Here is a 69,131-nt window from a genome sequence, read left to right on the forward strand (position 1 = left end):
GGCTGCACGTTGGGCTCACCTGGGTCATTAACGAAGTCCTGTCCCCTGGGCAAGACCCCAGAGATTCTGAGGTAATTGGTCTGGGGTCTGGCTCTGCCTTACTAAGCAGCCCTCTTCCTTTCCTCTCTGAGATTCCAGGCATCTCTGGTCTGCTGATTAGTTGCCTCCCTGTCTCTCTTTGATGTGATCGATACACTTAAACAAAATACATTTACTATAGTTTTAATGTTCCAGGGAAGGAGAGGACATACATGCATTTACTTGGTTCATGAACAGCTTGAACAAGAAGTGCAAAACCTCATTTCAGTCTACGTGTCCAACTTCATCTCCAGCCTCTCCTTTGCACTCTGTAATTTAGCAAATACAAACAAACTCCAAAATCATTCCCTTTCACCCATCTGCACGCTGCTCTTTCCCACATCTGTGACGTCACTCATGCTGCTCCGCTGGTAACGTCTAAGCCCAGAGACGAGCTGTGGATCAGCCTCTGCATCTCCTGATCTTCCCTCTCCTCTGAAACGGCTCCAACAGTTTCAAGCTCCTCATTCTCACACAGCCACAAGCAGAGGCAAGAGCCAGTGGGCAGCGAGGGGCAGGAGTTTCTCCTCTCCCTCCTTCCTCTTGTCAGGTGGAAGTCATTCTCAGAAGCTCTCAGGAAACTTTTCTTACCTATCATTGGCCAGAACAGGGCCACATGCCCACCACCAGAGAGCAGGGGAATATCCCCACCTACATCCCTGATCCAGGTATCTCGTCTTGACAGCAGAAGCAGTCAGGGCTCTGTTAGTAAGAAGAGGGGAGGCTCTGGGGGAGGAAGTGGATGGTGTTGATCACAGTATTTTATTTCTCCATTCCTTCTGTGTCCTCTTTGGGGAACTAGTTATCTACATGTTTGATCCCCATTGTCAGTCCATTTTGCTCTAATTGCTTCCCTCTTGTCTTCTATGTTATTTTCTCATCGTGTTTCCGATGGAGTTTTCTGTAGTGTTGATTCTGTTCTTTGTATTTTAAGTTCTGCAAAAGAATTAATTTTCTCCTCAATTATTTTATTTGCTGCTCCATCCTCCAACCCCCTTCATATTCTGATATTTTAATTCATCTTTCACCTCTGAGTTCATCAATCTTTTGCACACTGTTGTTTCTTTCCTTTATTTTGGAGGACCAAATATTTGGGTAGGTCTCTGTTAGTTGTTTTTTTTTTTTTCTGCTTTTTCATCTTTGATTGGAGTCTTTCTATTTGTTCTGCTATTTGCCTCAGCAAACCTGTGTATTTGGATTCCTTTTGACTTTGCTTTCTGTCAGGACCCTGAAGTCTGAGCACATGAGTTAGAGAACTAGATGTGATGCCTTGTATTCTTTGCTTGGTCTCTCAGCTGCCTGGGGAGGGCAGGAAGAGAGCATGGGCTCTGGGCATTGGGAGCTGGAGAACCCTGTGTGCTCCACGTGCTCCAGTTCTGTGAAAACCACAGAGAAACAGTTTCCTCCGAGTGGGGTCTTCCTGTTCCACGAGGAGCGCCCTGTGGGATTCCATTCCCTTCCCCTCCACCCCTTCTGACTGGGCCGGCCATGTGGTGTGGCATCGTGTGGTTCATGAGCTTTCTGTCCCCTCACCCCTCCTGCCCCTTTGTCTGCTGCCTTTCCCATCTGGGTCCATTGCTCCTGGAATGGTGTTTCTCAAACTGGGGTGCTTTGTAGTCTCGGGGTCCTGCAGGTGCTCTGTTAGAATGTTTACATTTCATGCTTTGATTTCAATAATAATCTGACAGTTAATAATCTGGTAATTCATTCTGTGCATATTTGGATCCTGCAGGTGCCCACCTTACAGCAAAGGCATTTTCAGGGCTGCGTTTGCTTTTGTGTTACAGCATCTTCACAGGGGGACCAGAGAACGGCACAGAGCATTGTTCTGATGGGGACCACCTGGTGCATGGTTTATGTGGAGGAGACAGGTGGGAGGACCGGCCATCAGGCAGGACAGGGCAGAGTGACAATAACAACCTGTGCTTTTGATGCCGGCACCGCTCTGAGTGCTGTGAGTGTGTTAAGTCAGTGACTCTGCCGACAGCTCTGTGAGGGAAGACCCTGACTACTGCCCTCTTACAGCTGAGGAGACGGAGGCACTGGGAGGTCAAGGCCCTGCTCAAGAGTCTGCAGCCGGTAAGTGGACTGAGGGTTTGACACAGGCAGCTGGGCCCCAAAGCCTAATTTCTTAGCCATTAAGCTGTAAGGCTCACATACATTTGCCCAAAGGCTAATTCAGCTAAAACCACTTTGCTGAAAGACAGTTTACACAGAAGTCCATTTTCTAAATGGGTAAACCACTGAACAACCAATTTGCTGAATTTGATAAATTTATAAAATATTTATTTCTGTCAATTATTGATAAAATTTGGACTTCCCAGGTGGTGCAGTGGTTAAGAATCCACCTGCCAATGCAGGGGACACAGGTTCGAGCCCTGGTCCAGGAAGATCCCACATGCCACAGAGCAACTAAGCACCACAACTACTGAGCCTGTGCTCTAGAGCCCGTGAGCCACAACTACTGAGCTCGCATGCCACAACTACTGAAGCCCGTGCTCCTAGAGCCCGTGCTCCTCAAAAAGAGAAGCCACCACAATGAGAAGCCCGTGCCCCGCAACGAAGAGTAGCCCCCGCTCGCTGCAACTAGAGAAAGCCTGTGCGCAGCAAGACAACTAAAGATAAATAAACAAATAAATAAATAAATTTATTTAAAAATTAAAATAAAGTAAAATTCTTGATAAAATTTACAATGCTTTGAGTCAGATGAATTACCAGAGCCTGTGAGGACTTTGGGGAGCAAAGGCCCCCGGGATCTGGCTTCAGACTGCCTCCCTGGCCTCAGGCCCCCTCCCTCTGCCTGTCAGTCTCCTCATCTCTCTGCCCCCCAGTCTCCCCTCTCAGGCCATCTTGTGAACTGACTTCTCTTTCTGTCTCCAGCAGGGAGCTGGGTAGAGAGACATGAAACATTGCTTTAGGTGCTCTTAGGAAGAAATAATGAAACCTGTCAACCAAAATGACAGAAATCTTCGAAAGCTATTAAACCATTTTATCCAATATGAATTGCTTTAAGTTTTACACATAGTTTTAAAAAAAGAAGTTTTTGGTAAATGGATAGATTTGATAATTTTGATGACTTGAACATTCACTAAATTGGCATCTGACAAATTGGCCCCCTTCTGCCCCTCAGCACCTCTTCAACAGGCTTGTCACATTCAAAAATTCCTGCCCTATAGCTGTCAGGGGGGTATCTGACTTGTAAGCTGAGGTATGCGATTCTATCCTTGTGGCACCAACTTATAAAAGTTCATTAAAAAAAAAAAAAAAAGTTCATTAGCAGTAATGTTGTAAATACCCACTACGGGTGCAAATACCCAATGAAGAACGTTCTTTTTTTAAAATTAATTAATTAATTAATTAATTAATTTTTGGCTGTGTAGGGTCTTCGTTTCTGTGCGAGGGCTTTCTCTAGTTGCCGCGAGCGGGGGCCACTCTTCATCGCGGTGCGCGGGCCTCTCACTGTTGCGGCCTCTCTTGTTGCGGAGCACAGGCTCCAGACGCGCAGGCTCAGTAATTGTGGCTCACGGGCCCAGTTGCTCCGCGGCATGTGGGATCTTCCCAGACCAGGGCTCGAACCCGTGTCCCCTGCATTGGCAGGCAGATTCTCAACCACTGAGCCACCAGGGAAGCCCTGAAGAACGTTCTTGTTCTATGATTCCAGTGGCAAGTAGATAGATATGTGTTGAATGAAGACTTTAATAATGTTGTCATGTTAATTTTTTTTCAGGTGAATAAAGCAATTCTACAGATCTATCAATTGTCACCCTGGCAGAGTTTTGGTTAAGATGAGGTTCTGGTAAACAAAGACTTTAATCAAGTATTGGTACAATAAATGTATGTGAACTAGCATTCTTTGTATTGAAGTTAAAAAAAATAAATTAAATACAGAGCCTGTTGTGAGCCTGCAGTTTTTTCTCTTAATACCAACACCAATGGTTTAGTTTCAGCAAAACAAAAACATTTATCACATTACATTAAAGTTGCATGTTTGAATATGTTCAAATAATCATTGCTTCATTATTTTGTTGCTTTGTATTTATTTACTTTATATACATTTTTTGTTTATAATATAAAAGCTATAAGCACCAGACATTAATACATAGTTTCATGTTTATACATCTTTAAGTAACATAATAAAAATTAAATCAACATTCAGTAATGAGAATTATTTTCTTTTTTTTTTTGTTTTAATATTGGTCTTATCCAATGAGTTAGGAAGTGTTCCCTTCTATTCTGTTTTTTTAAATTTTATTTATTTATTTATTTATTTATTTATGGCTGTGTTGGGTCTTCGTTTCTGTGCGAGGGCTTTCTCTAGTTGTGGCAAGCGGGGCCACTCTTCATCGCGGTGCGCGGGCCTCTCACTATCGCGGCCTCTCTTGTTGCGGGGCACAGGCTCCAGACGCGCAGGCTCAGTAGTTGTGGCTCACGGGCCCAGCTGCTCCGCGGCATGTGGGATCTTCCCAGACCAGGGCTCAAACCCGTGTCCCCTGCATTGGCAGGCAGATTCTCAACCCCTGCGCCACCAGGGAAGCCCGAGAATTATTTTCTCAAAAGGAATCTTTTTTTTTTTACTATAAAGTGAATTTTAATTGAATTATTACAAGAAATGAAAATAAAAGGGATCTCTGATAAGCATGACACAAATACCAAACTGACGAAGTAAAGCATAAAAAAAGTACAGAAGAATTTCATTTATAAATAATGATGCAAAAATCCCAAGTAAAAATACTATCAAACAGTAGTACATTTAAAGAATAATACACCAACTGAGATTTATTCTAATAATGGAAGAATAGTTCCATATTAAGACATCTATTAATGTATTATTAGTAGATAAAAAAGAAAACCATATGCTATGTTCACAGATGTTAAAAAGGAAACAATAAAACTGACCATTTTACTCTTGGTAAAACTCTCGATAAAATAGGAATAAATACATACTTTCTTAACATGATACAACAATATGCCTTAACCAAAAAAAGAACATCATGCTTAATGGAGAAACACTGGGAGCATTTACATTAAAGTTAGGAACAATACAAGGATATTCTTCATCATCATTATTTAACATGGTTTTGGAAGTATTAGCCCATTCAATTCGATAAGAGACAGGAATAAAGCATAAAATCTGGAAAGAAGGAAGCAAAAATTATAATCACTTATTAATATTTTTATTTACCCCCAAATTCAAAGGGATCAAATGAAAAACTGTTACAAACAGTAGAGAAATTTAGTAACATGGCTTAATATACATTTTGCATGTATTATTTTAATCAATGAGTTAGAATACTCACTGGGAACAAGATCCTATTTTAATAGCAGCAAAATTATGAAGCATTATCATTTCAACAGGACATGCCTTTTGACTTTTGTACTGCAGGCATGTATTATTGAATAAAAATAAAAAAGCCTGTGAATTAATTGAATTTTGAGAACCTAGATAGTACATTTCCTGTGCTTAGAATTAAGCCTAGTAGGTGACAGAGCTCAAAAAGTTGTTTCCTTCCCTTTCCACCCTTCTCCTCTACAACACAGTTGGCCCTGAATCTTGTATCTGCAGGTCTCTTTTTTCCACAGTCAAGGGCCATTCTTCTCTCTATTCACGTGTAGCGAGCCGGGCTGTGAAATCCTGAAGGTCCTACACCCAAGGCCCATCCTTCTCAGGGCCCCCAGGATGCACCCTGTTCCAAGGAATCATCTCTCTCCCCCAACCACCCCTGTGCAGGCCCTGCCTGACCATGAGTGTTCCCTGATGGGGTCAAGTGGCTCACAGGTCAGAAGTGTGGCCAAAGGCTGAAGGGTTTGCTTCTCATATTTGGTTATTTGAGTAGCAGAGTCACCACCCACCATCTGTGATGTGAGAAAATTTTGATGGAGAACCCAGGGGAGCAGCTCGTGCTGAAAATTGGTCAGGAAGACCTAGGCTTTAGCCCCAGCTTCACCTTAATGAGGGATCTGTGGGGACCCAGGGGAAAAGCGTGGGGTGGGGCAGATCTTGCCAAGGCCCCTCCATGCTCCAGTGTCATCGTGGTCTAGGCGTCCCCCTGGGGCTCTGTACTTGTCCGGATCTTCTCGTAGACAGTGTGGATGGCCAAAGTACACTCCGGGTTATGTGAATGGCAGCTGCCCTTCTCCCTGTCTTTCTACAATTCAAGCAGAGTTTAGGAGTGGTCTTGGTCAATTTCTAAGCATTAGGCAGATGGGTCAGTCAAGCTACATCTCTTCATGAGCTTCTTGTCCTCAACTAGGTAATTCTGGTTCTCAAAACTGATAACGCCCCAAAGTATAGCTTCAGCACAGACCTCTCTCTTGAACACTGCAGAATCTTTGCACTGCTCTGTCTTCTACCCAGGGTGCTACCTCTCTCTCCCCACTCTAAGAATTCCACTTTGCTCACTCCCTCATCTCTTTCAGGGTCTCTCTTCTTCGTGAGGTTTCCCCTGACAGCCTTAATTAAAATCACACCCTAGCCATGCATCTCTCTTTTCTGCTTTATTTTCTCATAACACTTATCATCGTCTAGCACTTCATAGTTTGCTTATTGATTCGTCATTCTCCCCTCCCTCAATCTAGAATGTATATTCTGTGAGGCCAAGGACTTTTCTTGTTTTGTAGACTTCTGTAGCCCAGATCAGAACAATTCAGGGAACACAGTAGACACTCAACGAATATATGATGAACAAATTTATAAATCACCTTGACTGCTCTCGTTGCAAAAGTGCTTTGAAAAACTGAAAAGCATCAGATAAATGTAAGTTATTATTATTGTAATCCTCATTTTATGAAAGAAGAAACTGAGGCACAGGGAGGAAAGTGATTTTCTAGAGTTGATCAAGAAATCTGTGTCACAAACTTATTCTACGAAATAGAAACAGACTCACAGACATAGAAAACAAATTTATGGTTACCAAAGGGAAAAGGGGGTGGGGGAGGGATAAATTTGACATTTGGGATTAACAGATACAAACTACTATATATAGAATGGATAAACAACAAGGTCCTACTGTATAGCACAGGGGACTATATTCAATATCTTGTAATAAACCATAATGGAAAAGAATCCGAAAAAGAATCTATCTCTATCTCTGTCTCTATCTCTATCTCTATCACTGTCTCTGTCTATATCTATATCTGTATATCTATCTATATCTGAATCAATTGGCTGTACAACAGAAACTAACACAACATTGTAAATCAACTATACTTCGATTTAAAAAAAAATCTTTGTCAGAGTTGGGCTTCACATGCATTTCTGGACTTAACTCCCTGTCTCCTTGTAGGGAATTTATTTTCTCCATCAGACTGAGAGCTCCCCAAGGGCAGGGACTGATGTGGCAGGGGCTTCAGGACAAGGTTGTGTATTTGGGTCAGATGTTGCGTGTCTGGGTCAGATGTTGCCTGATCTGTTTCTCTACCCCAAAGCCACGTATTGCTCCTCTCCTGTGCTTCTCTGGTAGGGGTATTAGGGTTTGGGTAACAATGAACTATATCCTGAGTCCCCCTGAGGCCCAGGTTAGATAGGGACATAACTGAGAGGGACTGACATGGGAAGTCACAGTGTGGCAGGCACTGAGGCAGTTGGGGACACTGCACGGAACACTAGGCTGGGAATGAAGACACCCCTATCTTGTCTTGTGCTTGCCATGGTTCTCTGATAAGTCCAAGTGTTCCCTCTGTGTCTCACTTTCCCCCACTATGACCTGCTGGGACTGGACTGGGTCCTGATGTTTTGTGGAGCAATGATCTAGCATTGTCCCCTCTTTAGGGAAGTCAAGGATGAGAGAGGAGAAGACCTGGCCACTGGCTACTCCTGGGCATCCTGACAGCAGCTCTACTTGCTTCTCCTCTGCTCACCATTTTAGCCCAGTAGTTCTCAACGGGTGGGACCAGGAGTATCGGCATCACTTGGGAACTTGTTAGAAATGCAAGTTCTCAGGTCTGCCTTAGACCCATTGAATCAAAAACTCCGGGAGTGGGCCCAGCAAACTTTATCTTACCAAGCCCTTCAGGCGTTCCCGATGCGAGCTCCTTTTGAGGACCATTGCTTCTGGGAAGTCCCTGAGGTGTCCTCTCCTCCTCCTGCTAGTCCTGTCTCCTGCTCTTCCCCCCGGTGAAATCATTCCAGCTGTGACCATAGCACCAATTTCCAACTAAGGGCAAATAGCCGTATGAGATGCTCTCCCAGGGACATCTCATCAGCAGACGTATCAAAGCCTTTAAGCAAAGAGGTGGTATTAATGGCAGGATCTCAGGCAGGTAGGAGGGAGAGAGACTTCAGGAAGGAGGGAAGAGGAAACGAGCCTTTCCTGATGCTTCTCAGATTCTTGGGTTTGCCCTATATCCAGGCCCTGCTAGTGTGCCCTACTTTTATTTCCTTGGGGCTTATATAGATGACAGGGTCTACCAGACACCTGGTCATTTACACTTTTGCTTCTTCCGCTTTGCCATCCCTCCTCCTTGGGTGGTAGCAAGGATCTGATGAGGCTGTGGACGTATGAGTGGGGTATGTTCCCCATCAGTGGTTTCCTCCCTTTGCCCCTCAGCTCCCAGCATGTTGTGGGCACCCAGGCACAGCAACCATATTGTCCAAAGCAAGGACTGGACCCAGAACTTGATGGGAAGCAGAATACTCCGGACTTCCCAGGACTCACTGTCTCTGAGCACATATCAGTTGACCCTAATTTGACTCCCTTAGACCCACCTTAGGGTGTCTCAGGAAGCTGATCTCTTCATAGGCAGGGTCATGGCTGTTGGCCACAGCAGTCTGAAGGTTAGCAGATTCCACTGTGAGAAGGACCTGGGGAGTAGCTGCTGAGCCTGGCACCACTGGCAGGAGAGTGGACCCACCTGTATATAGCAGATGCTAATGAGAATGGATGGAACTCGAGGTGACCCCCCATCAGCCCTTGGGTGAGGTGAGAGCAGCCATTGCTCTCTGGTTCATAGCATCAGGTCCCAGACCCCTGTCCTGTCCCTGCCTTCCTCCACCCTTCTTTTCTGGGCATGCATACAGCTCCCACCCCCAGCATTGCTCTACCCCAGGCTTCTACCAGGAATGATTCACAAGAGAGGTCAGTGAGCCTCTATCTGACCACTGCCCTGCCACCTTCCCTGGGGTCTCCATCTACTCCTTTCCCCCAGATCCACCCCCATCCCAGGGCTCCCCTCAGGGTCTACCCAGCACCTGCCTCTCCCAGTGTGCATCTTCTTTCTCATCCAGATCCACACTCCAGCCACTAGGCTCACCGTCAGAACCACAAGAAGGATGCCTCTCCAAAGCCATTTGCTCTGAAGAGAACCTGGAGTCAAAGGCTAGTGTCAGATCTGCCTCAGTCAGGCCTGTTGGGTAGGCAATTGGGAGGAGGTGGGGCCACCCTGGCTCAGAGCCTGTATCCCACGTGTACATCCTTGATGCAACCCTGACAGGTTTCCTCCTTTCTAGTCTCTCTACACACTAGCCGTTGTTACTTTAATGTTTCTTCACCAGGCTTTCTGTCCCATTTCTGCACAGGAAACTCAGAGGCTCCCATTAGCTGCGTGTGCCATTGCTCATCCCCTCAGCCTGCCCCTTTTCTCTTCTCAGACTCCCAGAAGAAAAATACATTCTAAGAGGAAGAAGGGATAAAAAACTCTGGGGTCACCAGACCTCAGGGTATGTCCTTTTCTCTGTTTGGGATGTCTTTTCCACTATGCCACAAGAAAACTCCTATTCATCCTTCAAGGCCCATCTCAAGTGTTCCCTTATCTGTGATGCCTTTCTCAACTCGGGCAGCAGTTACTTAACTTTTTTCTTCCTTCCATCCTTTCTCCCCCCCTCCCTCCCTCCCTTCCTTCTTTCTTTCATACCCAAACCCTATATTTTGTATTTGCTCCAACTTTAGCTTTAACATCTGCTTTTGTGTTTAGAAATTTAATCCTCCCCTTCTTTGAGCTATTTTCTGATAATTACTGACATATTATGTGTCATGTACTGTGTTGATAGCTCTATGTAGATTATTTCTTTTCATGATCACAACAGCCCTATGAAGTAGATACAATTATTATCCATATTATGGAAAAGCTACAAAAATTAAGTAAGTTGTCCAGGGTCACACAGCCAGTGTGTGGTGAAGCCCCCACTGCAGTAAGTTCCTTGAGGGCAGGGGCTTATCTTATTTTTCACTGAGCCTTTCCCCCATCACCAGCACCTAGTAGGCACTCAGTGTGAGGGTTGAATGCTGAGTGAGTGAGGAAATGAGAAGAAAGGGACTGTTTAGACGAGAGCCCCACCTGAGCAAGCAGAGGTCAGGAAGGCATTGGTGGGACGGGGCAGCTGAACTGGTAATTACACCTCTTTTTTAACATCAGTTGTTCCTGCTCTGTAGCCCTCAGGATAGTAAGGGATTTGGTACTTTATGACGCCAGGGCCTGGAGTTCTTTCATAAGGGTTCCCACCCCTGTAACCTACCCAGTACAGTCCCTTTATGAAGCTGAGGTGATGCTCTAGGCTGATGGGGGAAGGGTGGTAACTGGGTGTAGTGACCGCAGGTTCTCACACTGCTCAGAGGAGGGCTGAACTGTGGTTTATGTACTCAGAGGTGCTAGCCATCCTTTGAATGGGCAAGTCTGGTATGCAGCAAAAAACGGGCATCTATCAGCCTGGACGTGCTATGCAAGTCCTGCCCATCCAGGGTTGGGGCCAGAGTCTGGGGCATGAGAGAATTCCAGGGCTGGAGGCAGGGTACCCTGAGTTCCTCAGTCTTTACTCCTCGAATCCTTCTCCTCCCCTGCTTGGATTCTTATGTGTAACTCAGCCTCCCAGGGTCCTAGATGCTGGGAAAGGGGGTGCACACAAGCCAGTCCCACATTTATGTTCTGGGTGATGCATTAGTCTCCATATATTGGTCCAACTTCTGGACTTGCAGGTTTGAAGACTACAATGAGACTATGGCCATTCACTGAGGTGGGGACTTTTTGGTTGCATCACATAAACGGCCTTAAAATGTCCCTCAGTTCCCCCATTTTCCCCAAATCCTCCCAGCCTTGCCCTCCCCTAGTCTCTGCTGGCCCATTTTCATCACCTTCCTTAGCAGATCGCACTCACCCCTCTGTGGGCAGATGTCCTCCAGGTGTAAGGTTGCGTTCTTCTCATCCGCGGGGTTGCTGACCACACAGGTGAGGCGGCTGTTGAAGTGGCTGAGGGACAGGCTCAGGCTCAGGTTCCGGGAGCTGCGGGCTGGCCCCAGCGTCCCTCTCTGCTCCAGCTCCCTGGGGAGGCCCTGGCTCAGCCAGGTCACTGTCAGGTTCCCTGTGTTTCCTGGGGTCCCACACTCTAGACTGACGTTGCACCAGCCTGATGTGTTAGATGATGAATGAATCTGGATCTGGGGGTGGGGGATGGGCTCTGGGGTGAGAGGGGACAAAAGAGAAACTGAGCTTCAGGGTTAGAAGCTCATCCAAGTATATCACCTCTCTCACCTATATGATGCATCTGTGTAGGTTTCTAACTATAGGCCTGGGGAAGGAACCTACTCTCCCTGGACTAAGAGGTTCTGACTCCCAGCCCACAGACAGATGGTTGAGTCCCTTCCATGCTCAGTTAAGTCTAGATAACTAAATTATCATGATGTATATGATAATTATATAATTATATGTATACATGATAATATATATGATCACCATATATTATTGTATATATAATAAATAAAACATGCAAGGCATTGAGAATACAGTGTAAAATCATGATAACATTCTTGTTTTGTTCAAGGAATAAAAACATACAGATTATCTTTAAATGCTGAAGTAAAAATGTAAGTTTAGTCATCAGTGGGATAAAAGTACAATGTTGTATAATTTCCTAACTACTAGAGAAGTTTGGATCAAAGAAAACTGTATTAATTAAACAAAAGGCAAAAAAAAAAAAAAGAAAAAAATGATAAAAAACATTAAATAGGATGTCTGGAGAAGGTCCATACATGTAAAAAATTAAAATGCATTTGAATGCGTTATATTCCCCTATTAAAAAGCCAAGACCCAGATTAGGTAAAACCAGCTGTATGCAATTTACTTTACCTAATGAAACAGAAAGATTAAAAAGAAAGAGATGAAAAACAGTAGATGTGGAAAATGTCAACAAAATGATTGCAGGGGTGGCAATAGTCACTACAGACCAAATAAAATTTGAGATAAAAAACATTAAGCAGGTCAAACAGAGATATTTTCGATTGCTATGTACCTAACAACATGGTTTGGAAATGTATAAATCAAATTCACTATTACTACAGTAGATGAGTTTACCACAGCAGATGGACCTAAAAGGACTAGAGGACAGGATGTAATATAGGTAAATGCAGATGTTAATGGCCAGGTGGCCAATCTGGTAGGTCGCTCACTATATGCTCAGTCCCACTTCCCTCACTGTCCTTGACTTCATCTCTTGAAGAACCTAGAAAGCTAAATTCTCAATTTCAGTCTTTCTTACAGTTGCATTGGTTCTGACCAGTGACTTAGGGGAAATTTGCTGTGTGAGACGAAAGGTCTTCACTCCTGAAAAGAGAAAGCCTCAACACAAGAGAGATTTTTTCCCCCTGTCTTTCTCCCTTTTGCTATTTATGCTAGAATGATGTCTGGAGCAACAGCTATCTTGGACCAAAAGGCAACAAGCATGAGGACAAAAGCCCATGTGCCAAGGATGGCAGAGCAGGAAGATAGAGTGAGCCTCCTTCCCAGGAGACAATGTGGAGCAGATAGATGGCTGCCAGCAAAAGCTATCTCTTGACTTCTGGTGATGGGAGAAAAATAAATCCCCATTTGCTCAAGCCTTTAAAAATCAAGTTTAGGGCTTCCCTGGTGGCGCAGTGGTTGAGAATCTGCCTGCCAATGCAGGGGACACGAGTTCGAGCCCTGGTCTGGGAAGATCCCACATGCCGCGGAGCGACTGGGCCCGTGAGTCACAACTACTGAGCCTGCGCGTCTGGAGCCTGTGCTCTGCAACAAGAGAGGCTGCAATAGTGAGTGGCCCGCGCACCGCGATGAAGAGTGGCCCCCGCTTGCCGCAACTAGAGGAAGCCCTCGCACAGAAGCGAAGACCCAACACAGCCAAAAAAATAAATAAATAAATAAATTAATTAAAAAAAAATCAAGTTTAATGCTAATTGCTGTCAAACATATCCCTGACTTATGTGCATAGATAACAATAAAAAAGACTTGATCAGCAAAATCAAAGTTGATTAAAAAAAAGGCCAATCAAAAGAAAAAATATTGATGTCTGACTAAAAAATTAAAGCTATAAGTAAATGTCACTAAGAATGAGAATTGGGCATAACTATAGATGAGAAGATATTAAAAATTATAAGAAAACACTATGTCCAACTGCATGACAATATATTTGAAAATATAAGTGAAATAATGTTTTTCTAGGAAAGTGTAAATGATCAAAATCCTATTAAGAAGTGGCAGCAAACCTGAATACACCCACAGTCTTAGAAGAAATTAGAAGTGTGGCCAAAGATCTGTCCTTATAAAGGTCATGAAGTGCATATGGTTTTAGGGGTGAGTGCTACCAAATGGTCAAAGAAAGAAAATTCCTGTGTTATATACACTGTTCCAGAGTTTAAAAAGGCAAAATATTTCTGAGGTCATTCTGAAAGCATAGTTTAACTTTAATACTCACGTCAGACAAGAATACCGAAACCAAAACAAGACAAAACACACAAATCCATGGGTTAATGTCAGTTACAAACAGAGAATTGAAAATTCCTAAATTAAATATTAGCAAATATAATCACACAATACATCATGATCAAGTTGGGTTTATTATAGGGATGCAAGGATAGTATAATTAGGAAATTTATTAATGTAATTTACACCACTAGCAGATGAAAAGAAAACCATACCTAGCATTTATTGACAGGCATATATTTCCAGGCATAACTCCTAAGGCTTTACATTAACTCATCTAATCCTCATAATAACCCTATAAAGTTACATGGACTAGCTGTGTCAGTAGAGTCATCTAGGGCAGGGGTAAGCAAAGGGTAAAAGATCAGATGGTAAATATGACAGGTGGTCTCTCTCACAACTACGCAACTTTGCCATTATGGGGAGAAAGCAGCCCAATACAACATGTGAAAGAATGGACGTGGCTGTGTTCCAATAAAACTTTATTTATAAAATCAGACATTGGGCTGGATTTACCAGTGGCTATAGTTTGCCAACCCTTGATCTGGGGCAGTTGTTGAAAATGCAAATTTGTGGGTCCTTCCCAAGACTCATTGAACATTCATCTGGGGAAAATGATATTTTTACATCACTTCTTTAAAAGATCTGATTTAATGAACAGATAACAATTTAAATATAAAACCAAATGGAATGTCTATTACAAAGTGTCATGAAGCACAGACAGGTGTTTAGGAAGTGTATGCTCTTAGGCATTTAAAGTATTCACTCAGCAAGTGGTTTTTATGAATTTTTATTAAGCTCTTTTCAATAGGTAAAGGAATATTAATCAGGCTTGAATAATAAAAATTCCTAGAAATCAGACTTCCCTGGTGGCAAAGTGGTTAAGAATCCGCCTGCCAGTGCAGGGGACACAGGTTCAATCCCTGGTCCAGGAAGATCCTACATGCCGTGGAGCAACTAGGCCCATGTGCCACAACTACTGAGCCTGTACTCTAGAGCCTGTGAGCCACAACTATCGAGCCTGCACACGACAACTACCGAAGCCCGTGCACCTAGAGCCCGTGTTCCGCAACAAGAGAAGCCACCAAAATGAGAAGCCCGCACACTGCAACAAAGAGTAGCCCCTGCTCGCCACAACTAAAGAAAGCCCACACGCAACAATGAAGACCCAACACAGCCAAAAATAAAGAAATAAAATAAATAAATTTATTTTTAAAAAATCCTAGAAAAATTAGGTGCATTTCTGTAGGTAGCTTTTAAAAATTGCTTAAATCTATTTGGTTAAAGGCATACTTCCTGAATGCCTCCTGGGAGCTGTGTAAAACACTGGCAGATGCCAAGAAGAGTAGGGTATGGACCCTGCTCTCAAGTGGACAGCAGACCACACGCAAATAACTGTAGTCCAAGGCAGAGAGAAACATTACCCATAAAAGAATTAGGAAAAAGAACTTTCAGACTTCAAAATGGAAATACTCATTCAACAGGGATCAGAAAAGCCTTTATAGGACATGGCAGTTCTGAAAGCCATGAGGTAACAGAGAGAGAGAGACTGTGTTTGAGGAACAGTGTATTTGGCTAGAAACAAGGCTGGAACACTGGTGTCAATTGATGGAGGATCTCTAATGCTGGGATGAGTACTTAGTGCTGCAGGCGATGGGGTGTGAGCAAGTATTGTTGGAAGACTTAATATGGGCACTGGTGGATTATCAGAAAATGGAAAGCAAGACAAAGGGAAACCAGCTAGTAGCACTTGTACTTTTTCTAGCAACTCTTCTTTTGCTCCAACCTTGTGGTTTTGATATGATTTGTTAGTCAAATCACCCTGACCCTGGTTACAGGGGAGGGCACAAGTCCCAGGCGTTGACAATCAGAATATGTTATTTCCCTGGCCAGTGACCCATCTAGGGGTTATCTTGTGACCCAAGCCCAAACAGAAAATGCCCTCCCTAGAATTTTCCATGTGGAGTGAGCCAGGAAACTCCCTTTGCTCTCTGGCTGAGTGGGACCCATAACTGTACAAGGCCATACTCTTAACCACGTGGAGAAGCCCAGGAGAATAAAGCTGACAGGAAAGGGAGAGAGAAACACTGGAAAAAAAGATGAGAGAGTACATGGTCCCTGACAGATAGAAGAGAGTGCCCTCCAGCTTTCCAGTTCCTGTGAGCAAGAGGGCCAGAGGAACTCCTTTATTTCTTTTCCTCCTAGAGACCTATGTACCTTTATCACGAAAACACTCCTTATTGATCTAATTTGAGTAGGCTTTCATTTCTTGCTGTCAAAAGAGATAGGACGAGACTGTATTGGTAGGATGTTACTCAGAAAGTTATGCCAGGAATTTATCAGCCAAGGAGGAGAGAGAGACAAGTTCAGGAATTAGAAGCTGGAGGCCAGGGAGGCAGCTGATACGTTCTCCATCCTTTACCAACTGGAAACCCCAGCTTGGATAGTCAACCCAGCCCCTTCTTAAAAGCTTTCCAATCTCCTGTGTTAGAGACCCTCACCCCTCCCCCGCTGCCACTAGGTGAAGTATGCAGGTAATGTGTGGGATATGGATATTCCCTGGAGAGCCACCACCATGTGTCAAGAAGGAAGGGGCCAGGTGGCGAGGTGAAGGGTAGAAAATTTGGAACATGGCACATGGAGGAAAGTGTCAGGAAGCAAGGCTGAAGAAGCCGCCGAGGACCTGATCCTGTGCGGAGTTAAACTTCTTTTCCTGAGTGCCATTTATCCTGTGGGGGATGGGAACCGGGAACATTGTTTGGTTTCAAGCAGGTAAATAACAGGAAGAGCGCTACATTTAAAGAAGATCAAGATATCAGCTTCATGCAGGATAATTTGGAAGGGAGAAGAGACCAGAGGCAGGGAAGCCAGTTAGGAGGCTGCTGTGATAACCCAAGCAGAGGTGATGGAACGGGACAGGGGCTGGGTCTCTTTTTGTATCTCTGACTTGTCTCTAGGACAGAGTTGTGTCCTAATCTCTCCAGCTGGACTTCAGATCAACTGGTTTAAAAGCATTTTACCTAATGACTAGTTTTAACATTCAGTCTCCTACTTAGTGTTTTTTCTTCATCCAGTTTTGTTGTTTTGGTTTTGCCAAGTGTTTTGTCACTTAAGAATTTTTTAAATCAGTTTTTGAACCAAGCGGCTAAGGCTATTTCTGATATAATTGTGTATTTCTAATAATCAACTTTGTAGTATTTTACAATTGAAAGGAGAGTTGTTTTGATATTTGTGGGTGGGCCTCTATACTTTTATACTCCCCGGGGTTGCTGGGGGCTCTCAAGTGATCCCTCTGCTTTACAACTTTTATGGGCTGCCTCTCATGAGATGTGTAGCCCTGGAACCCACCCTGTACCCTGTACCTTCCCTCTGCCAGGTGTGTGTGGGCCCCGAGAATGGGCAGTGGGATTTGGATGAGGGCCCAGCCCAGGAGGGGAGGACGGTGGTGGTCAGGCCTTACCATGGTTCTGCTAGGGGTGGATTAACTGGAAGGTGATGAAGCTTAAGCCCCTTTCTGTTCCTGTTATAAATACTTTTAAACAAACAAACAAACAAAAAGAAATTGTAAGAAATTAAGAAATTGTAGCTAGTTTTTCCTAAGACGTAATTTTTAAAATTTAGTTTTATTTTTTAGGGCATCAGAAGAGATGTAAAAACTCCTAAAAAAGAGGTTTTTTTTTTAAGAAAACCTGATTTCTAACTTACTTTAGATAAAGTGGTTGTTGGAATGCCTGCTTGGGGCACGGTCCCATACCTTACCATATAAACAGAGTCTAAAGACTTCCTCCTGGGATTTTCCTGAGTGGAATTTGATTTTCGCTGTATATAGTCCACTCATTTCCAGAGTGAGGTTCCTGATGCTCAGGAAAGCCATCTCTGTTACGTTGAATCTGTGCTTGTGTTTTTCTTCAAGGTCATACCAATCAGGATTAGGGGTATTAGGCCTCCAGGACACCAGCAGCTGTGGTTTCTCATCATCCTCAGAATCCCAGTTCCACTCAATTTCTCGGATGTTAGGACCCAAAGAGGAGTTCAGTCGCAGCTGGACAGATCCCCCCAAAATCCTTTTCAATGTGCAGGAAGAGCTGGGGTCTTTGATTGTCTGGGAATCTGGTGAAGGAAGAGCTAAGAACGGAGGAAGAAAGAAGCAGAGCAAACATTATGCTGTATCTACTGTCTGTTTTCACATCACACTAATTTTATATTTATAAAAAGAGAATTATCGGGGGCTTCCCTGGTGGCGCAGTGGTTGAGAGTCTGCCTGCCAATGCAGGGGACACGGGTTCGAACCCTGGTCTGGGAAGATCCCACATGCCGCAGAGCAACTGGGCCCCGTGAGCCACAACTACTGAGCCTGCGCGTCTGGAGCCTGTGCTCCGCAACAAGAAAGGCCGCGACAGTGAAAGGCCCGCGCACCGCGATGAAGAGTGGCTCCCACTTGCCACAACTAGAGAAAGCCCTCGCACAGAAACGAAGACCCAACACAGCCAAAAATAAATAAATAAATAAATTAAAACAAACAAACAAACAAACAAAAAACCAGTCACTAGCTTTCCAATATTAAAAAAAAAAAAAAAAAAAAAAAGAGAATTATCTCCATTTTTACAGACAAGGAAACAAAGCTGCAGAGGTAACTTGCTTAGACGTTGGTCTTGCTTAGAAGTTGGCAGTTTTGATTCAAGCACATGTCTGTCACCCTCCTAGACTCATGATCTTTCCTTTTCTTGCAGCTTGCACCCAACATGGCCTTTGGTTTAATTCCAGGAAATAGAAACTGAAAATATTGAAGATGATAAATCATAATCCAATTTCCCCATTTGTTTGTATATACCAGAAGAAAATCCTTTCAGCTTTCCCTGCTGCCACCATTTTTTCACTCAACCCACTGCATTACAGTTTCTGGTCCCCACTCCTCTGAAACTGCTCTTGACTGAGTTACTAATAACTCCCTAAAATTAACAAATCCATATGTCACTGGTCAATCGTCAATCCTAGTCTTATGGGACCATCTTGTCACATTTGACGTATGACTATTCTCTCTTTCTTGAAACTCTACTTATTTGATACAAATTTTTACTCCTTCCGGCCCTCAGCCCACCTTCATTCAATAAATGCTTAATGAGCTAGGCACCATTGAAGTTGCCAGAGATACAGTGGTGAACAAGCAGACCAGGTCTCTGCTTTCATGGAACTTCCATTCTAGTGAGAGAGACTGCTGAAAAAAGCAGGGGAAACAAATGACTTCAGATAATTATAAGTGCCATAAAAAAAAAAAGGATGTGACACAGCTTTCATATCTGTGGCCTGGCATCTGAACTCTCTTCTCGTATTTATGGCATTTTCTATCTTATGAGGCAAGCCCATATCCCGCTATAGAAGGTGAAAATGCCTGATACTTTCCCAGCCACCTTTGCAGCTGAGACAGCACATAACCTGGGCTCCTCCAATCAGATGCACCTACCCAGACTTCCAAACAGAAGCTAGTGTCATGATGAGAGGAGGACAATAGTATATGTGCTATTGACAATGGCAGTTATGGCAGCAGCCACCTGATTGCCTAAGGCAATGGAGGCAGCAGTTCTGGGGCAAGTCAAGTGTCCAGAGTCAGTAGTGTTGGGACGTAAGCTGTGGTGTCTGTGTCAGGAGTGACAGACCAGCTTCTACTGGACCAGTTCCTGGATGAGTCATCTCAAAGCCTGGTCACCTGGATCCTTCAAAGTTTTGTGGGCCACCTACTCTCCTTTAGTATACATATTTAACTAGTCAGTTGATTTCTGTTGCTTGTAGCCAAGAACTTAGGATAATGTGATAGAATACTGGTGATTTGATGGAAGTGTGAGGTGTGGGTGGCTCATCAAGAAAGTCCTCAAAGACGGTGTGACAACTAAAGTGAGTCCTGAATGATGACAGGACAGAATGAATTATTCCAGGCAGCAGAAAGAGCATGTGCAAAGTTTCCAGTGCAGAAATGATCTTGGCCTCCTTGTGGGACGAAGTGAGAGCTATGGCTGGAGCAGAGTAGTGAAGAAGAGAACTGAAAACAGATAGGCGAGGCAGGAAAGGATTTGTAGGGTGGGTAGGGGGGTTGGACGGATTCAGAATGCAACAGGAAGCTGCCAGCTGGTTTTTAGCAGAGTAATATGTAATTTACATTTTTATTGATCACTTTAGAATAGATACTGTGTGCAGAATGGTTTATAGGAGGGCAAGAGGAGGAAAAGGGATTCCAGTTCAGAGGCTTTTACAATAGGTTAAGTGAGAGAAGGATGGTGGTAGTGGATGGGGAGAAATGGGGAGATTCAGGAAAAATTTGGAGGTAGAATGATAGAGGTTGCTGATGGACTGGATGTCAGAGAGAAGGAAAAGAAGAATCAAAGATGATTTCTAGGTTTTTGGCTTAAGCAACTGGGTAGATGGGGTGACATTTATTGAGCTGTAAATACCATAAAAGCCTTGGGAAGAGAAGGTTTGGGGTGAAGATACGCATAACACAAGAATTCAGTTTTAGACATGTTAACTTTGGCTTCCAAGAATGGATGTTAAATGGGCCATAGGGAAGGGTCTGAAGTCCAGGGGGAGATGTCAAGGCTGGAAATGTGGCCTTCAGCACAGTAATGCTACTTACAACCACGGGATTAGCTAAAATCACCTAGGGGTTAGGTGATTACAGCTAGGGAAGAAAAGAGGGCATAGCACTGACCACCAGAGGATTCAGGTCCATTGAGAGAGGTGGAGAAGGAGCAGTCAGTGGGGGAAGACCTGGTGAGTGCAGGGTCAGAAAAACTAAAGAAGGAAAGTGGTTCAAGAAGGAAGGGTGGATGACTAGGGCAGCGCTACTGAGAGGTGAGGTGAGACTTCCTTTCATTCTTTTCTTTTTCTCCTTAGTACTCCCAAAATTCTTTTGTGCTTCTCATTCCATTAGTACTCACCTTCTTAATATGTATATTTCTTCACTATTATATTAAAAGATTCAAATGATGCCTGTCTGCTCTTTATTCCCCAATGCTCACCACCACCCCAAGCAGAATGAAAATGCAGAACGTTCACTAGCCCACATCCTCTGCTCACTACACAGCCTTATAATATTCTCACACCTCTCCCTGCAACATCCTTCCAACTTGGAGGTTTCACTGACATAGTCAAGTGTTCTATTTCTAGACATTTATTAGATTTTCTCTGAAAATATGACTCTATTGCAAGAATCTTCACCTACCACTTAAATCACAAATTCCCAGTCACATTACCATAATCCACTGCAGTATAATTACAACTGTTGTATGGTTTTTCGCTTACCTCTGCTTATTCTTTATCTTTCCCTACTGTTAACGATTAACTGCCTGTTTGATGGACAACTTTTCTGAGGATTTTCCTTCAATAGGCTCTGTGAGTGATATAGTCTCTGAATCCTTACTTAAATGCTAATGTCTTCTCTTACCATGCTAGTAAGTGGCATTGAGGCTGAATAGCATGGATTATTATCCTTTCCTTTAAGTAGCACATAGATGTCTTTTCACCGTCATCAAGCTTCCAGTATTGCAGATAAGAAGTCTGATTATTTTTCATTTCAAAGTATTTTCCCTTTGGAAGCTTTCTAAGTTTTTTTTTTTTTTTTTTTTTTTGTTGTTGTTGTATTTCAAAAATTGTACCAGCATACTCTTAGGTGCATGTCTTTTTTTTCATTGAGGTGAAATTCTCATACGATTAACACTGTAAAGTATACAATTCAGTGGCATTTTGTGTATTCCCAATGTGCAACTGCTACCTCTCTCTAGGTTTAAAACATTTTCATCATCCGAGAAAAACACCTGGTACCCAGTAAGTTATCATTCTCCCCCATCCCCTGGTAACCACTAATCTACTTTCTATCTGTTCTGGATATATCACATAAAAGGAATCATACAGTATGTAACCTTTTGTGTCTGGCTTCGTGTACTTAACATAATGTTTCCAAGGGTCACCCAAGCTGTAGTATGTACCAGTATTTTGTCCCTTTTTATGGTTGAATATTCCATTGTACATATATACCACAATTTGTTTATCCCTGCATTCATTGATGGACATTTGGGTTGTTTATACCTTTTGGATACTATGAATAATGCTGTAACAAACATCTGTGTACAAGATTCTGTGTGGACATATGGTTTATTTTCTCTTGCTATATAGCTAGGAATGGAATTTCTGGGTCATACAGTAATTCTAAGTTTAATTTTTTGAGGAAATGCCTGTTTTCTACCGTTGCTACACCATTCTGCAGTCCCAACAACGCACATGGGGTCCTATTTATCCACATCTTCACTAGTACCTCTTATTTTCCTATTAAAGCCATCCTAGTAGGTGTAAAGTGGTATCTCATTGTGGTTTTGATTTACATTTCCTTAATGGTCAATGATATTGAACATCATTTCTTGCACTTGTTGGTCATTTATATATCTTCTTCGGAGAAATATCTATTCAAATCCTTTGCCCATCATTAGTGTATAGGAATGCAAGAGATTTCTGTGCATTAATTTTGTATCCTGCTACTTTACCAAATTCATTGATGAAAAATCTGAAAGAGAAATTAAGGAAACACTCCCATTTACCATTGCAACAAAAAGAATAAAATACCTAGGAATAAACCTACCTAAGGAGACAAAAGACCTGTATGCAGAAAACTATAAGACACTGATGAAAGAAATTAAAGATGATACAAGCAGATGGAGAGATATACCATGTTCTTGGATTGGAAGAATCAACATTGTGAAAATGAGTATACTACCCAAAGCAATCTACAGATTCAATGCAATCCCTATCAAACTACCAATGGCATTTTTCACAGAACTAGTACAAAAAATTTCACAATTTGTATGGAAACACAAAAGACCCCGAATAGCCAAAGCAATCTTGAGAAGGAAAAATGGAGCTGGAGGAATCAGGCTCCCTGACTTCAGACTATACTACAAAGCTACAGTAATCAAGACATTATGGTACTGGCACAAAAACAGAAATATAGGTCAATGGAAAAAGGTAGAAAGCCCAGAGATAAACCCACACACATATGGACACCTTATCTTTGATAAAGGAGGCAAAAATATACAATGGAGAAAAGACAGCCTCTTCAATAAGTGGTGCTGGGAAAACTGGACAGCTACATGTAAAAAAATGAAATTAGAACACTCCCTAACACCATACACAAAAATAAACTCAAAATGGATTAAAGACCTAAATGTAAGGCCAGACACTATAGAAGTCTTAGAGGAAAACATAGGCAGAACACTCTATGACGTAAATCACAGCAAGATCCTTTTTGACCCACCTCCTAGAGAAATGGAAATAAAAACAAAAGTAAACAAATGGGACCGAATGAAACTTCAAAGCTTTTGCACAGCAAAGGAAACCATAAACAAGACGAAAAGACTACCCTCAGAATCAGAGAAAATATTTGCAAATGAAGCAACTGACAAAGGATTAATCTCCAAAATTTACAAGCAGCTCATGCAGCTCAATATCAAAAAAACAAACAACCCAATCCAAAAATGGGCAGAAGACCTAAATAGACATTTCTCCAGAGAAGATATACAGATTGCCAACAAACATATGAAAGGATGCTCAACATCACTAATCATTAGAGCAATGCAAATCAAAACTACAATGAGGTATCACCTCACACCAATCAGAATGGCCATCATCAAAAAATCTACAAACAATAAATTCTGGAGAGGGTGTGGAGAAAAGGGAACCCTCTTGCACTGTTGGTGGGAATGTAAATTGATACAGCCACTATGGAGAACAGTATGGAGGTTCCTTAAAAAACTAAACATAGAACTACCATATGACCCAGCAATCCCACTACTGGGCATATACCCTGAGAAAACCATAATTCAAAAAGAGTCATGTACCACAATGTTCATTGCAGCTCTATTTACAATAGCGAGGACATGGAAGCAACCTAAGTGTCCATTGACAGATGAATGGATAAAGAAGATGTGGCACATATATACAATGCAATATCAGTCAGCCATAAGAAGAAACGAAATTGAGTTATCTGTAGTGAGGTGGATGGACCTAGAGTCTTTCATACAGAGTGAAATAAGTCAGAAAGAGTAAAACAAATACCATATGCTAACACATACATATGGAAACTAAAAAAAAAAAAGGTTCTGAAGAACCTCGGGGCAGGACAGGAATAAAGATGCAGATGTAGAGAATGGACTTGAGGACACGGGGAGGGGGAAGGGTAAGTTGGGACAAAGTGAGAGAGTGGCATTGACATATATACACTACCAAATGTAAAATAGCTAGTGGGAAGCAGCCACTTAGCACAGGGAGATCAGCTCAGTGTTTTGTGTCCACCTAGAGGGGTGGGTTAGGGAGGGTGGGAGGGAGACGCAAGAGGGAAGGGATATGGAGATATATGTATACGTAGAGCTGATTCACTTTGTTATAAAGCAGAAACTAACACACCATTGTAAAGCAATTATACTCCAATAAAGATGTTAAAAAAAAGTAGAAAACTAAACAAAACCAAACAAAACCTTATGTAAAGCAGTGTCTGCTTACAAGTAAATGAGTATCTTAATGTACCCATTGTTTTTTAATGCATTCTGTTGGGAATGGAAAAAAAATCATTTTTGAACAATCTTGGGACTTATCTAAACTTTTATTTTTTCCCAGCTAGACCAGTTAAATAAATGATCCATACATACATTGGTATGTAAAAAAAATCCTTCGTCCATTTTAAAAAATTGTATTGTTTGTCTTTTTGTTGTTGAGTTGTAAGAGTTCTTTATATATTCTGGATACCAGATCCTTATCAGACATATGATTTTGCAAACATTTTCTCCTATTCTGCAGAATGTCTTTTCATATTTTTAATAATATATTTTGATGCACCAAAGTATTTAATTTTGATGAAGTCCACTTTATCTATTTTTCTTTTGTTGTTCATGCATTTGATGTCAAATCTAAGAATCCTTTGCCAAATCTGAGGTTATGAAGATTTACCCTAATGTTTCTTCTAATAGTTTTATAGTTTCAATGGGTTGTTGACCCATTTTGAGTTTATTTTTGTATATGATATTAGTAGGGGTACAACTTTATTGTTTTGCATGGGTTATCCAGTTATCCCAGTACCGTTTGTTGAAAAGGCTATTCTTTCCCCTCATTGAATGATCTTGACATCCTCACTGAAGATCAATTGGCAATAGATGTTTGGGTTTATTTAGGGACTCTTAATTCTATTCCACTGGTCTATAGATCTATCCTTATGTCAGTAGCATACTGTTTTGATTATTGTAGTTTTGTAGCAAGTTTTCAAATTGGGAAACATGTGTTCTCCATATGAATTTGAAGACCATCTTTTCCATTCCTGAAAAAAAAAAAGTTATTGGGGGCTTCCCTGGTGGGGCAGTGGTTAAGAATCTGCCTGCCAATGCAGGGGACATGGGTTCGAGCCCTGGTCTGGGAAGATCCCACATGCTGCGGAGCAACTAAGCCCGTGCGCCACAACTACTGAGCCTGCGCTCCAGAGCCCGCGAGCCACAACTACTGAGCCCATGTGCTGCAACTACTGAAGCCCGCACGCCTAGAGCCCATGCTCAACAAGAGAAGCCACCGCAATGAGAAGCCCGTGCACCACAACGAAGAGTAGCCCCTGCTCGCCGCAACTCCGAGAAAGCCCTCATGCAGCAACAAAGATCCAATGCAGCAATAAAAAAAAAAAAAGGTTATTGGAATTTGGTAGGCATTACATTGAATCTGTAGATTTATTTGGGGAGTATTGCCATCTTAACAATATTGTCTTAATATTGTCTTATATTCCATGAACATGGGAAGTCTTTCATCCATTTAGGTATTCTTTAATTTATGTCAACTCTATTTTGTAGTTTTCAGTGTGCAAGTCTTTCACCTTCTCGACTAAATTTATTCCTACCTATTTTTTTCCAGTGCTATCATAAGTGGAACTGTTTTCCTAATGTCCATTTCAGAGTTCTAATTGCTGGTGTATAGAAACAAAATAGATTTTTGTGTGTTGGTTTTTTACCCTACAACTGTGTTGAAGTTATTAGCTCTAGTATTTTGTGTGTGTGTGGATTCTATAGGATTTTCTATGTATAGAATCATGTCATCTGCAAATAGATATAGTTTTACTTCTTCCTTTCCAATTTGAATGCCTTTCATTTCTTTTTCTTGCCCCATTGTTCTGGCTAGGAATTCCTGTACGATGTTGAATAGCACTGGTGAAAGCAAGCAACCTTTTCTTGTTCATGATCTTCAACAGAAAGCTTTCAGTCTTTCACCATTGGATATGATGTTCACTGTGCGTTTTTCATAAATGCCCTTTGTCATGTTAGGGAAGTTCCTTTCTATTCCTATTTTGCTGAGAGTTTTTGTCATGAAAGAGTGTTAAATTTTATCAAATGCTATTTCTGCATCTATTAAGATGATCATGTATTTTTTTTTCTTCATCCATCAGTATGATGTGTTACACTGGCTGATTTTCTTATGTTAAACCACCATTGCATTCCTGGGATTAATCCCACTTGTAATGGTGTATGTAATCCTTTTAATGTGCTATTGGATTCTATTTGCTAGTATTTTGTTGTGGATTTTGCATGTATATCCATCTTCATTGGTCTATATTTTTTGTGATATCTTTGTCTGGCTTTGGTATCATGGTACTGCTGGCTTCATAGAATGTATTGAATGTAATACAACATATAGAATGTAATGTACAACAGGGTAACTATAGTTAACACTACTTTATGGTATATTTAAAAGTTGTTAAGAGAGTAGATCCTAACAGTTCTCATCACAAGGAAAAAAAACATTTTTTGTATCTATATTAGATGACAGATGTTACCTAAACTTATTGTGGTAATCATTTCATAATATATGTAAGTCAAGTCTCTGTGTTGTACACCTTAAACTTATACAGTGCTGTATGTCAATTATATCTCAATAAAACTGAAAAAAAAAGAATGCATTGGGAATTTCCTGGCATTCCAGTGGGACTCCGGGCTTTCACTGCCAAGGGCCTGGGTTCAAACCCTGGTTGGGGAACTAAGATCCCACAAGCCATGTGGTGTGGCCAAAAAGAAAAACAAAAAGAATGTATTGAGAAGTGTTCCCCCCTCTTCTTTTATTTTTTGAAAGAGTTTAAGTCGGATTGGTTTAATTTTTCTTTAAATGTTTAGTAAAATTCAGCAGTGAAGCCATTCAGTTCTGAACTTGTCTCTTTGGGGAAGTTTTTGATTACTAATTCAATTCCTTGTTATGTGTCTGTTGAGATTTTCTATTTCTTCTTTAGACAATTTTGATAATTTATGTATTTCTAGGAGTTTGTCCTTTTCACATAGATTATTTAATTGGTTAGCATAAATTCTTCATGAGATTCTCTTATAATCTTTGTAATTTTTATAAGGTCAGTAATACCTCAGCTTTAATATTTGACCTTAGTTATACTACAATCTTCTCACTTTTTTTCTTAGTCAGATTAGGTAGAAGTTTGTCAATTTTGCTGATCTTTTCGAAAAACTAACTTGTGGTTTCACTGATTTCACTGATTCTATTATTTTTCTACTTTCTATTTCATTTATTTCTGCACTAATCTTCATTATCTCCTGCCTTCTTCTGGTTTTGGGTTTAGTTTGCTCTTCTTTTTATAGTTCCTTAAGGTATAAATTTAGGTTGTTGATTTGAGATCTTTTTTATTTTTTAATGTAGGCATTTATAACCATAAAGTAATCTCTGAGCAGTACTTTTAATACATTTATACATTTTTGTATGTTTTGTTTCATTTTCATTCATCACAAAATATTTTCTAATTTCTTTTGTGATTTCTTCTTTGGTCCATTGATTGCATAAGAGTATGTTGTTTAATTTCCATGTAATTACAAATTCTCCAGCTTTCTTTTGGTTACTGATTTCTACCTTCATTCCATTGTGGTCCAAGAAGATAGTTTGTATAATTCTGAAGTTTTAAAATTTATGGAGAATTGTTTTATGGCCTAACATGGTTTATCTTAGAGAATGTCCATGTGTAATTGAGAAAAATGTGCATTCTGCTGTTGCTGGGTAGAGTGTTCTGTATATGTATTTTAGATCTAGTTGGTTTATAGTATTGCCCAAGTTCTCTATGACTTACTGATTTTCGGTTTAGATGTTTTATCTGTTATTGAAAATAAAGCATTGGAGTCTTCAATTATTATTGTAGAACTGTCTATTTTTCCCTTCAATTCTGTCAGTATTTGTTTCAAAATTGCAGGCTCTGTTGTTTGACATGTGTATTGCATACTTATTATATCTTCTTGATGAATTGACCCTTTATCAGTATAAAATGTCCCACTTTGTCTCATAACATTTTTTTTTTTTTACTTAAAATCTATTTTTATGATATCAGAATAGTCACCCCAGCTCTCTTTTCATTATGACTTATGTGGATCTTTTTCTATTCTTTCCCTTTCAACATACCTGTGTCTTTAGGTCTACAGTGAGTCAGGGCAGTTTATTTTTTTTAACTTTATTAAGCTTTTGAATAGCCAGTAAAGTCACAAGGCTCAAAATTTAAAAGGTATAGAATGATAAACTGTGAAAAGACTCTCATGCTTTCTTCCTTTTCCCTGTACCTTTTCAGAGATATTCTACCCATATGCATCCGTGTGCATAGAAAACACATACATAATTCCCCTTCTTTTTTACACAAATGATAACATACTATGTAATCTTCTCTGAACAGTGCTTGTTTTCCTCCTTGATGATGTGGGTTAGTAATTATTTCATAACAGCACATAAAGAACTGACTTAGCCTTTTGCATAGTCACATAGAATTCTCCTGAATTATTATTGATCCTCTTTTTTTTTCTCAACTGATGAACATTTAAGTACCTTCCTCTTTTTTTGGCTTTTAATATATGAGTTATACTATTTTTCCTAATTTGTGACATTTTTTCTAACCATGGGTAGTCATTTTTGCCATGAGGAAATGTTAATTTTCATAAGGTTAATTCTATCAACATTTTCTGCTTACAGAGGTTTTTGATTTTGCCCTTGTCTTTGTCATGCTTAAGCCTTTCTTACTCTTGGTTATTAAATAAATCATCCCATGATTTTTTTCATTTTGTATTTAAATCTTTTATGTGATGTATTTTTTATTGTGGTAAAAATATACATAACATAAAATTTACTATTTTAACCATTTTAAGTGTACAGTTCAGTGGCTTAAGTATATTCACAATATTGTGCAACTATCACTTATCTATTTCCAGAGGAAATTTCCAGATGCATGTAAACCTTTGGTCCCTGTGGAATTTATTTTGGTATGAGGTATGTGGTATGAATACAACCTTTTTTTTCTCTGATGGCTAGCCAGTTGTCTCAAAATAATTTATTGTGTCTTTTCTGGACTTATCACGTCTATTCATGTGCTGATATTCTGCTGTTTTATGATGTGTTTTAATGTCTGGTAGACCTATTCCCTCGATTATGCTTATTTTTTAGAATGTTTCTGAATGTTCTTGCCTCATAATTTTCCATATAAACAATCTGGATTCAAAAAAAAACTTTGTTGGTAATTTTTTCACTAGGATCACATTTAATTTATAGATTAATTTCAGGATAACTGATTTCTTTACAATTTAATTTTCCTATTGGGTAATATGCTGTATTTTTCTATTTGTTCAGGAATTATTTTGTGTTCTTCAATAGCATTTTATATTTTTGTCACATATCTTTGACACATTTCTTGTTATGTTTATACATAGGCATTTTATTTTTCTGATGTCATGTCTTTCTGGTTATTAGTACTATATAACATGTTCATTTATTTCTTTGTATTAATTTTGTATACAACTCTTTTCCTGAATTCTCCTATTATTTGTAATAATTTTTCTCTGGATTCTTTTGGATTTTTCAAGTAAAAAATTAAATCATCTATAAGTAATGATAATAGAACCCTTCTCTTTGAAATTTTATACCTCATTTCTTTCTCTGGTCTGTTGAAATAAATTTCTAGGCCCAAGACTAAGTCACTCCTGTCTGGATTGCCATGTCAGCAAACCCAAACTTAGATGACTTTTGTGCTCTTGTAAATGTTCCACTTGACCAGAAACTGCAATATCCAGTCAGCCAATCCCCAAACACTAGGCCAGTTCTGGGCTCCGTACTTATTTTCTTATTCCTTATTCATTTTCTATTTTCCTCTTCCTTATTCCTTGTTCTTTATCCTATAAAAGCTTCCTGCCATCCACCCCATTTTACAGTCCTCTGGACCCTTGGAAATGGAGAATGCCCACTTCATGAAGTGTTAAATAAAGTTGGTTTGTGTCACCTAAGTTTCCTTTGTTAATCATATTTAACACAGGTCTAACTGTATTAACCGGTATGTCTAAAACACTGTTAAATTGTAGTGGTGAAGGTAAAATCATCTGTACTATAAACATTGGTTATAAGTAATCTATGAAACTACCTGTGCCAATTTCTTTTTAAAGAATAGGTCTTAGACAATTTAACCTATTTTTAAAATCAGGTAGTGTGTTATTATTATTTATTATATATATATTTGGTCTTTGTCCACTACTCCTGGGACAGAGCTCCTAAAGCCTTTGCAATTTCCTACATAAGCTCTCCAGGGGCATTATAATATTTAATATTTTTCGCAGTTCCTGAAATAGCTCCAGAGCAATAAATGTGAAATGGGTATCTTTTGTTATTCATAACAAACCCCTTTGTACCACAGCTGAAATTTATGTTCATAAGATGACTTTGGAAAGCTCCTTAGGATGGGAGCTGGTTGTCAGGGGAACCAACCTTGTTGGCAGGTTGGAACTTTCAGTCCCACACTCTGTCATCCTGACAGTGGAGAAGGGCTAGCAACTGAGTTTAATCACCAGTGGCCAATGATTTAATCAATTCTGCCTGTGTAATGAAGTCTCCATAAAAACCCAAAAGGATGGGGTTAGGAGAGCTTCTGGGTTGGTGGACACAAGTAGGTGCTCGGAGGGTGGCACACCTGGAGAAGGCATGCAAACTCTGCCCCCCTCCCTACATACCTGGCCTTATGCATCTTGCCCATCTGGCTGTTAATGGGTTACATTTTTTTAATAATAAACCAGTGATCTACTATAAACTGATCTCCCATTGTTCTGTGAACTGCTCTAGCAAATTAACCAAACCTGACAAGAAGGTCACGGGAACCTCTGATTTATAGCCAGTCTGTACGAAGCACAGCTAACAACCTGGACTTTTAACTAGTGTCTGAAGTTGGGGGAGAATAAGGGACTGAACCCTTAACCTGTGGGGTCTGACACAAGCTGCAGGTAGATAGTGTTATAATTGTGTTAAATTGTAGGACACCCAGATGGTATCTGGAAAATGAGCAAATTGCTTGGTGTGGGGAAAAGAACTCATACATCTAGTGTCAGAAGTAGTGTGGTAGTAGTGGGAGAGTAGGGGAGAAACACCAGAGTCTGTTTCCATAGCAGGTAATTTACCTGTTTAGATTTTCTTTCTCTTTTGGACTCAGTATTGGTAAATTATATCTTTCTAGAAAATGATCCATTGCATCTCAGTTTTCAATATATTTGTATAAAGTTAAGCAAAATAGTTTTTGTTTAACTTCCTTTGTATGTGTGGTTATTTCCTGCTTTTAATTTCTTCTTTTGGGTATTTAGATTTTCAAGGGACGGTTTTGAAAGATTGGAGACACTAGATCATGCTTGTGTGCTGGTGGCAGTGATTCAAGTATTTTACTCTCTTTCAGACAAAACACTCTAGAGTAAGAGACAGTTTGTGATCACAAAGCAATGTTTGGTTTTTTGAACAGGGAATTAAACTATTAAAGAGAAAGCAACCGGTCAGAGTTCAGGAAAAGGTAGGAATGAGGGAATTTCCAAAGATGGACAATTTAATGAAGAGAGCTGCAGGAGCTCCATATAGCTGTGAAGCTTACATCTGTGTGTTGTTGCAAGCTTCCTGACTCCTGGGTTTTGGGTTTTTTTTTTTTTTTTTCTTGCTTGTTCTCTCTCTCTTTCATTTTTAAAGAAATTTATTAAGCTATTTCTCTTGGGCTACAGAAAAGATTCTTTACTATGAACAGGGAGATAAAGTTAACAATTTACAAGAAAACTGAGAAAAATCGCTAGAGAGAAACTGGTGCCACAATTTTTACAAGATCCCAGTTCCTGATTTCCAATTCTCTTCCTAGTGCACTTCTGGAACCCATTAGAACATAGAGAAAAGGGACCAAATCCAAATATGACTGAAAGGCTGCGTAAGAGCAGTGTAAATAAGGTCATTTCCATTTCTCCTATATCAACACATCCTGTGTGCCCTGCCTTGAGGACACATGCAAATATACGTCCATAAAATTTTTCCCTTGCAAATTTTTAAGGAACTGAAATTAAATATGATGATATGATACCATATCCTTTAAACGTCTTAAAATTATTATTTTAAATAAAGGACAAAACCTCACTAGTTCAATCAACTTCAATTCTTAATAAAAATGAGTTAATCGTGAACCCAGCACTGCCTGAATCTGCTTTAATCCAAGATGCACTTAGAGGAAAGGGTTCTTGTTTTGTCACTGTTTAAGGAATGAAAAGGACGTTGTGGCTAGAGCCACTGGCACCCATCCAGCTCCCTGCCCTCCCCTGTCATGTGGGACTCCATGCCGCCTGGTTATGACTGCTCTCGACCTGCTTATAATTCGGCATGGCTGATGCCTGCTTGGGCAAGGCAGGAACAGCTGTATCTTCTATGGGGGACTTCCGGCCCTCAGTGGTTGTTAGGCAACTACAAGTGCACAAACAGAGAACAGATGGGCAGATAGCTTCCTGTGTACCCCTCGCCACCCTGTCATCTACACAGCTCTCTGAGAATGTTGACAAGTGCTCTAATGGCAGAGCAGTAGAAGTGCTCTGGGAGCACAGAGGAGCCAGCCTAGATGTAACTACATCTCAAGAAAACCCCCAGCAGATCTCCCTGAATTGCTCCCAGTAGACTCTATGATCCTAACCAGGAAATGATAGCACTGTTGAGTAGAAAAAGGAAAAGGAATTCAGATGGGGGAAGGCACTAAGGGAGCAGCTGTTTCCTTACTGAGAAATGTAAATGGGATAATTTTCCTAGAGGCTGGGGTACGAAGGGAGGGTCAGAAGTAGCGAGAGAAGAGTGATTTCTTTTAAATAGCAGAGGTTCCCCTATCCCTTAATTAAGAGGTCAGAGTTCTGTGTGTGGGAGGCGGGGGAGGGTTAGGACAGTGAGGGCAGTGCAGCCTGTGCCCACCTCTCTGCAGTCTGAGGAACAACAAGGTCCTGGAGCTGTTAGATGCCTAGTGATGCTTCTTAGTTCTGAGACCTCAGGCAAGTTAATTAGCCTCTGTGAGCCTTAGTTTCCTCAAATGCAAAACGAAGGTAGTGTCATCTACTTAATGGGGCTCATGTATAAAGCCAGATTTCCGACATATGTCACAGTGCCTGGTGTTTAGCAGGGGGTCTTCCATTGTGTTGACACTTCCTGCCTCATTAGGAAACCCCACAGGAAGCATGTATTGTGTGAGGCTGAAATGAGATAATGTACATAATATTCCTAGTATGGTAGAAATCCTATGGTAGATGCTCAACACATATTTATTCTTGTCTTTCCTTCTAACCAAGTCCTTTTCATCTTCTCACTCACCCAGACAGCTCTGCCTACCTATAGCGGTCATTGTCACCACCTTCGTGTTGTAACTTGCCCATTGTAATTTACCCTCTTGTTTGGTTCCAATTTCTTCATTATTATAAGTAAACCAAAAAGAATGTCTTTGTGCATAAGATTCTTCTGTATGAAGGTTTTTTTCTTTGGGGTAAATCCCAGAAGTGAAATTACCAAGGAAAAGGTATGAACATTTTAAATGTTTAAATGTTTCTGACACATAAGATGGACTACAGAGAAGCTTTATACTTATTTAAAAAGCTGACCATAATATATGAGAGTGCCTGTCACACTGTTCCGTTGTCATCAGAGTAGTCTCATTAAAGAAAAACACCTGTGTTAATTTGATAGGCAAAATATGATATCCAGTCTTCTTAATTTGCATTTGTTTGATTACCTGTGAAGACCATTCTCTTTCATGTTTATTTATCTTATCTATTTTTTCTTTACGCTTCATCTATTCATACTCTCTGCTCACTAATCAACAATGGTGGTAGTATTTCTCTTATTGATTGGTAAGGGAAAACTGACTTTTTAAAAATGTTCTCACAATATTCACCATGTGTAGGAGGTGGAGGTGGATGGGGAGTTTAGTAGAGTGTGCAGTCTCTGTGTTGCTGCAATCCCCTTGATTCCCGGAGGAAAACCTTTTCTCTTTTATAAACTGTTGGATCATGATAAAACTGTCAATTATAAAACAAGGAAACAATAATTTTTTGTGTCTTTTACAGTGTCTATTTGCAAATCTTTCACCAAGATAGAAAAGTACCACATTACGTACATGAATACTCTGCGTCCCTCTGTCAGACGTTGCTCTGACATAGGGATGCATGTGCTCTGTTTCATTTAATCTCCCAAATGACACCTCAAGTTAGGTGTTATTCTATCCATTTTACACGTGAGGAAGTTGAAGCTCAGAAAGGTAAAGCCACTTGTCCCAGGGTATATACATTTGTCCAAGATTTTATGGCCAATATGGGGCAGGACCAGAATCTGTGACCCAGTGGGTCTGACTGCAGAGCTCAGCCCTTCTTTGCAAAGGCAGGGGGGCAGCTCACAAGTCACACACAAGGCAGCACCTGCAGCATTACCCCCGCCCCCCCAGGAAGAGTTGGAAACAACCGTAACCACACATAAAGGTCACCGGCAGATGAGAGGCTGGGGTCCCACTTCCCCTGCCTCCCCACCTCTGCGAATGGTGCCACAGCTCAGCTGTCCCTGAAAGATGGGGCAATGGCAAGCTGTGCCGGCCCCTCACCCCACATGCCCTCCCCAGCCTGGGAGGAGAGGAAGGAAGCAGGCTGCGGGATGGGTAGGGGCTGGAGAGAAGGGCCTCAGATTGTGGAGGTTTCTCTGCCAAACAGGAAGCTGGAAAATGAGACACTGCTCTAACCATTTCAGCAGCGGCAGCCCAGTAAAGCTGGGCAAATATCTGTCTTCTGAGGTAAAGGTTTGACGGTGATTTTCCCATCCTGAGGAACTTGCAGTCATCTCGGAAAGGCCCTAGCCCCTCTTTCCTCCCCCCTCAACCCTCAAAGAAGCTGGAGGAACAGGATGTTGATACCATGCAAGCCCCAGCTGCCCAGCTGTCTCCCTCACACTTGTCTCCTCAGCCTCCTACCACAGCTGCGTCGTTCCAGGAGCAGCCCCCGCCGTCCTGTTACTCACCGAGAACGAGGCTGATTTGGAGCATCAGGGTCTGGGTGGGGAACCAGCGGCTGCATAAGAAGTCCATGACTGCCTGGTGACTGCGTTAGACCTGGGCTCCTCCTCTGCCCCGCTCCCCGCCCCTCCCGGCGCCCACTGTCCTCTCAAATCCTCTCAGCACAGCTAGAGCCTCTCCTTGCCTGATGAGTCAAAGGACAAAGTTTTAAAAGCAAGAGGTTTTTTTTCTGATGAGAATAATCCATGTCATAATTTATGTAAGAATGTAATAATAATCCATATAAAATTTGGAAAACAGAGAAAATTGTACGGAAGAATAAAAAATCACTTATCACACCTCACAAATCTAACCGTCATAAACATTTTCCAGGTTATTGAGATATTATTGACACATAACATATGTAAGTTTAAAGTGCACGACATGATGATTTGATACATGTGTGTATTGCAAAATGATTACCACAATGAAGATAGTTAACATCTCCCTGCCCTCACACAGTGACTCTGTGTGTGTGTGATAGTAACATTTAGGATCTATTCTCTTGACAAGTTTCAAGTATGTAATACAGTATTATTAATTATAGTCACCCTGCTGTGTAATAGATCCCCAGAATTTATTCATCCTATCACCCAAAGTTTGTACTTTTTGACCAACGTCTCCCCAACTCCCAGTCCTGGAAATGACCATTCTTCTCTCTATTTCTATGAGTTCAGGTTTTTCAGATCCTATGTGTAAGTGAGATGATGCAGTACTTGCCTCTCTCTGCCTGACTTATTTCCCCTAATGTGTGGCCCTCACGGTCCATCCATGTTGTCACAAAAGACAAAACTTCCTTCTTTTTATGGCAGAATATTTTCTTTATCCATTCATCCACTGATGGACACTTAGGTGTTTCCATGTCTTGACTGAAATGAACATGGAGTGGGGTGGGGTGCGGGGTCAGATATGTCTTTGAGATCCTGGTTTCACTTCCTTCAGATGTATACCCAGAAGTAGAATTGCTGGATCATATAGTAGTTCTATTTTAAATATTCTGAGGAACCGCTATACTGTTTTCCATAGCGGCTGTACCAGTTTACATCCTCACTAGCAGCGGACAAGGGTTTCCTTTCCCCCACGGCCTCACCAATACTTGTCTCTTGTCTTTTTGACCACAGCCATTTTAACAGGTATGAGATGATATCTCATTGTAATTTTGATTACATTACCCTGATGATTAAGGATGTTGAGCATCTTTCATGTACCTGTTGGCCATTTGTATGTCTTCTTTAGAAAATGTCTATTCAGTTCCTCTGCCCATTTTTTAATTGATCATCAGCACTCTTGTATAGTTCCTCTGGGTATGTTTTTCTGTGCATTTTAAAATAAAATGAAAAAAAGGTTAACTTTTTAGATAAAGTAGTGGTCTTCAAAGTGTGCTACATGAGATGATCCACTGAAGTATAAGAAGAATGTCTATTTAAGATAAGAAAAAAAGTCCCACTCATAACGTGTAATAAAATTTCCCTGGCACCCTGTCTTGGTCTGTTTGTCAGTCGCGTGTGAATAAGTTACCCCAAGAGAAAGTGTGAAGTCCCAAGGCCAAGGTTGAGAGTGGCACTCTCATTTGTTGGGTCAGTTTCAGATGATCGCTCTCTAGGCGGCATGGGCATCACTGAATTAACCAGCACAGAGTGGTCAAGTTGTTTAAAACGTTCTCCTGACATTTGTGGACTGGAGAGAACACATGTAAGGCAAAGAACAAGAAAAAGAAGACAGAGCTGACCCTCTCCTACACCTGATTAAGTTCTTTGCCAGCACATTTATGAGGCAAAACTGATGACCCAATTAAACTGGACAAGAAACTCACCCCAAATTCAAAGTTGTTTAGGTCACCATGATTAGATCTCTCTTACTAGCTGCCTAGTGTATTCCTAACAGACACAAATGTTTGTTGTCACATTGCTTTAAAATAGAAGAATAATGTAAGTAGTCTAAATGTCCCTAGCTTTAATTTTTGAATTAAAAATTCAAACTCACAAAAAATCAAGAATACCCTATGAAATATGGATTTGCCTCCACTACTGTTAATGATAAACCTTACTCTAAATACATATTGAGCCTTGAGGTATTAGCTAATGTTGTATGAACCATCATGAACAGCCAGTATTAAAATACTGTTTATTTCATGGATATGGATATCTCATATTTTTATAGATTTTAACTTTTCGTGTCTGGTTTTAAAAATGCAATTCACAATTAATAAATATACATACGGTGGGATTGCCTGATTAAAAGCTTTTAACTTATTTTTCACAACCCTGCCGTAAAGTTTGTAGACCACAATATAGACTCTATTTCTTTTTTCTTTTTTTTGGCTACACCGTGTGGCATGCAGAACTTCCCTGCCCAGGGATTGAACTGTGCTCCCTGCATGGAAGCGCAGAGTCTTAACCACTGGACCACCAGGGAAGTCCCTAGACTCTATTTCTTTACCTTCTCTACTTTCTAAGGATTTTGATGATAAACATCCTGTTCTCAATTTTGCTAGTGGTTTTCTATAAATGAATAAAAATGAGTTTGAACCTATTTTTCCTCTTATCATCAATGATATGCATAGAATGCTATTTCCTTTCCCACGTTCAATGAAAATTGAGTATGTTTCCTCTCTTTCTCCCAATTCTTAGTTTTTTTGATATAATTTGGGGTTTTATATACAGTTTATATAGCTGTTGAATCTTGTTTACTTTATGTCTTCTTTTCCACAAATTTAAAAATATTTGCATTACAAGTTTGGTTCTCTAGTGGCTCGAGAGGAACGTGCTGAAGTGCAGCCAAGCTCAAGTTGCTTTAAGAATAAAAGAGGTTCAATGTCAGTATTCTCATATACTGAGACTGGAATTCGATCTAGAAAACCAGGAAAGTGGAAGTGAGGGGCATTTCTACTGCTTACATTATTCCCTCTATTTTAAAGCAGTGTTGCAGCAAACTTCTGTCTGTTAGAAATACATTTGACTGCTAGCGAGAGAGATCTAATCATGGTGAATAGTAATGGTAAATAATGGTAAATAAATTGTGGGCTTGTTTTTCTCCTGTGTTCAGGAAAAATCTGTAGGAAGCAGTGAAGAGCAGCAATGGTAATTCTATGAAGCATCAAATTCCCAGGCTTCTTATATTTTTCTATTCCTTGGTGTGTGGCTTCCATCCTTAAGGTCACAGAATGTCTGCTGGAACCCTAACCATCATGTCCAAGTTCCAGACACTAGAAAGAAGAAAAGAGGAGAAAGCTGAGAAGGTTTTTCCTCAAGTCCCATCCAATTACTTCTGCTTACATTTCATTGCCTTTCTCTGTCTTACAAAGGAGTCTGTGAAGTGTCAGTTTTTAGTTATGCACATCACTACCAACAAATATATAGTCAGAAAGGATAGCGAATAGGTAGGCAACTAGCTGTTTCATCCATAACACCCTTAAACATGATTCTTTGAGCACTTATATGGCTTTGCTCCTGTTAAGATTTTTCCTTAGAAGTAGAATTTCGAGATCAAAATGCATTGTGCATTTACAGTACTGATATACTGCCAAATTTCTTCCCCAAAAGGCTGTGCATGTTTACATTCCCACAAACAGTGTATGAGAGTTCCCATTTTCCCATAGCCTTGCCAATACTGGCTATTATTATCTTGATTGTCAATTTGATATATGAAAAATGGTATCTTGTTTCACTTTTGATTTCCCTGATAACTGGTGAATTTGAGCACCTTTTTACAAGTTAACTTACTGGCTTTTACAAATAGGGGTTTGTCCACAGAAAATACTCTTCCATCCATGCCATCTTTCACTCCCTCCTCCTAACTACCCAAAACAAGACTAGGCTTATAAAGAGTGTTCAGAACTAGGGATGTGTAGAAAGTTAATTGAGCCAGTACAGATAAGTTCTGCGACATGGCATCTGAAGGAGAAATTGAGTTTTCTTTCTGGACACAGTAAAATTCTAACGAGGAAGAAAAGGCCAAGGGAGATGTTGGCTAATCAGAGTCATGAGGTCTGGGTGAGGAGAGAGACAGAGAAGTGGTTGTTTAGGATGTTCTGGGAAGCTGTTGATTCAATTCCCGTACTTGGCTCATAATGAGGGTCTCTGTCTGGAGTTGCTCACATGGTGGGAGGAGTGGCAATGTCTGAGAAGAGGAAGAACATCAGCTCAGTCCCTACCAAAGGCTTGGTTGACTCATGGTGTTACAGACCCATCCAGCCTGAATAGGGAGACACTTTTGATCTCCTTTTGATCTTCTACCCAGCATAGAAACCCCACATGCACCACTGATTAATGACACCCTTGTCACTGAATAACCCAATGATACAGAGTTCATCTGGTCCAGCATCCCTTGGAATGAACATTTACATAACTCAGATGTCAACTTGATTAAACGTGGTCTGAGATTCACTTTTATACCCTTGAACTATCAAAAGCCCTCCTTGCTCTTCAGTAATATTTGACCTCTACATCCTCATAGCCTCCTCCCAGGGCCTTCTCCATTACTAAATCCCTCCTGATGTTTCAGATCTGCCCTATTTGCATTCCGCTGAAACTATCCACTTGAGCTAGTCATCTTATTGGCCTAATAACTTCACTGAACATCTGGAGGTTGTCATACAAGGAACTACACTCTTGTTGGCACTCCCCTCACTGTCTGTCTCCTTTCAAAGTCAGGTTCTCCCGACAAGTGACTCTTCCCTCAGAGGGGGTTCCAGCCTCTTCACTCCAATTGCTTGTCTCAAGTCTTCCTCATGCTGCCTTCCTCAACCCCTGGAATTTTGGTGAATAAAATTTTCTCCATCTCATTACATTTTTTTCAGAAAAAATATTCATAGGTCCTTGCAAATTTTCTCCTACAAGTTGGGAAGGAGAAAACAAATCACAACATTTACTTGTGAGACTGAGCTCTTCCATCCTGTGTAATGTCACACTCCTTACTTTTTATAATGGTTGTGGAAGAACCCTTCTGTGGGTGCTTTTAATGATTTGGAACTTTATGATCCTTTATGGATCTGGCCCTTTCCTTGGGTACATGAGATCATCAAATCTGGCTTTCTCTATCCAACCCAGGCACGGGTCCCACTGCGTCATTAGGACGTTTTAGGGGGTTCATACCGGCAAATATGTAACTGTTGTTTGATCAAATCTGACAGCATTCAGGTTTAGAGATGATCTGCCACATATCCGGCCTGTTCAGAGTCAGGGACCAGCCTGGTATCTACTCACTGGAAGAGAGCATCTTTTGGTGGATGCCCTCCTTTTTACAAGAGGAGCAGAATACTTTATCTACCAAGGTGTTTCAGCTGTAGATCTAAAACTACACATCACTCTGATTCCCTTCATTTCTTGATCTTAATTTCTGGACTCCCAGGGTAGAGTTTGCTTCTGGTGCAGTCTGCAACAAAATACCACCTCCTGCCTTAGCTGAAACAAGTGGGTAGGATTTTCTGCCTCCCAGGATCCAGGCAGTGCTTCCATTTACCTGAATCTGCACCACATACACTAGGGCTGCTAGGTACTTAGGGCAGGTGGTCATATGTATGATAGTTCCTTGCCACCATCCCACACACATGAAAATTAATTAGTGGAGACTATATATGACAATGCTTCTTACACATTTGGTCTCTTACACAAGAGGTCTCTTCTGTGGCTAGAGGTGGGAGCCTCTTTATTCCCCTACCCAGAAGGTTGCTTTGTAGAAATCTAACTTTAGGGACTCAAGATACTTTCCACTGGTCTCCAGATCCCCTAAAGCTGAACCAATGTCTCCCATCCAACGCAGTCTTTTGGTATATTTGACAATATTGCCACTATCTCTTCTTCCTCCTCAAATTGCTTCACCCAGAACAATAATTTGGAGGCCCATCTGGTGAAGTCCAGGCCTCGTCTGTAAGATTTCATTATAGGTTCTCCGGCAATGCCATGGTCTAGCAATCAACGCCCTCCTCACTTGTGTTGTCTCACTGAATAAATCTCTCTAACCTCAACACATGTGTAGAGGCCTCTTCTTCCTTTTGAGGGATGTGTGGTCAGAAACCTAACATGCAAGTCTCTCTGACTGTCGGCATTACCAAACACCTGTGAAAATCCTGTCAGGTATTGATTTCACGGAGAAAGAGACATTTGCAGCTTTAAACCCAGATATGGTATATAATACTAGATATTGCAAACTTTCTCTAATCTCTGTCAGTTCTCTGCCTCCAAAGCCACACTGTGGCATGCCTTCAGTCATAGGCACTGCACTTCTTGCTAATGTTTCTTATTTCTGGTAACAGCCAACCTGATGGCTGTTCCCTTAGCTGCAAGAGTCAGTCTTCAGGAAACTCTGTTCCATCAACTGAAACAGGTAGGAAGCCCATGTTAGCCCAGTGTTGGCCACAGACCTCCTTTCTCTTCCAGGAAGGTTTCTAGTTTCTTAAGGAACTGTGGTTCCATTGGGTTAACATTAACTTCCAGCTTCCAGCTTCCAGAGTAATTTGTTAGAATTTACTCATTCATTTATGCTCACAGGACAATATTTCAAGGTGGGAGAATCAAACATATCTTATTTAACATTAACCATACGTAGACATATGCTGTGTGCATGTTCATTTGTCCTCTTGTCCCAGGTTCCACAAATGTTAGAGATGGTCTTGGCAGCAGGTATAGGTGCATTGGGATTGTAAGGGAACTGCTTATGCAATGTAATTTTGTCTTCAGGTCCTGATTGAGCCTACTCTTTTATATAACTTCCACTTGATAATGAAATGCTAGTGGACATGCCTGATTGTATGATTACATGGATTGAAAATCCATCCATCCAGTTGGGGATGGTCAGCTCAGGTTGCATGGTCATTTGTGGTGTCCCATGGTCAGGTATTAAGACTACTAGAGTCTTAATATCAAGTCTAAAGCTGTATGAGAGGAGAGTTACTTTCCAAAGAAGATGTGGTTCTGCTTAACATCAGAGGACCCTCTCTTAGCTTTCTGCTGTCATGGTCTTCCGCAGGCTCCAAAGAGTAATTAGATGGCTCAAGATCACTTCATACAATGGTCAATGGCAGAGCTGCTTACATTGTAGCTTGTACCAGCTAGAGAATCCTCTCTTTCTCTGGGGCCATTCAAAGGTGGTTGCCTTATGGATTACTTGGTAAATGTACTAACATAGTACACCCAGTGGTAATGCATTTGCCTCCAAATACAAAAAGGCCTAGAAAGCATGGTGTCTCTTTCCTCATGACAGGGCATTAAGGTAAAACAAGTTTGCTTTTAACTTTGAGGGGATATGCTGATATTCATAAAATTAACCACACACCATGCAAACACTAATCCAGAGAAAGCTATAATGGCTTTCCAAGTAATTATATCAGAGAAAGTAGACTTCAGAGCAAAGAAAATTACCAGGGATAAAGAAGGATATTACATAATGATGAAGGGTCAATTCACCAAGAAGAGATAAGAATCTTAAATATGTATGCACCTAACAACAGAGCATCAAAATAAATGAAGCAAAAACTGACAGAACTGAAAGGAGAAATAGATAAATCCACTATTATAATAAGAGACTGTTAAATTCCTCTCCCAGTAGTGGAACTGGTAGATAGAAAATCAGCAAGAATATAGAGGAAATGAACATGACCTTGAAAAAACTTGACCTAATTGATAACTTATAGAGCATTCAACCCCAAAATAGCAGACTACACATTTTTAAAAATAATTGTTTAAAAAATTATTTATTTATTTTTGGCTGCATTGGGTCTTTGTTGCCGTGCGTGGGCTTTGTCTAGTTGCGGGTAGGAGGGGCTCCTCTTCGTTGAGGCGCACAGGCTACTCTTTCTTGCGGCGTGCAGGCTTCTCATTGCAGTGGCTTCTCTTGTTGTGGAGCACAGGCTCTAGGCACACGGGCTTCAGTAGTTGTGGTGCGTGGACTCAGTAGTTGTGGCACTCGGGCTCTAGATCGCAGGCTCAGTAGTTGTGGTGCAATGGGCTTAGTTACTCCGTGGCACGTGCGATCTTCCTGGACCAGGGCTCGAACCCATGTCCCCTGCATCGGCAGGTGGATTCTTAACCACTGCGCCACCAGGGAAGCTCCAGACTACACAGTTTTGAAGTGCACATGGAAAATTTATCAAAATATATCCTATCCTGGGTCATAAAACAAATCTCAACAAATTTAAAAGATTTGAAATAATATAAAGTATATTCTCTGACCATAACAGAATTAGAGTAGAATTTAATAACATAAAGATAACAGAAAAATCTCCTAACAGTTAGAAATTAAACAAAACACTTAATAATTCACAGGTCAAAGAGGAAGTCTTAAGAGAAATTAGAAAATACACAAATCAAATGAAAATGAAAATACAGATATCAACATTTGTTAGAGGAAGCTAAGGCAGTAATATAAAGGCATATATTACAGAAAAAGAAATGTTTCAAATTAATAATTTAAGATTTTACCTTATGAATCTAGTAAACCAAGAGCTAAGTAAACCTGGAGCAAGCAGAAGGAAGGAAGGAAGAAAAATAGGAGCAGTGATCTATGAAATTAAAAGATCTAATAAAGCATATATACAAAAAAAAAATGATGCAGTTAATATCATACGTAATGGTGGAAAACTGAATATTTCTCCCCTAATATTGGGAATAAGACGAGGATGGCCATTCTCACCACTTCTGTTCAACATTTTATTGTAAGTCCTAGTCAGTGCAATGACAAGAAAAAGAAATAAAATGGTATATACATTCGCAAGTGGGAAAAAGACCTGTCTTTATTATAGACATTATCTATAAGTTTTTCTAAATAGAAAATCCCAGGGAATTTACACACACACACACACACACACACGCACACACACACACATACAGACTCCTAGAGCTACTGAGCTTACCAAGGTTGCAGATATAAGAGCAATAGGGAGGAAAAATTACACTTCCTAAAGCCTGATTAATAAATTTGTATACCAGGTTGTGGGAAGTGCATTGAGGTTCTTGAAGGGGATTTTCAGAGATGGAGATTAATCTAGTCAAGCTCTACAAAATGAATTAGAGGGTGGGGCAGGGCACTAGTGCATAGAGCCCCATTAGGCTTTGTAGGTATTATCATGGCCTGTGTACTCACCTGCAGTACCTGATTCATCCCCCTTACCATTTGGTATAAATTGAAAATATGAATCATACTTAATTCAACTTGAGGTATTTCTCCCACAGATTTTGTGTAGTGTAGTTAATAATATCACCACCTGCTATAGTTAATGCATCTCAGTGACCCCTGGAATGGTTCTTACCTGCTCCCTGCCTGCCAGCAAGGTTGAGTTTCTAGGACCCTGTAGGGAAAGGATCTTAGCTCAGTACAGTTACTGCACAATTCGGAGAGACAACCCTGCTCCCCTTCCCATCTGGAAGATAATGATGTTCTCAAATACTTAGAATCCTCCTTTAAATTGCAATCTGCATGTTTTTGGAGTAGCCTTTGTTATAATTCACACACAACTGCATGACTGTATACTGGTGTGTGTGTGTGTGTGTGTGTGTGTGTATGTGTGTGTGTGCGTGTGTGTGTGTTTCTTTTCAGAAGCTGAGGTTTTAGTAATGATAAGCTTTGCGAGTTTCCTCTGATCTCTGAGAGTCTAACTGCTACAGGTGGAGCTTGCCGGCCAAGCTGGGCAAATTTAAAGAGAGTGACATATGAGACACGGTTTTGTCCTGTTTGAATTAATGATTTGGGCAAATAGGAGGCTGCTTTGTTTCTATGAGGCTAAAGATGGTAATAGGAAAAAGAAGGAGAGAGAATATGTTGTATGAGAAAAGATAACCTTACAATACTTTCCATAGGCCCAGGTAAACCAGCTGAAATTACTCTAGCCTTTCCCATGAAACAAAACACACATTTATTGCCAGATTACAGAGGTAATGATTGCTTCTGCTTTCATTTCCTGTGGGAAAAGAACAATCCATCCTCTTTCTCACCAAGTTTCATGTTATAAAAAAGGAACTTGGCACACTGCGATATAGAGTGATGAGAGAGCTCTGGAGGACATGCAAGGAGCAGGTCCTCTGGTCTGAAACCAGAGAGAGGGGTGAGGATGGGGGGGGCACTGTTCCAGACATTCAAAAAATGAGGGGGTGGGGTAGGAAGCTGAGAAAAAGTGTGATGGCTTGGGGAATTCTTCCTTGATTTCCTTAGCAACAAGGACCAGAAACAGTTAATATTTAATTATTGTTTTCTTACCTCTGAAGGTTATACCAGTAAAATAAAATCATTGCATGTGAGGTCCTTAGAACAGGACCTGACGTATGGCAGGCACGTGATCAACTACACTAGGGAGTGGGAGAGGAAGAAGCCAAGGAAAAGGCCCAGTTTTCTGGAATGGGTCATTGGCTGAGAGTGGGAACCCAGCAATAGGATGGAAGTTGAAGACAATGAATGGGGCATTGGGCGTGTTGAACATGAGCCCCAGTGGAGATACCTAGTAGAGAGTTGGATGCAGGGTCTGATAGTTGGAAGCAAAGGGTGTGGGGTGGAGATATAGACTTGGGCATTAGCAGCATGTGAATGATATTTGGAGCCCACAGGGTAGCTGTCCTAGAAAGAGAATGAAAATGAGTTGAAGGGAGGCTATGACAAAACCATTGGAAGCACCCACATTTGAGGAAAGCATTAGAGATAGAGGAAGAGCCTGAGGAGGATGGCAGATGGGAATGAGGAGACCTAGGGTGCATAATATCAAGGAAACCAAGGGAAAAGAGACTTTAGGAAGGAAGAGTCAACAGTGTCAAATGCTGGAGCAGCTCCTGGTCCCCTCATGACGCTCTAAGGAGTCAGGGTGAAGGGAGGCCGAGGACTGAGTGTCTTGGAGCAAGTGTAGTAGTGGCTGTGATGTGGGAGAGGGAGAAACAGGACAACAGTTGGAGGTCTGAGTTTAAGGGGGTGTTAAGAAGGGAGAGTACCGAGAATGATTAAGGGCTACAGGAAAGGAGGGAGCAGGTTCAGCGAAATATGCCAGAGAAAGAGAAAGTACATTAGACAGTAAAGTTCCTAAAAAGGGGGGAGAAGGAGGGGTTAAAGCATAGGTGAAAGCACCAGCTGTAGACTCTAGGAGCCCAGTGTCTTTTGTGTGGACAGAAGAGAAAGTTAGAACAGATGTAAATAAATGCAGGTCAGTTAAAAGTTAAGTGACAGGAACTTGAAGGCATCGCTTTTCTTCTTTCTTTTTTTCTGTTTGCAAAGAAAGTATTTTATTGTCTTTAAAATTTGGGGGAAATGTTATTTACAAGAGTATAAAACATTAATTGAAACTTCTGAGTTGAGGTTTTGGGAAGTGGCACCTCATCTGGCCCTTCTATCATTCAATGGAGAGATCAAGCACATATCTTTCACATCCTAAGCCAACAGAACAAAGTTTCATCCTTTGCTGCTTCAAATACATGGTTGCAGAAGGCATCGCTTTCTGACTTCTATTTTTGTTTCCTGAGAAATAGGAGGCTCTTTCATTTCCCAAGGGTGATAAGGTAGAATGGAGGTTTGGAAGGCTATGAGAAAAAGTCAGCAGTGTGATGAAAAGGTGGGTTCTGGAGCTCAACTACCTGGATTTGAATCCTGGTTCTGATATTTCCCAGCTACGCGACTTGATCACGTGATTTAGTCTTTCTGTGTCTCCTTCTACTAATCTGTGAAATGAGGATAATGACGTCTAGCTCACAGAGTGTTTATGAGGATTAAACGAATTTAAAGCGTGCAGAACTGTAACAGAGCTGGCGCTCGGGAGGCCCCGAAGCACCCGGCCCCCCGCCCCGCCCCACGGGGAGAACGGAGCCCCTGAGCCTGCCTGGGATCCTGGGGTGGAGCTGGGCAGTGCGCAACCCTTGGCACGTGGCCCGTTGCTGTGAGCCATTACCAGGCAACCATTATCAGCAGACCGAGAGCCAGAAGGTTAGAGCGGTGGCGAGGGGGCCCCCTCGGCTAAGGGCGGGGTGGTGGTCCTCCAGCGGAGAGTGAGGTAAGAGACAGATGTGGCCTTCTCCCGCGGGCCCTCCAGGGACAGGAGGGCTGGCGGGTGAGCTGTGGGGCCCGGGGACAGGCTGGGGGCTGTGTCCTAAAGAGCTCACGCCCTCTCCATGGCCGCCACTGGCTGGGCCCAGGCCTTGAGGCGGCAGTGAACTTCTCCCCCATCCCCGCCTCTGCGACCCTAATGGCAATGGCAGTCTGCATGGGTCGCTGTCTTCGAGACCCGGCCCCACCATTTGGGCAGCCTGAGGAGCCTGAAGGCCAGTTGGGTCCTGGGCCCCTGGCTCCTTCAGTGATGACGGCTGGGCAGGGTCTGGGGACCTGGCCCTGAGGGCACCTCCAGTTGAGATCTGCCCCTTCAGCCGGGCCTGGGCAATGGCGGGAGGACCCAGACGGGGTACTGCACCAATGCTCCCGGCAGGGTAACTGATCCCCGTAGGGACCCCCTCCTCTTAGCCAGGACCTGGACTTCGGAGGGTGAAAGTTGTGCCTTGGGACCTGCCCTTTCTTGTCAGAACAGAGAATAACATTTGTCTGGTGGAGATTTATAGGAACGTCGTGACCTGACCTCAAGAACAAAGGATATTTTGTCAGTTGCTTCATTCCAAAATTTACAAGCAGCTCATGAAGCTCAATATCAAAAAAAAAAAAAACCAACCCAATCCAAAAATGGGCAGAAAACCTAAATAGACATTTCTCCAAAGAAGATATACAGATTGCCAACAAACACATGAAAGAATGCTCAACATCACTAATCATTAGAGAAATACAAATCAAAACTACAATGAGAAAAAAAAACAAAACAAACAACAACAACAACAAACTACAATGAGGTATCCCCTCACACCAATCAGAATGGCCATCATCAAAAAATCTACAAACAATAAATGCTGGAGAGGGTGTGGAGAAAAGGGAACCCTCTTGCACTGTTGGTGGGAGTGTAAATTGATATGGCCATTATGGAGAACAGTATGGAGGTTCCTTAAAATATTACAAATAGAACTACCATATGACCCAGCAATCCCACTACTGGGCATATACCCTGAGAAAACCATAATTCAAAAAGAGTCATGTACCACAATGTTCATTGCAGCTCTATTTACAATAGCCAGGACATGGAAGCAACCTAAATGTCTATCGACAGATGAATGGATAAAGAAGATGTGGCACATATACACAATGGAATATTACTCAGCCATAAAAAGAAACGAAATTGAACTATTTGTAGTGAGGTGGATGGAGTTAGAGTCTGTCATACAGAATGAAGTCAGAAATAGAAAAAAAAATACCGTATGCTAACACATATATATGGAATCTAAAAAAAAAAAAGAAAAAAAATGGTTCTGAAGAACCTCGGGACAGGACAGGAATAAAGACACAGACATAGAGAATGGACTTGAGGACACAGGGAGGGGGAAGGGTAAGCTGGGATGAAGTGAGAGAGTGGCATGGACTTATATACACTACCAAATGTAAAATAGATAGCTAGTGGGAAGCAGCCACATAGCACCGGGAGATCAGCTCTGTGCTTTGTGACCACCTAGAGGGGTGGGATGGGGAGGGTGGGAGGGAGACGCAAGAGGGAGGAGATATGGGGATATATGTATATGTATAGCTGACTCACTTTGTTATACAGCAGAAACTAACACACCATTGTAAAGCAATTATACTCCAATAAAGATGTTAAAAAAATAAAACAAACAAAGGATCTGACACCAAGAATTTGCAACAACTAACCACGCCCCTCCCTCACCTTTCCTATAAAAGGGCTTTGCTGAAAGTTTTCAGGAATTTTGGGGTTTTTAAGGCATGAGCCGCCTGTCTCCTTGCATGGCCCTGCAATAAACCTTTCTCTGTTCCAAACTCCATTTTGGTATTGTTTGGCCTCACTGTGTGTTGGGCACACGGACTTATGTTTGGTAACAGAATGATTAAGACAGTACGTGGCACATGGCAAGCACTCAACAAGTGTTAGCTATTATTAATTTATGTTATTATCTTTAAATAGCTATCATGCACAACAGCTGATTGCTGGGTGGTGTTAAGATTAGCTGAGGCTAGATATTGTGAATTTATAATGGCTTTGTCAAGGAAGGTTGATGATTCTGCCAGGCAGTTTGAGTGTGGTACAAAGGTGGGGGAGAGTTGGGCCAATATAGGGTTGCCAAGTAGGTGAGACTAAATAGTACTGGAACATATATTTGTTCTAATTTATTTACTCATTTCCCCCTTGGCTTACCACTATTTGTGTCTTATGATAAATTTGTGCAGAATGTTTTAGCACAGAAATTAGCTGATAGTTAGATAAATCCAGTTCTTCCTCTTAATGGTCACTTTCCATTAGTATTATGCTGAGGAGGCTTTAACTCATATCGCCAATACACTTGACCATCAATATCAGTATTATAATCTTACCAACAATGCCAGTTGTTATAGACTTAACTGTGTCTTCCCAAAATTCATATGTTGAAGCCACTCCAATGTGACTATGTTTGGAGACAGAGCCTTTAAAGAGGTAATTAAGGTTAAATGAGGTCATAAAGATGGGACCCTAATCCAATATGACTGGCATCCTTATAAGAAGAGGAAGGGATACTAGTGATGTATGCATGTACAGGAGAAGGACCATGTGAGGACACAACATGAAGGTGGCCTTCTGAAAGCCAAGAATAGAGGTCTCAGGAGAAACCAAACCTGCCAACACTTTGATCTTGGACTTTCAGCCTCCAATACTGTGAGAAATAAAATTTCTGTTGTTTAAGTGACCCATTCTGTGGTATCTTTTTATGATGGCCCTAGCAGACTAATAACCAGTGTTACACCATATCTCAGTATAGTGGTATATACAACCTGAAAAATAAAGGCCTACTCCCTGGGGAATATCCTTCTTGTTTGTAGATGGAAAAGTTCTTGTTGGCCTTTTGTGCCTCAGAGGGTATAAGAGAACATGCCTAGATTCAGCTCATCTCTGCATTGCTGTAGTAACTCCATATCCACTAATTTCATGGACCCAGGCGGCCACCTCAAGTAAGTTGCACCAAGATATATACTTGCTGGTTCCAATCACCCTTGCTGGAAAGGGGTTCTTTTGATGTGCATAAAAAAAATATCCTTCCTTAATTCACTCCTTATATTCCCATAGTCATTTCCATGGGGCCACATTCCATAAAGATATCACATTAGGACCGTTTCCATTACACTTCTGCTTGATTATATGGCTAGGCCAATGGTCACTGCCCATGAGTCAATAAAAATTCAAACATGGGGCAAACAGCATGCAATTAACATTAATCAGCATGAACCATTTTATTTTTACTTTCTTTAATCAAGCTGTTGCCTTTCCAAGCAAGATGTCATTTATTCATCGTGCAGCTGCCTTCCATAAAGCGAGCAAATCTTTGTTGGTCAACAGAGAGTTGTTCATAAGCCACTTCCCAAGTGGCCCAAGTGGCTGTAGGATTTAGCAACTCCTCAGGTATTTCCAAAGTTGACCCCTGGGGAAAAGAGCACCCCTGCTCCTGAATTCTCCTTGCACTGCCCCAGTAACATATTCCTATATAAATCATTTCCATTTTATTATGGAACTCTTCTTGGCACTCTCCTCCCCATTAGAACATTTCTCTGACATCACTCAAGACATTTTGGGTATTTCAGTATAATTTTACATACTCCAGTCATAAGACTAATCTTAATTAGCATCCAATAGCAAGTTTGTTGTCTCCCAAATAGTTTCCTCTCAAACTTCTGGTCTGAAATGCCAGCAGTCAGCAGTCACTGCTAGGTAGTACCCACTGGCTTTTGCCATAAGCCCCCAGTCTTTCCTCAATATAGGGCTACTGTACATAAAATACGTCTGTACTATCACCCCAGCTAGATACCAATAGAGTGTTAATTAAAGTGCTAATCTCTTTTTGCCAGATATTCTATACTGTTTCAAGTTAATGACTTGTGGGCTCAGGCAATCTTATTGCTTCTCAGTTAGCATGTTCTATCAATATTGACTGAATGGTATATTTACATGTCTTCTATTTTACAATATTAATAGGGGAATCATTCCCAACTCAGACACAATATTCATCCCCATAATACATTCAAGTAAAGGAGATAAAACCTCTTTTCATTAAATCTGTTCAAACATTTCAGTTTTCATCCAAACTTTCACCTTAATCTCATCACCTGTTACATCCCTATATCCTCCCAATCTAACTGTAGCCCCTGTTAGGACTTCGTCAACAGGTTTTGGAAGACAGTTCATGAGAATCCCAATCAGAGTCCCAGAAACAGCTCTTCTCTACTCCCTGACCATTTTTCCAACGCCTGTGCACATGCCCATGGGTCTCCTTTGGTCAGTTCTTCTCTTAACTAGACTGTAGGATCATTGCCCCAGGTGCTTTGAGGTTAAATTTCTCATTCTCAACTTTGCCCTCTAGATTTTTAAATTTCTCCAAACTAGTGTGAATAAATCAGATTTTTGGAGACCCCTGATTGTTGTGGGACCAGCAGGGGTTCCCACTGGTCCACCTAACTTCCAAGAAAGCTGCATTAAGACATTTTTGACTCTATTAATGTCTGCTTTATTTATCTCACTTCTTAAAAACCATTTATAGATTTCTACCCTCCTAAGATGACTCCCTTGATTCTCCCCTTTCCCATTCCCCAATCTCTTGTAAATCAGTCTAATTTTGTTCATTATCTGTTCTTTTCTCTTAGGTAGCAACCCTGAGGCTAGCAGCTGTGGTGTGAAGTTGTTGGAATTCAAGCTTGGCCCAGCATCAGGATCCACCCTAACATTCTCTATAACTTTTATTTTAGCTATTACAGATAACAATTACCAATGGATTGCATATCTAGCTTTTTTCTTGTTACTTTGAATTCTCTTATGCATGTAACAAAACAACTCTTCAGGAATTGGATCCATCATTTCTAAATTTAATTGATAACTTCAACCTCTAATAACTGATTGCAGCACAGCTGTAATTCCATACTAGGGGTGACCTTGAGTACATACAGGAATCAAAGATTTCTCATCCTCTGCCTCTTGTTCTTATTTTTCTCAAACCACATGTTTCAGTGAGCAAGGACTGTTGCAGGGAATCCCTCTTCTGACACCAAATGTAAGAGCTGGGCTCACTATAAAGTTAGGAGGCACTGTGCACACAAGACCACTTGTTACCGAGTGCAAGCTTGCTCTGCTTGCTGCATGACAGGCAAATAAATCAGGAGATGAGGGCTGAGACAAGGAATAGCAACTTTATTCAGAAAACCAGCAGCAGACTGAGAAGATGGTGGACTAGTGTCTCCCAAAAAACATCTTATTGGGGTCTGGATGCCAGTTTCTTTTATAGAGCAGAGAGGGGGAGGATGTGAGGAAGTAAAGTAAAAAGGCCATTAGTTTTGCATGGCTTGACCAGCATCGGGGAGAGGATGTGGTAATTTCTTCTTTTCTACAGCCATTCACCTGTCAGATTGTCTCCCTGTGAGCTGAACAAAAGCACTTTAAGTTTAACGTTCAGGCAGAGGGGCAGGGTTCCCTGAGGCAGGCCATTTTGTATGATTATAATAACAAAAGCAATGAAAAGCAAAGGTTAAAGTCAAAGAAATGATCCAACACGGAGTCAGATTTTGCTCTTCCCTGTTACACATTCACACTTCTGGCACTAACTGCAAGTCCAGCCACCTCAAGTTTTGATAGCTTTGTTAGAAGGACTCACAGAACTCCGTTTTTGGGCTTCCCTGGTGGTGCAGTGGTTAAGAATCCGCCTGCCAATGCAGGGGACACGGGTTCGAGCCCTGGTCTGGGAAGATCCCACATGCCACGGAGCAAGTAGGCCCGTGAGCCACAATTACTGAGCCTGCGCGTCTGGAGCCTGTGCTCTGCGACAAGAGAGGCTGCGATAGTGAGAGGCCCGCGCACCGCGATGAAGAGTGGCCCCCACTTGCCGCAACTAGAGAAAGCCCTAGCACAGAAACGAAGACCCAACACAGCCATAAATAAATAAATAAAAAAAAAACTCCGTTTTTTTCCTTAAAAAATTTTTTTTTATTTTAAATTGTGGTAATCACAGAACTCCTTTGTTATAAGGACTGTGAAATAAAATCCATATTTTATGGCAAGACAAGAAAAATTTAAACATAAAAAAATTTCTCTGCCTTTTGGCTTCCTCTCTCCCCTCTACTATGCATTGTGTATCTGCATTATGCATTGACCAAACCTCCCCATTGGCAGAAATACCTGCTCAGCCATAAAGAGCAACATTCTCCTAGCACCAAGACAACTCCTTAAAAGATGACATTCCTTCTTGATCTTGTAAGAGGTCATGATGACCCATCACTTTGTACTTACATATCTGGATTTTGCAAACTATTGACATCTTTTAATGTACAGCTCTCTGTCTCAAAAACCTGTGTAACTGTGCTTTGAGCTCTAATGGGCAGAACAGTTCTCGGAGCCTTATGAGAAGCTGTTCCCAGGTTATAATCCTCAATTTGGCTTGAATAAAATTTTCTACACAGGGAACTATATTCAGTATCCTGTGATAAACCTTAATGGAAAAGAATATGAAAAAGAATGTATACCTATGTATAACTGAATCATTTTGCTGTACAGCAGAAATTAACACAACATTGTAAATCAATTATACTTTAATAAAATAAAAAAATTTTCTATTTCTCTCTTTGATTAATTTTTTTTCATCAGCAGGACTCACAGACTCACTGAAATCTCTTATATTCAAGGTTACAGTTTATTACAGGGAAAGATACAGAGTAAAACTAGCCAAAGGAAAAATACACAGGGCAAAGTTCAGAAAATGTACCACCTCACCATGGAGTCAGGATAACCTTACCTTCCTGGCATCGATGTGTAGCAAATACGCACAGTACACCAACCAGGAAAGCTTGCCTGTGCAGATCCTCAGCGTCAGCAAGAGATGAGCGCTTAGGGTTTTCTCAGACCTTTCACAAACATCAATATGGTACTGGGGATACACACAGCCCTATGCATGCAAGGACCTTCTAGATTCCAGGGGAATATGTCAGAGCTTTCAAAAGCCCCTATGGACATCTAATTCCCCAGTTTTTCCTTTAAAGCTTTTTGGTGAGCCTATTGTTTGCTTCAACTATTATCTACTACTGCATATAGCCACAAAGTTAAACACTTGTTTGCAGTTGCTTTCAACAAATACCTCCCTTCAAGTAAAGGGAGAGCACTGAGTTAGGTAAAATACAGGCATCATTGCAAATGGGGTCTTCCAGGAAGCCACCAGAGAGGCAAACAATGACAGTTCTTTGCACATGAACCTTTAAAAAGAAGTCCAGCCCTGTTCTGCTCTTTCAAGTGGCTGCTAGACTGCTAGTTTCACCATGAATTCAGACTGCTATTTTTCAAAACTACAATGGAGGTAGGGAGTAGGGGGTGGGACTGAGGCAGGTTAAAACACCACGAAGTTCTCTGTTCTTATTGAGATTACGCTGTTTCTCTTGAATAAATTCTCCTTGGGTTGCTGCAAGGTTAATTTTCAGAGTTCTGAAAAAGTACTCTAAAGGTAACAGATTTTCTCATTGCTTTTATGGAGGAGAGAATCTCTGAAGGTTTTTACCCCACCATTTTCTACACTTTACATTTTAACACACATGTTGAACTATATTCTTTTTTCTTATCAAAGCTAAAGTTGTTCAGTGTTTATATATTCCCCCCTTAATGATCCATTGAAACCACCCATCATTCCATTATTATTTTATGAAATTTTGTTCTAAGGTTTTAAGTTAAAAATATTTTTAACAGCAAATAGTTGGGTCTCGAGGTTGAGGGAAAGAGGAACTGACATTCAGAGATCAGCCTACTGTCAGCCTGCTCCTGTAGCTGTTTGTTCTTCCTCATAACCCAGACCGGGGCTGCCGAGGGCACACTGGTCATGAAAAAGACAGTAACTCAGAGCATCTACTCCAAGTCTTCCCCTTATCCTACCCCTTATCCTCCTGGGTTGCAGTCCCCCCACTCCGCCCCGGTCCCCCCCAACCCCCGCCACACCATCAGGAAACAGCCATCCTCTTTCTCCCCAGGCCTCTCACAGTCCTGACTTGAGTTTCTCAGAACCAACACTCTCCTTCCCTTCCTGGGCATGTCTATGGTTGGGCTGGTGTTGAAAGCTTATGAGTACCTTGCCACTTACTATAAGGTGTAAACTTGGACAAGTTACTTAATCCTATGGACATCTGAGATGCTTATCAGTAAAGTGTGTGTAATTCTTAGATAATATGGTTAGTCTGAGGCTTCAATTCAATGTGTATTGTGGATTAATTAAAAAAATGCATGTAAACCCATAGAGAATAGTAAATATTGTCAAACCTGGAGGCTATAGGGCCATGAATACTGGTTCCCAGCCTAAGGTAAATGCCAATATTTGCACTGGGGATGTGGGGAGTTTACACTTTGAACAAGAAATTTATTCTTTGCTCATAGCTTCTTATGTAGGCAACCAACCAGTTGAAGTTTGTGGAAAGTCAGAAAGGAAACTTGACTCATTAAATGAGGTAGAGACAGAATCCAGGAGGAGCCTAATTCAGCCTTTCTGTAAAGCATGACTTCTGTGCCTGACCACAGGTTGCCACTTGTGGTCAGGGCTGCCTGGAGCAGAGTTGTTAACCTGAGGAAGCCGCTAAGAGTAAGAGGTGGATATGAGGCTGGGGAGTGTGAAAACACCAAGGTAGTCACAATTGTAAGGAATGGGGCCTGTCCAACATAGTGCCAGGCAAATCATAGACCGGGGCTGTTTATGCATTTATTCTACAATTATTTACTCAGTCCATACTATAGGTGCTGGAGATGAGATGAAAGACTTTTCTCTAGCGTGGTGGGGCTGTCTCCTTAGAACTAATTTGATGGCCAGAGATCAGCTAAGAACTGGCTTTACAGCTCCAGCCTGGAAGAACTGTGTAAAATGCCCCTAGAGCTCAAGCTTTTACTTTTCTCTTGCCTCTGCCCATTCTGATGTTTCCTCTGCAGCAAAACAGGCTGGAAGGGAGTGGGGCCCTACTCAGAAGACCCCCACCTCTGCTGGGCCTCCTTGGCTCTGGGATATAACGACCCCCTCCTCAGTGAGTGGCCTGGGCTCCTGGGAAGGGAGGGAATTGTGTGGAGCTGCGGTGAGGCAGGCAGGGGAGTGGTTGACCACTAGCAGGGCTCCTTAGGTTCAGGTTCTGGTGTCCTTGGTGAACAAAAGGAGAAAAACACAGTCTTGTAATTTGTAAATGTGGTAATTGTATATTTGGTTTAGAGCTCTGGGATGAACAGAAAAAACAAAATGGCCTTTTGGTGGTGACAGCCTGAGAACCCTGAGCTCAGGCGTGGTAGGCTGCATTGAGGGAATCATTTACCAGGGAGGGGAGGCTATTTCTGTTGCATTAGCAGAGAAACCACTAGAATCTGGAATGTCCCTGTGACTGTTGGCAAGGAGTGGAGGAAGAAAGGGTCCCTGCTATTATGGGCTCCAGATGGTGGAAACAGCAAAAAGAAATGGAGGCTGGATTTGATGCCCTCTGATGTCCTGTGTGACCCAGGACAAGTTCAGAGGGAACTACTGTTGATTGCACAATGTGGTGATAGGGTAAGAAAAATGAACAAAATTTTGTGTTAACATGTATGAAAGTTTTTAGTTTTATGTTATTTAAATACATTTTAAACTCAGTCTTGTTTACTACCACATCCACCCCTAGTACATTTTTTTTCTCTTTGAAGATTAGCATCTTTTGTAGATCTGAGCACTTTGCTTTCCTTCTCTTTCCCTGTCTTCTTTTAACTTCCTCACAGCTGGGCTCACCAGCCCCTTCTGGGTGGGTCCTTCCTGCAGCCTGAAGGCTGAGCCTCTTCTCTCCCTGGTTCCCTCCTTTCTAGCACATGGGGAGTCTGCTTAGGCTGCTGTCTAACCCTCAGCCAGCCGGAAGTCCCTGCCCTGCTAAACCCCTATAAGTACTTGCTTCCCCTTTCCCAGGAGAGGAAAGCTGGAGAATGAGCCTCCAGGAACTGCTCTGATCCTGGTGATGAGAGAGCAGTGCTGGGAGGGGAGCTCCTGCGGAGGACAGGGACAGACAGGGTGGGGGAGGTGATGGGCGGCTCCTGCAGGGGAGAAGCACTGGGCTGGGAGACAGGAGCCCTGGCTCCAGGCGTGGCTCTGCCCTATGTGACCCAGGACAAGTTCACCCTCTGGGGCGCCTCCTCCTCCGTGAAAGGAGGGGTCTGGGCAGATCTCCTCGAAGACCCCTCCCAGTTGTGACATTCTGGGATTCGGTGCCTCCACCCAGACCGGAATCTCCTGTGGGGACTTCAAGGCCTCTGCTCTGTCTCTTCATCCTGTCCTGTCTTATTCCTGTGTCCTGACAGGGACTGACAGCTTTTGAGCCTGTTTAGGGAACCTTCAAAGAGAAGACCCCTGGCAGTCCTTGTGGTCACTTCTCAGTCCTTCAAGGAGGGAGGAGATGCTCCTCTTCAAGCTTCCCCTTGGGAATCCAGCCTGGACCTCTGTTTTCTCTGCCTCTGCTCTGGGGAGGGGTCTTGGGACTCAGTGTCCTCACACCACCTGCTGAAGGACATCATCTCCTTCCCCACAGTGTGTGGAAACTTGGTCTGCAAACCACACTCCGGAAAGCATGTTACAGCTGGGCCATTTAGAAGCAGCTAACTAATAATTCCAGCCAAAGTGTTTCAGTTTGTTTGTTTAGCAGAATATTTAGCTTCCTCCTTGCTGATCCCAAGTGGTGAGCCTCTTACCAATGCTTAAGGGGAGGGACACAAACATTGTTTTGGCCAGAATTACCTGTGAAAACCTCTTAGGAAGGTACCACATTGGAGACTGAAATACTGTTCCTCAGTAAAACCAACTGCCACATTTCCCTTATTGGAACAAGGGCTGTTTCTTGAGCCCAGATTAAACGGAGCACTTATGGCTAGTGTCCATTGTTATACTAAGAATTTTTTATTTAAACATTAGATTAATAATTTTAACATTAGATTCTCTTTGGTTATTTATAATCTTTTTAATACATTATTAGATTCAGTTTGCTGGTATTTTGCTGATGATTTTTTGTCTGTATTCATATGCTATATTGGTCTATAATTTTCTTTTCTTGTGGTTTCCTTAACTGGTTTTGGTATCAGTGTAATATACTCATAGAATGAGTTAGGATGTGTTCTCTTACCTACTTTTAATTCTAATTTTAGAAGAATTAAAAAAGATTGATACTAATGTTTTAAATGTTTAATAGAATTAATCAGTGAAACGACCTGGTCCTGGACTTTTCTTTGTCAGAATGTTTTTTTTGGTTAGTAACTCAATCTTTTTATTTGCTGTAGGTTTGTTGTGATTTTCTATTTCTTCTTGAGTCAGTTTTGTTCATTTGTATTTCTAGGAATTTGTCCATTTCATCTATGTTACATAATTTGTTGATGTATAATTGTTCATGATATTCTCTTACAATCCTGTTATTTCTGTGAGGTTGCTATTAATGTTCCCAATTTCATTTCTCTGATTAATGATTTGTGTCTTCTATCTAATTTTCCTTTTTCAGTCTCACTAATGGTTTGTCAATTTTGTTGAGTTTTTTTCAAAAAACCAATTTTGGTTATGTTGATTCTTCCCATTGTTTTTCTATTATCTATTTCATTTTTCTCAGCTCAAATATGTATTATTTCCTTCTATCTGTTAATTTTGGGTTTTGTTTGCACTTCTTTTTAGTTCTTTAAGGTGTCAATTTAGGTCATTAACTGGAAATCTTTTTTCTTTTTAAATATAGGTATTTACTACCATAAATTTCCCTCTGGGTGCTACCTTTGCTTCATCCCATATTTTGGCAGTTCTGTTTCCATTTTCCTACATCTCAAAGTGTTTTCTTTTCTCTTTTTAAGTATAATTGACTTAAAATATCCTATTAGTTGCAGGTGTACAACATAGTGATTTGATACATTATATTATAGTAATTTTGTATATTATGAACTGATCATCACAATAACCCTAGTTATCAGCTGTCACCATACAATGTTATTACAATATTATTCACTGTATTCCCTATGGTGTATATTACATACCTGTGATTTAATTATTTTATAACTGGAAGTATGTACCTTTTAATCCCCTTCACCTATATCATCCATCGCCCCACCAACACTGCCTCTGGCAACCACCAGTTTGTTCTCTGTATCTGTGAGTCTGTTTCTGTTTTGTTATGTTTGTTCATTTGTTTTGTTTTTTAGATGCCACATATAAGTGAAATCAGAAAGTATTTGTCTGTCTTTGTTTGATTTATTTAACTTAGCATAATACTCTCTAGGTCCATTCATGTTGTTGCAAATGGCAAGATTTTATTTATTTTTTATGCTGAGGAATATTCCATTATATATATAAGCTACATCTTCCATTATCCACTTATCTATTGATGGACATTTAAGGTGCTTCCATATCTTGGCTATTGTAAATAATGCTGCAACAATACTGCTCATATCTTTTCAAATTAGTGTTTTCATATTCTTCAGCTAAATATGGAGAAGTGGAATTGTTGGATCATATGGTAGTTCTATTTTTACGTTTTTGAGGAAATTCCATACTGTTCTCCATAGTGACTGCACCAATTTACATTCCCACCAACAGTGCAAAAGTGTTCCCTTTTCCCACATACTTGCCAAAACTTGTTATTTGTCTTCTGATAATAGTCATTCTGGCAGGAATGAGGCAATATTTCATATGGGTTTTGATTTGGATTTTCCTAATGAGTAGTGACTTGAAAATCTTTTCATGTGTCTGTTGCCCTTCTATATGTCTTCTTCAGAAAAATTTCTGTTCGGGTCCTTCTCATTTTTTAATTGCATTGTTTGGGTTTTTCATTTGATACTGACATGTATGAGTTCTTTACAAATTTTGGATATTAATCCCTTATCAAATACATCATTTGCAAATATCTTTTCTCATTCAGGAGGTTGCCTTTTCATTTTGTTGACAGTTTTCTTCACTGTGCAGAAGCTGTTTAGTTTAATGTTGTACCATTTGTTTATTTTTTATTTTATTGCTATTGCTTGAGGAGATAGATACAAAAAATTATTGCTAAGAATAATGTTAAAGAGCATACTGCCTATGTTTTCTTCTAGGAATTTCATGGTTTCAGGTCTTATGTTTAACTGTTTTACCCATTTTGAGTTTATTTTTGTATATGGTATAAGGAAGTGGTCTAGTTTCATTCTTTTGCATGCAGCTGTCCAGTTTTTTCAGAATCATTTATTGAAGAGGCTCTCTTTCCACATTGTATATTCTTGCCTCCTATGTTGTAGATTAATTGACTTTATGAATGGGAGTTTATTTCTGGGCTCTATTCTGTTCCATTGATCTATGTGTCTGTTTTTATGCCAGTACCATATTGCTTTGATTGCTTTGATAGCATGGTAGTATTGCTTGAAATCAGAGAGTGTGATGTCTCCAGCTTTGTTCTTCTTTCTCAAAATTGCTTTGGATATTTGTTTTGTGTGTGTGTGTGTGTGATTCCATACAAATTTTAGGATTATTTGTTCTATTTCTTTGAAAATTACCAGGAATTTCAGTTGAGATTGCAATGAATCTGTAGATTGTTTTGGGTAGTATGGACATTTTAACAATATTGATTCTTGCAATCCATGAGAACAGAATTCTCTTTCCATTTACTTGTTCATTGTCAATTTATTTCATAAGTGTCCTATAGTTTTCAGTGTATAGGTCTTTTCCTTCCTTGATTAAATTTATTCTTAGGTATTTTATTCTTTTTGATGTAATTTTAAGTGGGATTGCTTTCTAATTTCTCTTTCTGATAGTTTGTTATTAGTGTATAGAAATGCAATAGATGTCTGTATATGAACTTTGTATACTGCAGCTTTACTGAATTCATTTATTAGTTCTAATATTTTTTGGTGGAGTCTTTAGGGTTTCTTATATAGAGTATCATGTCATCTACAAACAATGACATTTTATTTATTTCCTTCCAATTTGGATTTTTAAATTTCCTTTTCTGCTTATCATTGCTAGGACTTCAAATCCTATGTTGAATAAAAGTGTCTAGATTGAGTATCCTTGTTTTGTTTCTGATCTTAGAGGAATGCCTTCCTTTGTCTTTTGTTACAGTCTTTTTGTCTAATACAAGTATTGCTAACCCAGCTTTCTTTTCATTTTCATTTGTCTCTTGTAGGCAGCATATAGATGGGTCTTGTTTTTCTGTTGTTGCTGTTTTTTCTTTAATCCATTCAGCCACCCTACATCTTTTGATTGGTGCATTTAGTCCATTTACATTCAAAATGATTATTGATAAGTATGTAATTATTGACATTTTTTACTTGTTTTCTGGTTGTTTAGCTGGTCTTCTCTGTTCCTTTCTTCTCTTGGTTCTTCCCTTCTGGTTTGATGATTTTTTTTTTAGTGTTATGTTTGGGTTTCTTTCTCTTTATTTTTTTGTATCTTCTGTAGGTTTTGGTTTGTGGTTACAATAAGGTTCATACACACACACACACACACACACACACACACACACACATATATATAGCAGTTTATTTTAAGCTGATAGTCACTTAAGTTCAGATGCATTCTAAACGCACTACATTTTTCCTCCTCTTCCTCCACATTTTATGTCTTTGATGGCATATTTTACATGTTTTAATTTTGTGTAAACATATTAAATACTTCTTGAAGTTACAGTTGATTTTAGTACTTTTGTCTTTTAACTTTCATACAAGTTTTTAAGTGGCTGATCCACTGTCTTTACTACATATTTGCCTTTACCAGTGAGATTTTCTTCTTTCATATATTTTCTTACTTCTAGTTATGGCCTTTTCTTTTCTGCTTAAAGAAGACCCTTTAACATTTCTTTAAGGCCAGTTTAGTGGTGACAAACTCCTTTAGTTTTTGCTTGTCTGAGAAACTGTTTATCTCTCCTTCAATTCTGATTGATAACCTTGCCAAGCAAAGTATTCTTGGTTGCAAGTTGTTGTTGTTTTTTTTTTTTCCTTTCAGCACTTTAAGTATATCATTCCACTCCCTTCTGGCCTACAAAGTTTCTACTGAAAATCATCTGATTGTCTTATGGGGGGGTGTCCCCTTGTATGTGACTAGTTGTTTTTCTCTTGCAGCCTTTAAAATTCTTTCTTTATCTTTCACAGTTTTCATTTTAATTATGATATGTCTTGCTGTGGATCTCTTTGAGTTCATCTTGTTTGAAATTCACTGTGATCCCTAGACCTGGATATGTGTTTCCTTCCCCAGGTTAGGGAAGTTTTTAGTCATTATTTCTTCAAATAATTTTTCTGTCCCTTTCTCTCTCTCTTTTCCTTCTGGAACCCCTGTAATACAAATGTTAGTATACTTGATATTATCCCAGAAGTCCCTTAAATTATCTTCATTTTTTAAAATTATTTTTTCTTCTTGCTGTTTGATTAGGTCATTTCTACTATTCTGTCTTCCAGATCACTCATCCATTCTTCTGTATCATCTAATCTGTTGTTGATTCCCTCTAGTGTATTTTTCATTTCAGTTATTGCATTCTTCAGCTCTGATTGTTTTTTTCTTATGTTTTCTGACTCTTTGTGAAGTTCTCACTGTGTTCCTACATTCTTCTACCAAGTTCAGTTAGCCTCTTTATGACCATTTTTTTGAGACTCTTCATCAGGTAAATTACTCATCTCTATTGTATTAGGGTTTTTCCCTGGGGTTTTATCTTGTTTTTTCATTTAAAACATATTTTTCTTTCTCTTCATTTAGTATGACTTCTGTGTTTGTGTCTATGACTTAGACCAAGCAGCTACCTATCCTGGTCTTGAAGGCATGTCCCATGTGTAGACTATGTGTGCTTGGAGGCTTTGGCAGGCTGCCTGGAGCTGGAGAGGGTGCCAGCAGGAATATCCTGGGTTGCACCACATTGGGGTTGGCCTGGCAGGATGACTGGGGCTGGAGGGGGCACAGGCTGGGTGGTTCCTGAGGTGTGCCATGCCAGTACTGTCCTTGCAGGATGGCTGGAATTGGAGCAGGCATGGATCAGGGGGTGGGGTCCCAGAGTGTGCCACACCAGGATGGCTGTAACAGGAGTGAGCACAGGCCAGGGATCCCAGGGTGCACTGAGCTGGGGCCATCCCTGTGGAACTGCTAGAGCTGGAGCAGGTGCAGGCCTGAGGGGAGGGGATGGTCCTGGGACACACTACACTGGGGCCACCTTGGAAGGATGGCTGATGTTGGGGCAGACACAGATGGGGGAACCCAAAGTACATGGTGCCAGGCCAACTTTGGGGGAAGTTGTAGATGGTGGGGGCCAAGTGTCTGGGGTGTGCTGGGGTGGCCTTGGCAGGCCAGCTAGAGTGCCTAGACCATGTTCCCACCTGTGCTATCAAGGGGAAGGGAAATGCAAAAATGGCACTCTCTCGTGCCTCCAACTCTGGAGAAAATTACAGCAGTGCCCCACTCATTTGGCTGATTCTCTACACTTAGTAAGTGGATTTCCTTAATGTATAGTCTAGGTGACCTTTAAACCACTGTTTTATCATTGTGCTCCCCAGGGTGGGCTAGTCTGTGCATGGACTCCTCAGTGATATCCCTCCCTACTGCAGTTTGCCACATCAGGGGTGGGGTTCCTGTCTACAACACATCTTCATCTTTCCTACCCACAGTTAGGTGGTCCCTCTATCATTTGTTGTACAGAAGCTGTTCAATCAGCCCTTAGTTCTTCTTTAGGAGGAGTTGTTCTATATGTATGTGTAGATCCAATGTGTCCATGAGAGGAGGTGAGTTCAGGGTCTTCCTACACTGCCATCTTAGGCTGAAAGCCTCTCATATTCTTTTCTGATTTCCCTGTGAGTTCACCTCCGACCCACAGGTTGTTTTATTGTGTGTTATTTAAATTCCACATATTGGTGAAGTTTCTAGTCTTCCTTCTGTTATTGATTTCTAGGTTCATCCAATGGTGGTCAGAGAATATGCTTCATATGATTTTATTCTACTTAAATTTATTGAGACTTATTTTGTGGCCTAATACAAGGTCCTGGAGAATGGTCCATGCACACTTGAGAATAAGCGTATTCTGTTGTTGTTGGGTGAAGTAGTCTATGTGTTTCTGTTAAGACAAGTTGGTTTTAGAGTATTGCTCACATCTTCTATTTCCATACTGATGGTGATGGTTAATTTCATATGTCAAATTGGCTGGGCCATGGCACCCAACTATTTGGTCAAACATTATTCTTGATGTCTCTGTGAAGGTATTTTTTGGATGAGATTAACATTTAAATCTGTGGAGTTTGAGTAAAGCTTATTACCCTTTATAATGTGGGTGGGCCTCTTCTAATCAGTTGAAAGTCTTACTAGAACAAGGACTGACCTCCCCTCAGCAAGAAGAAATTCTTCCAACAGACTGCTTTTGGACTCAAGCTGCAAATCTTCCCTGAGTCTTCAGACTTCTGGCCTACCCCATGAGCTTTTGGATGCACCCATCTTCCACAATCACATGAGCCAATTCCTTAAAGTAAATATATATATTTACTTTGCTTTAAGTAAGTAAGTAAATAAATATATAAATTTATATAAGAATGTATAATTGGAATAGACATACTCAGCAACTGGCAGAATCCTCACATTGGTTTCCTGACTTGTGAAGTGAGAGCTATTCTGATAGGAAAGGCAAAGTGAAAGCCACTAGAACCATTTCTACCTAAAAAAATTGTAAACCATGAGTAATTCTGCTTTCACAGAGGAACTACATAGATTAGTGTCAAGAACTTGAAAGATGCCGGGGTGGTGATTCCCATTCCCAATCAACTCACCTATTTGACCTGTGCAGAAGAAAGATGGGTCTTGGAGAATGACAGTGGATTCTCAGAGTTAGGCTTGCTTACAGTGGACAGTAAGCTTAGCCAGGTGGTGACTTGAATTGCAGCTGGTGTACCAGATGTGGTTTCATTGCTTGAGCAGATTAACTCCTCCCCTGCTAGTGATCTGACAAATCCTTGTTTCTCCATCCCTTTTAAGAAAGATCACTGGAAGCAGTTTTCTTTCAGCTGGCAAGACCAGTAATACACTTTCATTGTCCTATTTGAGGGGTATACCAACTCTCACCTGTGTGCCATAACTTAATTTGCAGGGATCTTGGTTACTTTTCCTTTTTACAAGATATCACGTTGGTTCATTATATTGATGACACTGTGCTGATTGGACTTACTGAGCGAGTAGTTGCAACTATTCTAGACTTACTTGTTAAGACATATGTATGTTAGAGGGTGGGAAATAAATCCAACAAAAATTCAGGGACCTTCTACCTCAGTGAAATCTCTAGGGGTTTGATGGTGTGGGGCATGGTGAAATAACCCTTCTAAGGTGGATGATATGTTGCTGCATCTGGTCCCTCCTACAACCAAAACCAAAAAAACAAAAAACCTAGGCATAATGCCTCGGGGGTCTCTTTGGGTTTTCGAAATAGCATGTTCCTGATTTGGGTATGTTACTCCAGCCCATTTACCAGATGACCCAAAAAGCTATGAGTTTAGAGTAGGGCCCAGAACAAGAGAAGGCTGTGCAATAGGTCCAGGCTGCTGCACAAGCTTCTTTGCTGCTTGAGTCTTGTGATCCAACAGATTCAGTGGTGCCTGAAGTGTTAGTGGCAAATAGTGATGCTGATTGGAGACTTGGAAGCTCCCTATATGTGAATCACAGTGAAGGTCCTTAGGATTTTGGAGCACAGCCCTGTCATTTGGGATAATTACTCTCCTTCTGAGAAACAGCATTTGACCTACTACTAGGCCTTAGTAAAGACTGACACTTAACAATGGGCCACCAAACTACCATGCTGAAAGCAAAGGAAAAACAAAATAGGTTATTGAAGAAAGTAGTTATAAATACCAGCTATGACCATATGCCAGTTACAGAAACCAGAAGCAAGGACTGTAATTGTCAAGAGTATTTTTTTCTCATTTTGTTATGAGTGCATTTGTGTGTGTTTGTGTGTTTGTATGTGTAGTGTGTGTGTGTGTATAGTGTATATATTTATATTACATATATAATATCTCCAATATCTTTGTTTTCTTCCATCTCTTATCCCCTTATTATATAACATAAGACATACTGACTGTGACATTAAACTAAAAAGCTTCTGCTCAGCAAAAGAAATGATCAATAAAATGAATAGGCAACCTATGGAATGAGAGAGAATAGTTGCAAATCATATATCAGATAAGGGGTTAATATCCAAAATATATACAAGAAACTCATACAACTCAATAGCAAAAATACACAAAAAATACAATTTAAAAATGTGCAAAGGACCTGAATAGATATTTTTCCAAAGAAGATAGTCAAATGACTAATAGGTACATGAAAAGTTGCTCAAATCACTAATCATCAGGGAAATTCAAATCAAAACCAGAATGAGATATCACCTCACACCTGTTAGAATGGGTATTATCAAAAGATAAGAGATAAGTGCTGGTGTAGATGTGGAGAAAAGAGAACCTTTGTGCACTGTTGGTGGGAATGTAAATTGGTGCAGCCACTACGAAAAACAGAACAGAGGTTTCTCCAAAAATTAAAAATAGAACTACCATATGATTCATCAAGTCCACTTCTGGGTATATATCCTAAGGAAATGAAATAATCATTTCAAAGAGATATCTGCACCCCCATGTTTACTGCAGCATTACTTACAATAGCCAAGATGTGGAAACAACCTAAGTGTCCATTGACAGATGAATGGCTAAAGATGTGATATATATTTATATCACAATGAAATATACGCAACCATAAAAAAGGAGGAAATCCTGTCATTTGGAACAATATGGATGAAACTTGAGGGCTTATGCTAAGCGAAATAAGTCAGACAGAGAAAGACAAATATTGTAGGATTTCACTCATATGTGGAATCTAAAAAAAAAAAAAACAACTCATAGAAAGAGAAAAAAGATTGGAGGTGACCAGAGATAGGGGTGGGGGGTAGGGGAAATTGGTCAAATAAAATAGGTATCATTGCATCCCAAGTGCTATAGAGATCCAGAGACTCTCCTACAATTTCTGTGAATTCCCAGGGGCTTACAGCTCAGCTCTCTTGTTCTTCCTGAACTCCCCATCTCACTCAGCTCTATATTTCTCTCCTATATGGCACCTGCCCCCACTCCCGCCACTCCCTACACACATGCATGATCTGCTGCTGCTGATCAAAGTCTGCTTTCCTTTAATTCCACAAATATTATTGGCATAAGACCATTGTGTATAGCAAACTCTTACCAAAGGTACTGTGGTTGGTACACATGTGCTTGTTTATATGTTATGCCTTCACACAGGATGGATGGAACATTAAGGTGAGACTTCTTTAAAAAGTCCTTGGCATATAAAAAGTCAGCCTTGAACGTGTATTGGCTGACTCCTTTCCAATGTCCCTGGCCTCCAGCTGCATTACTGGTTCCCCTCTCCAGGCCCCTCTTCCCCACCCTCCTGCACGGAAATCATTTTCATAATCAAATAATTCCCAAAGAAGGAGTCCTTTCAAGAGAGGTATAGGGACACGAGAGGGAGTGGTGGCAGATGGGACTTGCTCTCCATTACCATGCAGGAGACCAGGGGATGAACTGCTTAGATTTTGACTCCACGTAAGAAGAAGTGTCTGACCCCAGGCTGCACAGATTACCTTTGCAAGATATTTCCCCATTACTATGTGGAGCAGAGGGGAAATAAAGCCAATGCTGAATATTCTCTTGTCTGGGATGCTTCAGAGCAGTTTTGGGGAGAGAAGAGACTGGACTGCAGGTGACTTGCTTGAGGCCACACAGTGGGATGGGAGAGGGGCTGTGATGTTGGGGGATAATTCCTGAGTTTGTTTCATGAGTCCAGACTCTGTCCCTTGATTAGCTGCGTGACCTTTCATAGGTCACATAATCCCTCTAGGACTCATGTTTCACATCCGTAATATGGTTTTGTATGCAGTGACCCAACTTTCTTGAGTGTGTGGGAGTGAAGTCAAACCTGCAGGCTACAAGGCCTTGAATACTGGTTCCCAGGACAAGGTAAATACCAATATTTGCATTGGGGATGTGGGGAGTTGACACTTTTCACTCAGAGCTTTGTTCTTTGCCCGCAGCTTCTCAGTTAGGCAACTGACGGTTGCCATTTATTGAAAATGAGAGAGGAAATTTGACTCACTGAAGAGAGTAGGAAGAGGAGACAACCACTATATCCAGGAGGGCCTAGCCCAGCCTTGCTATAAAAGCATGACTTCTGTGCCTGACCACAGGCTGGCATCGATGAACAAGGCTGCCTGAGGCAGAGCTGTTGATCCCGGAAAGCGGCAAAGTGTGGGCAGATGATGTGTGTAAAAACACAGAGTGGGGACTGCCCAACACGATGCCAGGCAGGTCCTAAAGTGATGCTGTTGGTTCATTTAGTCTATAATTATTATTGAGTGCCTACTGTGGTGCTGGGAGCTCAGTGCTTATTATGATTCAGCAAAGAGGATAGTGGGAGCACAGAGATGATAAAGTTCAATTCCAACCCTCAAGGGGCTGACAGTCTTCAGGGAGAAACTCAAATGACCCTATTAGAAAAAGAAAATTGCTATACTGATGTTATACACAAAATGCAGTTGTGAGCGTAGAAGCAACCTCCATTGGCCTGAACACTCAGAGGAGTTTTCAGAAGTAAAGAATGTGAAGGCAGTTGACAGGTCACCACAAGTTTGCTAGTGAGAGCCAGTTTGAAGAATGTGCTCTTGGCAGGAAAATAGCACACAGAGACACAGAAGGGCAAACAGCTCAGAATGTTCAAGAAGGCAGAGGAAGTAAGTCGCTGTTACCAGAAGTGACAAAGAGCCTTGACATGCTTTGGAAAGAGTTTTGGTTTTGTTTTAGCCTGTCATCCTGGCTCTCTGCCAGGGTCATTTCTCCACAACTAATTTCTTAGCCAATGATCAGCAAGTGTGGTCACAGTTTCCTTATTTCCAGGCCTGTCTGGGTAGCATTTTTCTTCTCTGTGTCATCTGCAGCTGATCAGGTAGCCTGACATGAGACCCCTGCTCAGGGGCTTAGGCCTCT

At 41.1% G+C, this 69,131-nt stretch overlaps 1 protein-coding gene across 2 annotated transcripts; it reads right to left on the minus strand.

The window, feature by feature from the left end:
- Nucleotides 1-5,418: 5,418 nt before the first annotated feature.
- Nucleotides 5,419-35,176, minus strand: LOC132352107 (SLAM family member 6-like). 2 transcript variants are annotated; one of them, XM_059902426.1, is made up of 6 exons: nt 35,083-35,176; nt 17,500-17,865; nt 11,165-11,464; nt 9,270-9,380; nt 8,783-8,928; nt 5,419-6,224 (listed from the first exon to the last, which is right to left on the minus strand). In XM_059902426.1, exons 1-6 carry the CDS (start codon nt 35,147-35,149, stop codon nt 6,114-6,116), a joined length of 1,101 nt encoding a protein of 366 aa, XP_059758409.1. In that variant the 5' UTR covers nt 35,150-35,176; the 3' UTR covers nt 5,419-6,113. The 2 variants fall into 2 exon arrangements, with proteins under 2 accessions (XP_059758409.1, XP_059758400.1); XM_059902417.1 differs by having other exon boundaries at nt 11,165-11,491.
- Nucleotides 35,177-69,131: the final 33,955 nt, after the last annotated feature.

Source organism: Balaenoptera ricei, chromosome 1, assembly GCF_028023285.1.
Source record: "Balaenoptera ricei isolate mBalRic1 chromosome 1, mBalRic1.hap2, whole genome shotgun sequence".
NCBI classification, from domain to species: domain Eukaryota; kingdom Metazoa; phylum Chordata; class Mammalia; order Artiodactyla; family Balaenopteridae; genus Balaenoptera; species Balaenoptera ricei.

What these genes read in the sequence shown, in the direction of transcription:
- LOC132352107 (XM_059902417.1), bottom strand. Translation starts at nt 35,149, where the DNA reads ATGGACTTCTTATGCAGCCGCTGGTTCCCCACCCAGACCCTGATGCTC. An exon ending in CCAAATCAGCCTCGTTCTCG is followed by an intron (nt 17,866 to 35,082) that starts GTGAGTAACAGG and finishes CTCCGTTCTTAG; the next exon opens with CTCTTCCTTCACCAGATTCC. An exon ending in GGACATCTGCCCACAGAGGG is followed by an intron (nt 9,381 to 11,164) that starts GTGAGTGCGATC and finishes CTTTGACTCCAG; the next exon opens with GTTCTCTTCAGAGCAAATGG.